General features: G+C 48.9%; 1 protein-coding gene across 1 annotated transcript; it reads left to right on the forward strand.

The window, feature by feature from the left end:
- The first annotated feature begins 18,500 nt into the window (after positions 1 to 18,500).
- On the forward strand, positions 18,501 to 39,286 carry LOC144953386 (E3 ubiquitin-protein ligase TRIM11-like). The gene is made up of 7 exons (XM_078883950.1): positions 18,501 to 18,824; positions 24,690 to 24,912; positions 31,657 to 31,752; positions 33,552 to 33,785; positions 34,662 to 34,684; positions 35,782 to 35,918; positions 38,036 to 39,286. Exons 1-7 carry the CDS (start codon positions 18,568 to 18,570, stop codon positions 38,644 to 38,646), a joined length of 1,581 nt encoding a protein of 526 aa, XP_078740076.1. The 5' UTR covers positions 18,501 to 18,567; the 3' UTR covers positions 38,647 to 39,286.
- The last annotated feature ends 32,803 nt before the right edge of the window (positions 39,287 to 72,089 follow it).

The raw sequence follows: 72,089 nt of genomic DNA on the forward strand, positions 1-72,089 counted from the left end.
TACACACTACACTATACACTAAAACACACTACACTACTATATATTACACGACATACTACTACACACTATACACTACACTATGCACTGCGACTGCATACACTATACACTGCACTGTACACTACAACACTATTATACAAGTGTAATAAAAGACTTGACCACGATGTCTGGCTCAGTGTCCTTTATTTGGTTCGTACTATATTTCCCACACGGCTGTCTCTTATTTGTTCAGTCCCCACAGTGCTGGCTCTGATGTCGCTCCAGTCACCATCAGCAGCCCCGCTGCTGTTCCTTGTCGCTCCCGTAGCACCACAGCAGCTCCACTGCTGTTATTCTCACACAGCCCCCCTGGCTGTACTTGCTGCAGCTCTTCTCTCTCTCGGTCACTCCGCAGCTCTGACAGCCTCGTGCTGTCTCCCTCTTCGTTGCTCCTGCAACTCCTGGCAGCCACACCGCTGCCTCTAACACACAGCCTTACTGGCTGTACTTCTCTGCAGCTTCACACCACCCAGTAGCTCCCTACTCCCCGGGGTTGGCTCCCGATGGCCGACGGTGCCCCCCTCCTCTCGTTCGCCCGCGTGGCCTCACTCTTTTCCATTCACAACCCGACTGACTTCTCCTTCCGGTTTACCCCCTTAAGGACCCGAACCTTCCTCCCACGTCACATGACTCCACCCCCCCGTGACGTCACATCCGGAAGGTCGCTTACGCCCGCATTACACCACCCTCCCCCATAGAGAAAACCCCAGCCGACCTCGGCTGAACAATACCAAACCGTAATGCGGCGAACCGACCTTCCCCCCTAAAGGACACTAAGCATGCAATATAACAACAAGAACAACAACACAAGTAACATCAACGAACGTACGAGAAGCATGCAATAAATACAGCGGTAAGAACAAGAACAATAACACAACATACAATCAACGAAACGTAAGCGATTTGGAACGTGTGCGGGTCGCCGGCCCGTCCCGGACGGTCGGCGGCCCACTCGCAGAACGGGAACGCGATGGAACTCGAGGAACGACAGGGGGTAATTCTCCTGTTGCGGTTGGAAGTCCACCAACGTCCCGTGTCCCTGAAGAATTAGTCTTGGCCGTGTCCCGCGAATGTGCCTGCAGCGGGGTCGGAAGGGCTTCAGGGCTCGAGGGTCCCGCAGACCTGGCAGGCGCCCTCCGAGCAGGGCCCCTCGTCCCCCGCGGTGTCACGCCCGGCCTGTCTGGAACAGGTACGACAGGCGCTCTAGCAAGATCAATGGACGCAGGCAGGGGAGAGTCAGCAGCAACAGACCCCGGCAAGGCAACATTGGGAGATGACGCATCATGTAGGGGAGCAACATATGGTTTCAACCGCGACGTATGCACAAACCAGCGACGAGATCCAATCTGAACGCGTGCTGACTGTGGGTTGGGAACCTAAATGAGGCGCACGGGACCATGCCAAGGCTTGTGCAATTTAGGAGAGGTTCCCGGCCGTACCTGCGGACAATGGAGACAGGCCAGGTCCCCAACCTTCCAGGGGCACTCCCCCTCGGACCGTCGAGCATACCGCTCGTTCCGGGCCTGGGCTTTGGCCGTAGCCACGCGGGCATTCTCCCGCGCCTCCGTGACCCGTCGGACCGTGTCCTGAATGTATTCGGGGAGTGGTTTACGAGGTCCCTTCAACCCAGTTCCCAATTGCACATCCACCGGCGGCACGTTTTCCCGACCATACATAAGGTAAAACGGCGAATACCCTGTAGCAGCATGAGGCGTCATCCTGTACGCCGAAAGCACTCCGGGGATGTGCAGATCCCAATCTGATTGTTGTTCACTCACAGTATGGCAAAGCATGGCAGACAATGTCCTGTTCAGCCGTTCAACCATACCATCCGTCTGCGGATGGTATGGGGATGTCCGTACTTTCTTAGTCCCAAGGCTCGCGCACACTTCCGCCAATAATTTAGAAGAGAAATTTCGGCCTTGGTCCGTGAGGAGTCTCTCAGGCGCCCCCTTGTCCATAATGTACCCAAACAAAAAGGCGTCGGTAATGGCCGCGGCCGACTGATCGGGCAATGGCCAGGCCATCGGCCAACGGGAGAGGTACTCAACCCCAACCAGCAAATATTTATTACCCCTCGCCGATGGTGGGAAAGGTCCCAATATGTCCAGTGCCACCAATTCATTGACTCGAGACACCTGAATCGACTGGAGAGGCGGCACGTAAGGACGTTTAGGCGGCTTACGTCGGGCGCACTCAGGGCACGCGCGCACGTGCCCTACGACATCTGTCGCCATGCCGTGCCAAAAATAATGACGTTGCAACGTCAACAAAGTCTTCTGCACCCCTAAATGTAAGAATGTGTCACAATGGAGAGTTCTAATCAACTCGAATCGCAAGGACGTTGGTACCACCAGACGCCAGCGTTCCTGGAACCCCTCCCGCCACATAAGTAGACCATCTCGGAGAGCGGTTTGCGGCCCCACAGCCGTACTCGGACTCCCATTGTCCCTCGTAGACCGCTTCCGCAAGGACAACAACGACTCATCCATCATCTGTTCCCGAATCCAGACAGACCGCGGCAGATTCAAAACCCCGTCAGTCGGTCCCGGTTCCATCGGAGTATCCAACTTCTCGACGGCCAACGTAAGCGGCTGAGGGGGGTTTAGAATCGGCGAACACCTGTGCGTCCCCGACGCACATTTACAAGGGGCGCGCCGCGGTAATCTGGAAAGTGCGTCAGCGTTCGCATGATGCACTCCCTTCCGATGTTGAATTTGGAAAGAAAATTCCTGCAGCGTGTCCAACCAACGTGCCAACTGTCCTGATGGCTGGTCCATTTTAAGTGCATATTGCAAGGCCGCATGATCCGTACGCACAATAAAAGAATGACCGTAGAGATACGGTCGAAATTGCCGTAGGAAAAAAACAACCGCCAAAAGTTCTCTGCGAGTGACACAGTAGCGGGTTTCCGCAGGAGACAAGACTCGGCTACCATATGCCACGACGCGCTCTACACCCCCTTTAGACTGTGATAATACCGCCCCAATACCTGTGTCACTCGCGTCCGTATCAAGAATGAACGGGTGATCAAAATCGGGATAGTCCAATGTCGGGGCCGTAGCCAATAGATCACGCAGACTCCGACAGGCCGCCTCTTCCGGCTGTCCCCAAACAAACTTCCGTCCTTTACCCGTAAGGAGATGCAAGGGCCTCGCAATCGTCGCAAAACCCGGCACAAATCTTCGGTAATACGAGGCAAATCCCAAAAACCGCCGAACATCCCCCACGGTGGCCGGAGTCGGCCAATCCCGGACGCACGCCGTCTTTTCCGGATCCGTGGACACCCCCTCAGCACTCACAATGTGCCCCAAATAATGGACGGACCGTTGCAGTAGGTGGCATTTCTTTGGTTTGAATTTCAAATTCGCAGAGCGCATCCTCGTGAACACTGTCTCCAGCCGCGTTAAATGTTCCTCAAATGTGCGGCTGAAGACAATAATATCGTCCAAATATATAAGACACGTCTCCCACTGCAACCCCGTCAAAACGAGCTCCATCAATCTTTGAAATGTAGCAGGGGCCGCATTCAATCCCATCGGAAGGCAGTTGAATTGAAATAACCCCTGCGGCGTACGGAATGCGGTTTTCTCCCGTGAGGACTCGTCAAGGGGAAGCTGCCAAAATCTCGAAGAGAGGTCCAGTGTAGAAAAGAACTTAGCCCCCGACAATGCGTCAAGGGAGTCGTCCATACGCGGCAGGGGGTACGCATCTGCCACCGATATCTTATTCAATTTTCGGAAATCCACACAAAATCGCAATTTGCCATCCTTTTTCTTAACCAAGACCACCGGAGCGCCCCATGGGCTGTTAGATGGCGATATAATGTCCGCAGCCAACATGTCTTCCACTGCCCCCCGAACGTGTTCTCGCTCCGCAGGACTCATCCGATGCGAATTTAAACGAATAGGGGCAGCGTCGCCCGTATCAATATGATGGGAAAGCAACGATGTGCGGCCCAAATCCAAATCATCGGAGCTGAACACATCCGAATACGTCAACAACAATTTACGCAGCGCACCACGTTGCTCCATGGACAGGGAAGAATTTTCGTCACATAAGTCAGCAATCCAACGATTATCCGAACCCCTTGGCTCGGAAACACCAGCAACCACTCCCCGGCTATGCGGACAATCGTGCGTCGCAAACGCCGTAGTGGCATGTGCCACAACCGTACCGGCCGGAACACGGACGTTTTCCACCCCCGCATTGAGCACCTGTAAAAACGGTAATTGATCCGGCCGGACGATGGTCTGTGCCCCAACTAACGCCAACCCAGTTGTTATCGTGGCGGACGGTGACAACAAGACCCCTACTGCTCCTAGCCGATCAGGCAGGGGCTTCCGATACCGCAAGGGTATAAGCATCTGTGAACCAGGTGGGATGTCCACAGATGCAACGGACAGCGCCTGCACTTGTACGGCCGAAGCAGGTCGCCCCCAGGGCGACGGCAGAAACGAGATTTGACGGCCCCCCGGCAATTCAATACAATTCTCATTGATTTTGATCAAAATGGGCATCTTAGCCAAAAAGTCGGTGCCTAATAAACAAGGGACCGCCAAAGATCTTGATATTAACACAACGCCCGAAGCCGACACATCCCCAATAGATATCTTAGCATCCACCTGGCCCACGATACCCATGCTACCCCCGTTCGCAGCGACGCACGACCCATAAACCGGACGCACAGCCCCCGGCGGAATGCCCAACAGATGGAAAATGACATCCGATATAATAGTTGCAGACGCTCCGGAGTCGACCAAAATGCGCACGTCCACCCCTTGTATAGACCCCGGTACAGTGGACGACCCCGTAGCGGCCGCGACGACTCTCCGTGCCAATTTGCGCCACTGCGTCACCGAGCGACAAGGCCCCGTCGATGGCCCTTCTTTAGCAACAACATTAGGATCGCGCAACGAAGGTGGTGGGTGAGGTGCAAAGCCTTGCCGGGTGTCTGGTGCGTGCCGACATGCCTGTTTCGGAGGTTCTTTGGTCGGCTTGTCCGGTGCTGAGGCCTCCTGCTGCGGCGGACCCGGGAAGCGGGCCCAGCAGTCCTTTGCGTAGTGGCCCCTACGCCCGCAGCGGAAGCAGTCGACATCGTTGCGCCGAAGCGCAGGCCTTGCATCCCGACGGCTCCGTTCCGGTAGCGTAGCGCGCGGCCCCGGCCCGCCGCGTCCCGACCATGGAGCCGAGGCGGCCGTCAGCTCCTGAGGGCCCCGCTCCTCCGGCACGTAGACCGCCTTCGTAGGGTCCCACCCCAGCGCGCCCCCCTCTTTGACGGGCCCCCCCGTCCACGCCGCCACTTGCTTCCAGCGACGGAGATTAAATTGCGCATCCAGACACTTTGCTGCCGCCCGGGAAGTGAGCTTCTCATGCCCACACACAGGCATGGGGATCCCCAGATCCCGAGACAGCTCCAGCATTTTGCCTAATATGAGAGGCTCGAGCAGGTCCTGTGGCGTCTCAGGATATGCTGCCATGGCCAGCTCCAGCACCGCACCCCTGAACGCCACGGGCGATTCCTCGGGTGCTCGTTGTCGTTGAGCGAATCGCCGATGCGCGTCGTCAGGTGGCTCATAAGCGTCGGCCATTTCTTCAAAAACTCCACGTAAAGTCTTCTTCTTATCGGTCGTTATAGAACGGAAAAATCGAACAGATTCGTCGTCCAGTAGAGTCGGCAACACCTCCAAGGCCTCAGCATCGGACCATCTTGCTGAACGAACCGCCGCCAAGAATCGGCAGGCGAAAGCGCTCCAATCGCCCCCGATGGAGAATTCCTTAACTGTGGTAAGGTGGCGACTCCGACTCCTCTTCACGCCGTCCTCCAATGGTGGTTGTTCTGGAGGCAAATTCAAAATGGCGTCGGCCCGCGGCGTGGCCAAGATGGCGGTTTGGCGCCGCGGAGCGCGCAAGATGGCGGCTTCTTGCCGCGTGGCCAATGGCGGCGGCAGGGCAGGCAACGTGGCGGCCCGTGGAGCACCTTCCGCTTCCTCCATCGTCCTTGGCGCGACGAGATGACATAGTTGCGCCAGGACGTCCTTGAGTGCCTCCAGTTGTTCCGCCATCTGTTGCCATCTTCGATCAGCGTCCGATGATGTTGACGGACCCGCCATCGCGCCAACATCTTCCACTCCCGTCCCCATGCTCGCTTCAGCAGGGCTCTCCTCCACCACCCCAACAGGATCCATGGTTGGAGGGAAATCGTCGCCGTCGGACGAAGAAGCCGATGCTGGCGCCGGAGTAATTTTCTTCCTTACTTGCTTCGACATGCCGTTTCACTTCTGACACCAGTGTAATAAAAGACTTGACCACGATGTCTGGCTCAGTGTCCTTTATTTGGTTCGTACTATATTTCCCACACGGCTGTCTCTTATTTGTTCAGTCCCCACAGTGCTGGCTCTGATGTCGCTCCAGTCACCATCAGCAGCCCCGCTGCTGTTCCTTGTCGCTCCCGTAGCACCACAGCAGCTCCACTGCTGTTATTCTCACACAGCCCCCCTGGCTGTACTTGCTGCAGCTCTTCTCTCTCTCGGTCACTCCGCAGCTCTGACAGCCTCGTGCTGTCTCCCTCTTCGTTGCTCCTGCAACTCCTGGCAGCCACACCGCTGCCTCTAACACACAGCCTTACTGGCTGTACTTCTCTGCAGCTTCACACCACCCAGTAGCTCCCTACTCCCCGGGGTTGGCTCCCGATGGCCGACGGTGCCCCCCTCCTCTCGTTCGCCCGCGTGGCCTCACTCTTTTCCATTCACAACCCTACTGACTTCTCCTTCCGGTTTACCCCCTTAAGGACCCGAACCTTCCTCCCACGTCATATGACTCCACCCCCCCGTGACGTCACATCCGGAAGGTCGCTTACGCCCGCATTACACAAGTGTGGCGTGCTGGCCACCCCCTCCCTCGCATTCCACACTTGCCCGCTTTCCAGGGCGCTACTGCGACTCGCTCCTACTGACAGCACTTGCCCCTACAACCCTGCCAGAGGCTACATTGGGGGGGGAGCTTTGTATTTGAAGTTCGTCACAATCCCGCCCCCCATTACACCCTCCTCATGACGTCACCGCCAGGTAGCTCAGCGTCATCTGCTTGAGGAATGCGGTGATGTCATTCCCAGTCACACAGTGCCAAAGCTCCCCCCGTGTGGCCTTAAACTGACACATAAGCAAATGTATTTTTTATTACTTGGGTTAGATCGTGTAAATATATACACTTACATCTGCTGCTGTCACTTCTCCGAACGCTAAACGGATATTGCTCAAAGCTAGCCTATCGCTTTTCTCAGAGAAAATAAGATTGCTCTGATTTGAACTTGATAATTTATACAAGACTCTTTTACAATCACACTTAAAATTAACAGATAAAATGTCCACTTTTGATTAGGATCATGTAGATAGCATGACAGTCTCTTCTGCTACTTCAATGTCAACCAAATGTGATGTTAATTTGATCGCTAAATTCAACCTCCTGTCAAAAATAAGCCTGAGCCACACGTTAAAAAGTTATATGTTAACAAGATTGTCATCAGAGTAACATCCCAATTCCCGACAGCCTAAAATCGGTACTAGATAAAGGGTTGAATTTCGCAGTCACCCCTAAACATATCCCAGTGGATGATATAATCGCCCAGGTCGACGGAGGCATCAAACGCTTGAGACACATCCCGGCAGACGTTTCTAGATCTGAAATCGCTGCTATCCTCAAAAACGCTAAGAACCCTATTAGCAACATCAGCAAGGACGAGCGTTTGGAACTCTCTAAATGAAAAAAACAGATTTTACATTGTCATCCTCTCAGCCGACAAGGGAAATGCCACTATCATCATGGATAAAACCACTTAAACAACAAAATGCAGGACCTTCTTATTGATGGCAGCTATACCAAAATCAACAAAGATCCCACCAAACGTCTAGCTACAAAAACAACAATATCATCCTTAAATCAATTTCTCTAATCGATCAGACCAAACAGAGTTCCCTAAAACCTCTAGACCACCCAGATTTTATGGCCTTCCAAAAATCCACAAAGTAGGTACCCCGCTGAGTCCTATCGTCTCCACCATTAACTCACCCACCTAAAAACTGGCTCGATTTCTGTCTGAGACCCTGCTTCCTTTCACGGGCAAGTCCACCTCAGCTGTACTTAACTCAGCTCACTTGGTTTCTCTAATCAAGGACATCTCACTGTCTCCGGATGATTTGCTTGTCAGTTTCGATGTAGTCTCTCTGTTCACCAATGTACCTGTACTTGACTCCATTGCAATCATTGAAGACTTGGTCCAACAAGGACTAAATCCAGATGTACCATATTTGGTAAGGCACTGTCTTACCAACACATACTTCACCTGGAATGGTACATTCTACAAACAGAATGAGAGTACCCCAATGGGTTCTCCCTTATCGCCAGTGGTAGAGAATGTTTTCATGGACAAATTTGAGACAGATGCCATCCAGACATCCACCCTATGTCCTTACTTGTGGAAGAGATACGTAGATGACACATTCGTCATCTGGCCTGCCAGCACTGAACAAATTTCTCAACCACATCAATTCCATACACCCATCTATCGAATTCACCATGGAAGTGGAAAAGGATGGCAAGCTACCATTCCTGGATGTTTTGATCGAGAAGAGACCTGATGGCTCGTTGGGACATTCGGTCTACAGGAAAGCCACCCACACAGATGCCTATCTAAAGCCGGACTCCCACCACAATCCAGCCAAGAATAATTCCCTCATTAAAACACTACATCATAGGGCCCATTTAATCTCCGACCAGCACCACCTAGCTAATGAGTTGGAGCACGTACACCAAGCCCTCAGGATGAACGGATACTCGGACCGTACAATCCGCAAAGCTGCCTCCCCAGCCATGGGGAGACAACCTTCTGAGGATCCAACCAAAACCATCACTTTGCCATACATAGCAGGGGTTACCAAAAAGATTTCCAAAATCTTAAACAAACACAGGATCTAGGTTCGTTTCAACACAGTACACAAAATCCGTGATTTAATCCCATCTGTAAAGGATGTAATTCCTGACATGCAATACCCTGGTGTCTACAAACTAAGTTGTGGTTGTGGCAGCCGTTACATTGGGGAAACGATACGACATGTCTCGGACCGCGTTCGTGAACACAAGGCGGATTTGAAACACGGTAGGACCAATACCTCTGCCGTTGCTGATCATTGTTTTAACGCTGTGGGCTCACACGAAATTGATTTTTCCAAGACGGAGGTACTCTGCAAACCTACCAGCTACCTTCAGAGATGTGTTCATGAAGCCATCCAGATATATAAACACAGACACAACTTCAACCGAGAAGATGGGTACAAACTGAGCAATCATTGGAAGGACGTTATTAACCAGGTAAAGTCTTAGCTGACTGTGATGTTTCCATCCTACCTGCCTATGTCAGCTGTTATTTCCGACTCTCTGTGTCTCTCTCTTTGGATTGCACACTCATGTTCACATCCTTGGATTACACTCTCATGGTGCTAATCTCTCATTAACACTGCTGTTGTGCGCATATGCGGGCATGATACTCTTATACGGCGAAGGCGACGGAAGCTCATTAATGGTAATCTCCCTCCCTAATCCCTCTCTCCCTAATCCCTCTCTCCCTAATCCCCCATTAACAGAACTGAGGTGCTTGCTTCCGGGGGTGGATTTCCTTTATAGCTCAGACCCTGCTTGCTTGCCCATTGCCACATATATAGCCTTGTTGTAGCTGCTCTCTCGTTAGTTCAGCAGTTCCACTGCTGGATTATATATATTTTTTTCGCCTGAGGACGACCGCTTGTGTTGCGATCGAAATGTTGACTTATTTTATTTTATACCTACGTGACTTTACCGAAAGAACCAAAGAGTATAAATGCGTCGTTAAACCCGCCACCACTCAACACAACCAGCTTCATCGCCTGACGAGGCTGGTTGTAATAACCTGTGAAACATCACGGTACTCGAATGGTAAAGGTTATGGGTTTACGCTCCAACATACAACCGGTTAGTGCTGAACTAGTAACGAATTGGCACCACGTTTTGTTTACGTGACACAAACCCTTACTTATTGGCTGGTTTAACGACACATTTATATTTACGCGATCTAACCCAAAACACGTCTGTTATGGATAATATTGGTCGCGAAATCCCGACTAGCACTGCTACTGCGTGCTTCATCGAATAACAATTAAACTATTCAACGTTCCGTTTCTCGGTATACAGTATTCATTTTCGGACACACCCAGTACAGTGCAGTCTATTTAAAGCACCTTCTATGAAGCATGCCGAGCATGGGGGTCAATGAGTTCGTGTTTGCGTGCTGACGTCCGTGGATTTGACATTCCCAAACTGTCTTCTTAGGTTTTTTCGGTAAAGTCACGTAGAAAGTAAAATAAAATAAAAACAAAAATCACGACGTTTCGGAGGCAACACAAGTCTCCGTCATCAGGTGGGACCGTCACAGCCAGATTAGCTGTATCAAGTGAGGCAATGATTCAAGATGTAATCCCTTAAAAGCGAGTTGAGGGGGGAGGGAGAGGGAGGGGGGAGCTCATCAGACTATGGTAGCCAATGAAAGGAACGTATCGGGAGGGAGGGGGGGCGAGGCCAAAAGGGTGGGCGATGGACGTGGAAGCGCTTGTGCGCAAGCGGCCAATTACTGCACACGCCAACACAATGGAGCGATTGTGCGCAAGCGGCCAGCCACTGCACCCGCCAACACAATGATGATGGGTACAAACTTAGGGGGAGCTCATCAGACTATGGTAGCCAATGAATGGAACGTATCGGGAGGGAGGGGGGGGGGGGGCGGGGGGGGGCGAGGCCAAAAGGGTGGGCGACGGACGTGGAAGCGCTTGTGCGCAAGCGGCCAATTACTGCACACGCCAACACAATGGAGAGAGAGGGGGAGGGGGGGTCTGATACACATGATAGACAAAAGAACGAAAATGCCCATGTTTATATCAATGCTGGCTGAACAATGAAGAGAGTACTGTTAAAATAACTGGGGATGTTAACACTCGGTAAAGTACAGTAAAATAGTGCCTGTCAGATAAGATGGTCCAAAAAATTTGTGATTAAGTCTTTTTTGCGTGGTTGATAACATCTTTCCAATGATTACTAAGTTTGTACCCATCATCACGGTTGAAATTATGTCTGTGTTTGTATATTTGTATGGCTTCGTGTACAAACCTTTGATGGTAGCCGGGAGGTTTGCAGAGAACCTTGGTCTCGGAAAAGACAATTTCATGAGAGCCCACCGAGTTGTAGCAATGATCGGCCACGGCAGAAGAATCAGTTCTGCCGTGTTTCAGATCTGACTTGTGCTCGCGGACACGATCAGAAACATGACGTTTCGTTTCTCCAATGTAGCAATCACCACAAATGCAACTCAATTTGTAGACTCCAGGATACTGTAAGTCAGGAACGACATCCTTCACAGATGGAATCAGATCACGGATTTTATGCACTGTACTGAATCGGACTTGGATCTTATGTTTGTTTAGAATTTTGGAGATCTTTTTGGTCACGCCAGCTATGTATGGTAACGTGATGGTTTTGGTCGGAGTTTCATGTGGCTGTTTCTGTGTGGTGGGAGAGACTGCTTGGCGGATAGTACGGTCAGAGTATCCGTTCATCCTGAGGGCCCGATGTACATGTCTTAATTCACCGGTCAGGTGGTGTTTGTCAGAAATGCCATGTGCTCTGTGGTATAGCGTTTTGATGAGAGAGTTCTTTTGAGATGGGTGGTGGTGGGAATCCGGTTTCAAGTAGGAGTCTGTGTGGGTGGCTTTTCTGTAGACAGAATGTCCCAAGGAACCGTCAGGACTCCTCTCAAACAGAATATCCAAGAATGGTAGTTTACCGTCTTTCTCCACTTCCATGGTGAATCTGATGGATGGGTGTCTAGAATTGATGTGGTCCAAGAAGTGGTTTAATGCTGGGAGGCCATGTGGCCAGATGACGAAAGTGTCATCCACATATCTCTCCTACAGGGAAGGACGCAGGGTGGATGTCTGGATGGCGTCTGATTCAAACTTTTCCATGAATATGTTGGCTATAACTGGTGACAAAGGGGAGCCCATAGGGGTACCCTCATTCTGTTTGTAGAAGGTGCCATTCCAGGTAAAATAGGTGTTGGTGAGGCAATGCCTAACCAGCGCAGGTGCATCAGAATTCAATCCATGTTGGACTAAGTCCTCAATTATTGTTAGGGTGTCCGGTACTGGGACTTTGGTAAACAAAGATACTACATCAAAGCTGACGAGGATGTCATCAGGAGATAGTACCATGTCCTTAACCATAGAGACTAATTGGGTTGAGTTGAGTACTGCTGAAGAGGTCTTGCCTGTGAAAGGGAGCAGAGTATCTGATAGAAAACGGGCTAGTTTGTACGTAGGAGAGTTTATCGTCGACACAATGGGTCGTAGCGGGGTGCCTTCCTTATGGATTTTGGGAAGACCATAGAGTCTGGGAGGTCTTGCCGCCGATGGTTTTAGAGAGGGACGTTTGCTTGGTTCGATTAGGGAAGTCGAACTCGTGATGATACTGTTGGTTTTCGTCGTTAGGCTTTTAGTGGGATCGTTTTTAATTTTGGAGTAACTCCCATCATTAAGAAGGTCCAGGATTTTGTTGTTGTATGAATCTTTATCCATGATGACCGTGGCATTGCCCTTGTCTGCCGAGAGGATGACTATATCATCTCTCTTTTTTAGGTCCGCGAGTTCAGAGCGTTCGTTTTTGCTGATGTTACTAGTGGGTTTCTTAGCATTCTTAAGAATAGTAGCTATTTCAGCTCTTGCTACATCCGCATGGATGTGTCCTATGCCTCTGAGGGCTACATCAATCTGGGAAATCATATCCTCTACTGGTATATATTTAGGGGTGACGGCGAGATTTAGTCCTTTGGCCAGTACCGTTTTTAGAGTGTCAGAAATTGGGATGTTACTCTGATTAATCACGGTCTTGTTAACATCCAGCTTTGCGATGTGTGGCTCTGGTTTCTTCTTAGATAGGAGGTTGAATTTAGAAATTAGGTTAGCTTTGCATTTGGCTGACAGTGAGTCAGCAGAAGCAGAAGTCATGTTATCAACGTGGTTCCAATCAGAAGGTGACATTTTTTGTGTTAACATTAAATGTGTTTGTAAGAGATTGTTCAGCCAGCATTGGTATAAACATGGGCATTTTCGTTCTTTTGTCTATCATGTGTATCAGACCCCCCCTCCCCCTCTCTCTCCATTGTGTTGGCGTGTGCAGTAATTGGCCGCTTGCGCACAAGCGCTTCCACGTCCGTCGCCCACCCTTTTGGCCTCGCCCCCCCCCCGCCCCCCCCCTCCCTCCCGATGCGTTCCATTCATTGGCTACCATAGTCTGATGAGCTCCCCCTAAGTTTGTACCCATCATCATTTTCGTTCTTTTGTCTATCATGTGTATTAGACCTCCCCTCCTCCTCTCTGCCCATTGTGTTGGCGGGTGCAGTGGCTGGCCGCTTGCGCACAATCGCTCCATTGTGTTGGCGTGTGCAGTAATTGGCCGCTTGCGCACAAGCGCTTCCACGTCCATCGCCCACCCTTTTGGCCTCGCCCCCCCTCCCTCCCGATACGTTCCTTTCATTGGCTACCATAGTCTGATGAGCTCCCCCCTCCCTCTCCCTCCCCCCTCAACTCGCTTTTAAGGGATTACATCTTGAATCATTGCCTCACTTGATACAGCTAATCTGGCTGTGACGGTCCCACCTGATGACGGAGACTTGTGTTGCCTCCGAAACGTCGTGATTTTTGTTTTTATTTTATTTTACTTTCTACGTGACTTTACCGAAAAAACCTAAGAAGATGATTCCTTGCAGTCACGAAAGCTTCAAATCTAGAATTCCCAAACTGGTCCGACGGGGTTCGTAAGGTAAATGTTTCACGGTTGCCTGGGTTAAAATGGGTTAGGTTTTTTTTCCAGTCCTGCCCAGTTGGCTCAACAAATCTAATAAATGAAGTCACGTAGAGATACTCATAGAGACACTGATATATTCATAGAGGATGTGTGAAAAGTGGGCTAGTATTTTCCCAATCCTTGCCCAGTTGGATCAACAAACTTAATACATTAACTAACTAACATAGAGATACATAGCGATGTATAGAGATTCAGAGATACAGAGACTCATAGAGATACATAGAGAGACTCATAGAGATACATAGCGATGTATAGATTTAGAGATACATAGATAGACTCATAGAAATACTTAGCGATGTATAGAGATTCAGAGATACAGATAAAGACTCATAGAGATACATAGATAGAATAATAGAGATACATAGCGATGTATAGAGATTCAGAGATACATAGAGATTGTCATAGAGATACTTAGAGACTGCTTGAAAAGTGGGCTGGGTTTTTACCAATTGTCACCCAGCCGGTTCAACGAAACTTAACAAACTAACGTGCAAGTGTTTAGACGTCTGCTAAAGGTTTCTTAGGTGGTGGGGTAGGGTGTAAAGGTGGGAGTGGAGGTGTTGATCTCCATATGTATAAAAGGCAAAGTTGTGAATGTGTATGTTCAAAATGTTTAGCGTACTTCCCGACATGCAACAAACTGGAAATTTGCCATGTGGGTACTTTCCAGACTGTACACCATGCACAAATTATAAAAATTATAAAAAAAACACTTTTGGGTTGTTTTTGGGGGGGGCGGGGAGCTCAATATTATTTGCACGGCAAGTGAGTTGTGACGTCAAATCTGTCACGTGACCCGCGCGTGTGGAAGCGTCACGCATTGTAGTGGAGTGGTCAGCGCGCTAAGCTGCGCTACGAACCCGGCGACCCGAGTTCGATTCCCGCTCACGGCCACCACCGGTGACGATTATTTTAACCGGTCCTGGGCCTCCCCTAGGTCGACTCAGCCTCAAACAAGTAACTGGTGTGTTGTGTGTGAACATCGCCACTGGGGAGACAAAGGCGGCCGGGCGTCGTGAATCCAAGTCCCGGTCGAAGCCGGGTAGTAAAGCTCGTGTTAAATAAATCCGCCACCTCAAAGGACTTTGACTCCCCAGAGCAGAATTCTGCATTCAGCAGCGAGCCTCGGGGCAGGGATCGTCGCCTGAGAGACTGCGCGTAGCGAGCAGGGTGAGGGACTCAGGTGAGTGGCGTTCTTTTACACATGGAAATGAGACGATTCTATGATAACAGTAACAACAGTAGAGATGCTCAGACACGTACATGTAACGTGGCGTTCTTTTGGTTCCGGCTGAAATCACGGGCCCACGGTTGTATTTTAGTTGACAGCCGAAATAGTTGAACGTTTCAGCTCTGTCCTGCCGACTACCATCGTGCCGTCTGTGACGAGGTGGGACTATCTGAATGGTGTACTCTGTGTGTGTACTGTACTCTGTGTGTGTACTGTACTCTGTGTGTGTACTGTACTCTGTGTGTACTGTACTCTTTGTGTACTGTACTCTGTGTGTACTGTACTCTGTGTGTGTACTGTACTCTGTGTGTACTGTACGCTCTGTGTACTGTACTCTGTGTGTACTGTACTCTGTGTGTACTGACTGTACACTCTATACTGTGTAGTCTACTGTGTGTATACCGTACACTGTGTATTCTGTGGTGTACTCTGTGTGTACTGTGAACTGACTGTGTGTACACTGTGTACTGTGTGGTGTACTCTGTGTATTGTGTGTACACTGTGTTTTGTACGATGTGTGTGTACCAACTGTGTGTACTCTGTTTATACTGTGTGGTGTACTGTGTGTGTACACTGTGTATACTGGGTGGTGTAATCTGTGTGTACTGACTGTACACTATTTATGTTACATGGTGTACTGTGTGAGTGTATATATGCTGTGTTTACACTGTATATATGCTGTGTTTACACTGTATATATGCTGTGTTTACACTGTATATATGCTGTGTTTACACTGTATATATGCTGTGTTTACACTGTATATACTGTGTGTGTACTGACAATGTGTACACTGTGTATACTTCGTGGTGTACTCTGTGTATGTGCTGGCTGAGTGTACTTTGTGTATACTGTGTGGTGTACCGCGTGTGAGTACTCTGTGTACACTGTGTATACTGTGTGGTGTATTGTGTGTGTGTGAACTGATGTGTGCACACTGCATACTGCGTGCTGTATTCTGTGTGTACTGACTGGGTGTGTACTGACTGTGTATACTTTGTGGTGTACTCTGCGTGTGTGTGTTTACTGTGTGTACACTGTGTACTGTGTGTGTGCAATGATTGCGTATACACTATGCATATTGTGTATGTGAACTGATTGTGTGTACACTGTATAGTGTGTTGTGTACTCCGTGTGTGTACTGACCGTATATACTGTTCAGTGTAATGTTTGTGTGTACTGACTGTGTACTTTGTGTATACTTTGTTGTGTACTTTGTGTAAACTATACTGGATGGTGTACTCTGTGTGTGTACTGTGTGCACACTGTATAGTGTGTGGTGTACTCCGTGTGTGTGCTGATTGTACTTTGTGTACAGTATATTGTGTGGTGTACTGTGTGTATGTTGACTGTCCTGCCTGTGTGTACTGTGTATATTGTGTGGTGTACTTTGTGTGTACTTACTGTGTATACCGTGTGTACTTCTGTGTATACTGAGTAATTATACTGTGTGTGTGCCGTGTGTATACTGTGTGGTGTACTCTGTGTATTGTGTGTACACTGTGTATACTGTGCGTGTACTGTGTACTGTGTTTGTGTACTGACTGTACACTGTGTACAATGTGTGGTGTACTGTGTGTGTGTATTGACTGTGTGTGTACTCTGTGTATACTGTGTGGTGTACTGTGTGTGTGTTGACTGTGTGTGTACTCTGTGTATCCTGCGTGGTATACTCTCTGTATGTGTACTGACCGTGTGTACTGACTGAGTGTGGTATACTAACAGTATATATTCTGTGTGTATTGTTGTTTTGTATTGTGTGTCGATATTATTCTCTGACCCACAACTCTTTACTGGACATCTGTAACAAAGAGCTTCATATCTCTATCCGTATTACTCCTTCAGTTCATAAATACAGATCCTCATATTGTCTATAACAGCGGAGCCAAACCAGTTGGTCGCGTTAACCAGTAACCCGAACTAATCGTAACCCGGCCAACAATTACGTGGCCTTGAGGCGTGGTGGTTTGACGGCTTCTTGTTCTGTGGCAGGGTCAGATTTAGGCCTCGGCTAAGCGAGCCCCAGCTAAGTCAGCCGAGCATCCATTAACAACGGGGCCCTCTTAAGTATGAACACAACTTACTATTGTACACGTTCTACTTTTTTTACATAGCCCGTTGAAAAATAGAGATATCTTATGGCCCCAGCATTGTCATGAACCGCCCATGCTTGGGGCTAGGTAGATGTTAACTTCCTCGCTTGGGGTACAGGAGGTCGTGGGTTCCATCCCGACCCTGACGATGCCTGCTGCTGTTTATTTGTAATTTTCGTCTCTCTCCCCGTGGTGGTCACTGCGTGGATTTTTCTCCGAGTTCTCCGGTTTTTCCCTCCCCTTTAGAATCAACGTGATGCGTTTAGAGTGTTTGGCTGCAGCTTTAAATCTCCACATAATGATGATGATGATGATAATTAGCCACTTCGTTGAGCTATAATTTGTGGTGGCCAGGTCGCTTCTGAAAAAGATCTACACAGCTCAGTGGACCTTACCTGGTAAAATTAACATAGTTAAGTCTCTATGTATATCTGCATTTCTATGCATCTCTGTGGTGTCTTTCTGGGTATCTGTGTGCTGTATTCATTCCGATATGATGGGGCCTCTTAAGTTCGACGTAGCTTAGGGCCCCAGCATTTTCATAACCTGGCCCTGTTCCACGGTGACATCGATAAATTAATCAGTATTTGTTTTATTTGCTAATCTCGCCCTCTATTAAGCAGGCATCATTGCAGATTTCCCCGCACCTCCGTGTAGCATGGTTGGCTATTTACGGTGTGAAATAAGTTTAATAAACATACATATACACCTGTATGGTTCTCATTGCATATCTGTGCGTCTCTATGAATCTCTAGGCATTTTGATCACTGTAAATTTTGACGTGGTGATAAGCTATAATTTGTGGCCAGGTTGCTTCTAAAAAAGAACTACATAGCTCGGTGAGCCTTACCTGGTGAAATAACAAAAAAAATAGTTTAGATGAAATTTTTTTAAACGGGAAATTAAATAAATAATAAATATAGAAGCAGATACGGGGTAGACGAGTCTGACCAGGTGCGTCTTGTACAGAGCACGGGAATTGAGCGCGACGCTCGACAAGTTTTGGGTGTCGCTATTGCAGATACGCAATTGCCTTTTGGAAGAACAAATTTGAACTAAAGTTCAGCCATTCCGCAAACACCCTGGTGCTCAGCTGTTGTCGAGTAGCCCCATTTCTCCGGAGGACAGAACACAACACGGAGTTACATCTACTCAAAAATGTCTCCGAACTTTATTATTTTGTTTTTATTGTCTATTTAGCCCACCTGTCGCACCTCGTTAGGATTTGCGGGAGCAGAGGAACAGCAGAGCGGATCGGCTCCACTTAGCATGGCAGAGGCGGCAGCAGCAGGTGGCCTGGACCGGGGCCTTGAGGAGGAGCTGACTTGCTCCATCTGCCTGCAACTCTACGTCGACCCCGTGCTGCTGGGCTGCCCACACACCTTCTGCAGAGAGTGCATCGTGAGCGCGTGGCGCGACGGTGCCTGCGCCTGCCCCGAGTGCCGCAGGGTCTTGCCCTTTGGCTCCAAGGAGCAGATGCGGCAGCAGCTCGTGAAAAACTTCAAGCTGGCCAGCATCGTGGACAGGTGCTGGTCCCGAGAAAAGATAGTTAGTTTGTTGGTGGGTTAGTCCATTGGTTTAGTGCAGGGGTCGGCAACCAAAATAACAAGAAGAGCCATTTCTTTCCAATTCGGTACAAAATTCAGTATTTCAAGAGCCGCAATGCATCTGAGTACATACTGTACATACGTACATATCGTCAAGAAGCAGCCCGTAAAGAGCCGCATGCGGCTCCGGAGCCGTAGGTTGCCGACCCCTGGTTTAGTGAATTACATTTGTTGAGCCAGCTGGCTCAGATTGGGAAAAATTTAACCCACTTTTCACCCAGTCTCTGTCTATCCTATGTGTCTCTATGTACCTCTATGAGTCTCCCATGTGTCTATATGTATCTCTATGAGTCGCAATACATCTCTATGAGTCTATGTATCCATTTCTTCTTCTTTTGTATGGCATTTTTGGGGACAGCAACAGATTACAAATTGATTTCGAGATTTTATATTGATTCGACTTCTTCAGGAGTAGCCGCATTGATTTGTTTTAGATTGCCGTTGAATGATCTGATATGTTGCACGGTCTGAGATCTTGCACCATAGTCACAAACTGGACTCTCGTAAATTTTCCATTTGTGAAGAAAGTGTCCACATTTTCTATGGAGTGTCCGGATCTGATTCAAGGAGAAACCAGATCTTCTTCGGTAGATAAGATCCTGTTTGGAGGATTGCAGGGTCGCTGATGATGGATTTATGCAAGATTTTGGTGTTTTGCCCATGTTTCCTCTCATCGTGCTTTGGTGGTCTTGTCATCATCATGTATGTTCTTTGCATATTACAAGAAAGATTTTCTTGATTTGAGCCTGTGTGGTGGGGCATGGAGATGTCTTTGTTTATTGGGAGGTTTGGATTTATGATGGCCTTGCAATACTCCCTCACAGATGCAGCATTGCGACAGATCTGCTGAGGATCGATATTTGCGAGGACCGAAAGCCACGGCAACGGTGTGCTCTTTAGCATCCCTGAGATGATCCTCATGGATGCATTTACCTTTGTGTCCACCAGCTTTGTGTGCATGTTTTTGTTCCAGGCTGGGGCACAATATCCTGCCGCAGAGAAGACTAGTGCTGTGGTGGCCGTCCGGAGCGATGTTGCCTTTGCTCCCAATGTTGTTCCGGCCAGTTTATGCACGAGATTAACTCGCGATTTTGTTGTTATAGCAGCATTTCACAGGTTTTGTGGAAGGTGAAGCTGCTGGCAAGAGTTACACCGAGGTATTTGATGTACTTGTCGTGCTGGACCTCTTCGCCACAGAAAGTGACGGCCAGTTTCTGGTCGGCGCTTGCATTGTTCAGATGGAATAATGTTACAACAGTGTTTCTTGGGTTTGGGCGGAGCCTCCAGTACTTGAAGTACGTTTCGAGTTTCTTGAGGTCTTCGCACAAGTCACTTTTGACCTAAATTTTGAGTCATTCTTTGGACGGCAAGTGCTAGGTCATCGGCGTAGCCAAATTTCCGGCCGACGGTGACAGGGAAGTCACTTATATCTATGTATGTTAAAAGTGCCACAGCAAGCACTGATCCTTGTGGGAGCCCGTTACTGAGGAAGCAGGCTCTGCTGACAGTGTTTTCTAGGTGGACATAGTATGGCTGGTTGGACAGTAGCGATGATAGAAGTCTGAGGGTCTGCTGGCATCGGATGTCCTTAGACAGCTTTAGCACGAGGCCTTCCCACCATACTGTGTCATAGGCCAGTGATAGGTCTATGAAAGCGGCTCCTGTGATGTTTTTGTACTGGTAGCCAGCTTCAATGTGTGTGGTGAGTGCCAACACTTGATAACAAATGCTGTGGCCAGGGTGGAAGCCAGCCTGTTCAGTTGGTATAGTTTCCTCGAAGATCGGTGACATACAGGTCAGTAGCATCCTCTATAGGAGTCTGTACACTGTAAAAAGCAGGGATATGGGGCAGAACTTATTTGGGTTTGTGGTTGATTTCCGGAATGGCAATGACCTACGTTTGTTGCCATTTTTGGGAATTTGCCTAAGGAAATTGTCTGAAAACAATCTGGCCAGCCAGTGACATCCTTTTTGGCCAAGGTGTTTAAGGAACTTGGGATAAATCCCATTCAATCTTGTGGCCTTTCCTAATCTGGTGGCTTTTATGGCATCAATGACCTCTTCTTCATTGAAGGGGTATAACAAGGCTGTTGTCGGTGCACATTCTGCTATTAATTGGTGGAGTTTTCATTTCACTCGCTGTCTTTGCCGATCTGTAGATATCTTTCCATTCAATATCATCTGTGTGGCGATGGCATTGATGGGCACATTGGCGGTCTTGTGTCTCGGTGGTGGTGCTGCTCCTTGGTGTCTCAGGAGGCACCAAGCTTTATGGCTTGAGTGTGTTAAATCTAATGACTCCATCGCTTCTGTCCACCTTTGGCTCCTGCATTCATTTAAGGAGTCCAGGAGAGCTTTTCCACACTCTGGGTTTCCTGACTCTGTATTTCTCGAGCAGGGACTCGCTTTGTCATTTCCAGCATGGAGTGTATTCTGCCCAGTAACCCCATGGAATTTGTGAGTGGGCTGATTGAGCACAATCTTGGTGAAACGTTCATAGTTTTCTGATTTTGGTGGATTCTGGGAGACAGTGCACACGATATCTTCAATAAAAGGTTCCCAGTTGCCCTTTCTTAAGTTGCATTGTGGCACAGGGGTGGACGTGATCATCAGAATTTTGACCCCGATATGCACCAAGCCTGGCCTGTGCTAACTGTTCGGGAATTGTCTAGAACCATTCTGGAAGCACACAGCGGTTCACCCGAACAGGAACACGACACAAAGCACGGGTAAGGGTTTGAATCCATCTTCCATCGTGCGGAATGGAAGGTGCCTTGATCTTTAGCGTCAAACAGAATGAACAGATAACTAGTTGCTGCCCAGTTGATGACCCATTCTCCACAGGTTTCATTGGTTGAATACACCAGGCCATGTGATGGCTGTTGAAGTCACCTGCGAAAACCGCGGGATGGGTCGCAGCAGGCAGCATGTTTGGGCTCCATGTGGTTATTGGAGGTTTATATACATTTATCACAGATACATAATTGATTTTGACGATGATGATGGCTGTCGGTATGTTGTTTTCTGCGTTCGTTGTGGTGAGGTCCTTGAAATGGAATTTCACGTGACGTTGGTAGTCCCTGCTTGGGATGGTGGTAGCTGGCAGCTAACAGAAATCTAGGATTTTTTATTTTTGAGGCTCTTGTCAGCTGTACATGAGTTTCCTGGAGCAGGAGCGCGTCGAGCCATCTGGGCTGTGAGGAAACGTCCCAGCAAGTCGCACTTCGGCCTTGATAGATACTTCTGCATTTAGATAGCAGAAACGTAGTGACGGCCCTATTCTGCGGTAAGTTTGGCCATGAAAAGGATTTTTGGTGTTGTAATACTGATCAGGAGGGCCATTTTGACATTCAATTGCCGGGATGATAACATCAGTTTGTGACAAGCACGTTACAGTGCAGACCATGGGTAGATTGCCATCTTCTCCACCTATGTATCTCGTTTAGTCTCTGTATCTCTATTAATTTCCTATGTATCCCTAATGAGTCTCTATGTGTCTCAAAATATATGTATCTCATCTCTATGAGTCTGTTTAACACGTAGGCTTTCGCGACCAATATCCTCCATAATACAGGTTTTTAGGGTTAGATCACGTAAATCTATAAATGTGTCGTTAAACCCGCCACCATCTGACACAGCCAATTTAGTAAGGTTTGTCACGTAGACAGAACATGCCAATTTGTTACTAGTCCAGCACACAACATTTACAAGCTGAGTACTCAGTTTGTAAATGTTGTGGTTTTGCTCTCCAACACACCAGTGTGCTGTGTTAGTAACAAATTGGCATATTCTTTTTACTTGACAAAACATACTAATTGGCTGTGTCGGGTGGTGACGGGTTTAACAACATATTATGTATTTACTCTATGAGTCTCTATGTATCTCTAAACATCTCTATGTATCCCTGTGAGTTTCTGTGTATCTCTACGAGTATCTAAATATCTTGATCTCTATGAGGCTATACGTATCTCTACGTATCTGTATGAGTATCTATGTATCTCTGTGGCTCTGAATCTCTATGTATCTCTATGAGTCTGTTATTTTATTAAGTTTGCTGAGCCAGCTGGCCAGGATGTGGCAAAACCCATCCCACTTTTCACCCAGAAAACTGAAGAGCAGCACATACTAAGTATTACTCATCTTACATTAAAACTGACAACATTTCAGAATCAGAGTTAAAATTAAACAACATTATTTCCAAGGATATGTTAATTTGAAATGGTTAATTTCTCTCTCTTTCTATATGGTGCTCTGAAGCCCTATTTTGGGTCTGCTGCGCCTTATATACACGTTCATAGTAATAATGAAGAGTGACCAATGTAAAAGTAAGAAAACGGTTGCAACAAAGAAGAGAGACAACCAAATGATGCAGGCATTGATGGGAAGGAAACTGGCACTATTTGGACACAATAGTGCCAGTTTTAGGATGGACAACAACAGAACATTTTAAAGTGTGGTGTTGTTGTTTGAGGAAAAATTAAAGGAACCGGAAAGAGTGAAAGACCAAAACAGAGAATGGCTTGATGACGACTTTATAAGAGATTGGTGCTAGAAATATATGGCACTACGTGAGTCATATTGTCACTACAAGACAAAGAAAGTGGAAACTAATGACAATGTTTCAGTGGACACCTACTATGGGGGCTATCAGCCCATGGATCATGATGATGATAAATAATTACAAAAGGCATCAAGCTACAGAGGTAGTCTTGTGACATTGTTCGTGATTTATAACACGTTGTGGATTTACAGAGCAGGCATGCTGCTCCCACATCTTAAGACGCTGCTGTGCAGAAACAGAGCGAGTACACAACCCACAACATGCTGTATACCATAACTAAGGTTTTTTAGAGTTAGAGCGCGTAAATATAAATGTGTCGTTAAACCTGCCACCACCCAACACAGCCAATTAGTAAGGTGTGTCACGTAAACAAAACGTGCCAATTCGTTACTAGTTCAGCACACTGGTGTTTTGGACAGTAAATCCCACAACATTTACAAAATGTATGTATAACCTCTTTCACACCGTACATAACCAACCGTGCTAATTGGAGGTGACGGGGGAAGGACAACAAACTAAACTCAGAAAAACTCCCGGTCTCTGGAGTTGTCATCTGGTTAAACAAAATATATTTGTAACCTGAAACTGTCTTTTGTCTCGCGACTCCCTACTCATGTTTCGTGACAGTACAATACTAAACAAAACTCTTTTACATTTTACCAGATAAGGCCCACTGAGCTATATAGCTCTTTTTCAGAAGTGACCTGTCTATAACAAATGAATGCTCAACCAACTGGATTATCATCACGTGGAAATTCATAGGAGAAGTCAAATACTCTAAGCTCATGATTGTTGATTCTAAGCGTGGAGGGGGAAAAATGGAGGACCTGGAAAAAAATCCATGCAATCACCATGGGAGAAAGAGGCAGACTCCAAATATACAGAAGTAACCATTGTCAGGGTATGGGATCGAACACACGACCTCCTGCATACCAGGCAGGGTAGTTAACATCTCCGCACCGCGGTACCCCAGTGTTTGTTGTTATAAATGCAGAGGGGAAAACTGGACAACCAAGGAAAAATCCATAAGACCACAGGGGGAATGAACACCCACACTCTAAATGTATAGCAGACTTCGGGGTCGGGATCGAACCCACGACCTCCTGTGCACCAGCTGAGATAGTTAACATCTTGCCACCGTGGTGCCCCAATGTGGACAAGTGAGCTACGGGAGATCTGGCCGCTATTCACGGTCGCTCAGTGAAGACAGTTTGTACCAATAGGTTCTCAAGTCTCAGCCTGGAGGGGGAACGGCCGCGGAAGGAGCTCAACCCGAGCTTGGCACTAGCGAGGCCCCCGAATCTGGACCTCTGTGCTCAGCATGGCAAGGCACTTGCCATGTTCTGCCAGGAGCACGGGGCGTCTGTGTGCGCCGACTGTGTCACGAGCGGTGCACATCGGGGCCACAGGCTGACGTCAACAGAGGAGGCTGATCGGCAGGCAAAGGTGAGGTGCTCTGAGCGCGGCAACCGTGTGGTGATGATGGTGGTGGTTGTGGTGGTGATAGTGGTGGTGTTGATGATGGTGGTGATGGTGACGATGGTGATGGTGGTGGTCGTGATTGTAGTGGTGTTTGTGGTGATGGTGGTGGTACCGACAGTGGTGGTGGTAGTGGTGGTGATGTTGGTGCTGGACGGTAATGCTATGGTGAGCAGTGCCATGTGCGGAGGGCGAATTTAAATTTGCCATTCCCCTCATGGTGTTTGTAGCCACCACAACATCCAAAGTGGGCTCTGGACAGGTGCGAGGGGCTGGTAACCCCTCCACATTCAATTACCACTAATCCACAAAAAAATATATACAGCAAAGCTTGTGCCGGAGGCCCAGGGGGGACAGTCATCTATGATGTGTCCTGGCCAAACTTACATTTGGCGGAGCCAGGAGATTGAATCCTTACCCTCGGGGGTCCCTATAGAAACAGCAAAAAGCCACTGCGGGTGGCCACGTGGAATGTTCAAACGCTCACTGCGGAGGAGAGGCTGTCACTCTTCTGTCGGGAGCTCGACCGGTACCGCCTGGATCTCTGTGGTATTTAGGAGGTCCGATGGACCGGCTCTGGCTCCTGCCACCATGAGGGGTAGACAGTCCTTGACTCGGGGCAGGAGACTGCCAAACAACAGGGAGTGGCTCTTCTTCTGAACAAAATAATGAAGGGGGCATGGGAGTTTGGCGATGAGGTGTGGGAAGCTGTACACCCCAGACTACTTTGGGCTCGCCTTCCTATCAACCAGAGGCGAGGAGTGGAGGACGTGGTTACTTATGCCCCCACTGAAGATGAACATCTGTGGAGGGATGCAGGCAAGGCCGATGAGTCAAATGCGTTTTATGACCTCCTGTCACAGGTGCGAGCTAAAGTGGCCCCTCGAGATAGAGTCATCCTGTTGGGTGACTTTAATGCCCGAGTTGGTCATGATGCTGGCACCTGGTTTAGATTGATTTGAATGCATGGGCCGGGTCAGCTCAATAACATCGGTAGGAGGCTGCTTGACTTTTGTGCAGCCCATGAGCTTGTAATTACCAACACACTGCTCCGGCATGAGCGCATCCACACAACATAATGGATGCACGCCAGGTCAAAGCAAGAACATCTGCTGGACTAGATAGTGATGGAACAGTGGATGCAGACCCATGTCCTTGGCACCAGGACCTACTTTGAAGCTGATATGCCCACTGAGTATAGACTTGTCATCTGTAAGATGCACCTGCATTTTTCCACTCCGCTTTTGGGTGTATACCCAGGACCCCATTCAAACACACAATGGCCTGATCTCAGATAGCTGATGAAACTTGCCAGCGAGATTTTCATCATTGCTTTCAGCTGAGGTTGACCTCGTCCCCCACTCCTCATGATGCCGAGGGGAAATGGGTGAGGTTAAGGACTGTGGCTCATGCAGCTGCAATGGCTGCTTTAGGTGCATTGTCCAGACCTCCCCAGAGACCCTGGCTGACAGGGGAGGTGTTCAGGCTGTCTGATAAAAAGCACCAGGCCCACTCACCGTCTATAGCATCCCACATCAGAGAATGAGGAGGCTTACCGCAGCCTTCACTCGGAGGTTCGGAGAGCCGTGAGGCGCTGCAAGGATGGGTGGTGGTCGCGGATTGCTGAAGAGATGGAGTCTGCCTCAGTAGCTCGCAACCACAAATCACTCTAACTCCATCAAAAACGTCACTTGCAGTCTTACACCTATCACCATCAGGGGAAAGAACAGTGATCCAATCTCCGACCCCCAGGAACAGGTTTTCAGATTTTCTGAGCATTTCTGTGAGGTCTTGGGGGAGGGGAAATCACTCAGCTTGGAAAACATAATGGGGCAAAGTGAGGATGACCCTGCTGAGGATGCAGTGTCTTAAATATTGGAAGAAGTAGTCACCCCCTTGAGTGGCTGGCTGAGGTGCCAGTTGTTAAGGAAGAACTGAAGGCGATCCAGAGTTTTAGACCGGGAAACGCACCAGGCAGCGATGATCTCCCAAGCAAAATGCTGAGGGAGGGTGGTGTTTGTGCACAGACTGCCCTACATGACATTATAATAACAGTCTGGACCACTGGACGGGTTCCACAGAATTGGAAGGATGCCCTGGTGGTTCCCCTCTTTAAGAAGGGAGACTGTTCAGACTGTAACAACTAAAGGGCATCTCACTCCTCTAAGATTATTCAACATCGCCTTGCCAGGCACGCTGAGGAGAGGCTTGCAGAGCCCCAATGTGGTTTCAGGGAAGGCGGTCCTGCACAGATTCTATATTTTCCGTCCGTCTGCTACAGCAGAGATGCAGGGAGTTCCAACACGACCGATGTCTCTGCTTTATTGACCTGGTCAAGGCCTATGATACATTAAAAGGCATCGCTTTCCCACCTGATGATGGACGCTTGTGTTACGTCCGAAACGTCGTGATTTATTTGATTTTATACCTACGTGACTTTACCAAAAGAACCAAAGAGTATTATTAAGGACCTTAATGATGGTGAGCGAGGCCAGGGTTAAACTACGTGGCCAGGAGTCGGAGCCATTCCCTGTTCACCTTGGGTTGCGACAGGGGTGTCATCTGGTTCCCACATTATTTAACGACTATTTCGACCACGTAGTTCATTAAGCCTTTGATGGCTTTACCGGAGAATTTTCATCTGGTACAGATATAATGGGAGGCTGATCGATGTCCAGGTGCCGTCAAGGGATGGCTCTATATTGGTCAACCACGTTATGTATGCCGATGATCCAGTGATTGTTGCTCACTCAGAGGATGAGTTGGAGGCACTGCTCCTGAAACTGGAGCGTGCCACTAAGAGGTGGGGCCTTACCATCAGCCCCACCAAAACTAAGCACCTGCCTGGGTATTTTGTACCATCAGACACTCAACCCCAACAACTCCCAATCGGTGATGGGGCAGTTGTGGAGAGAGTGGAGAGTTTCCCATACATGGGCAGTGTGCTCATGACCGGCTCCAGTTTGACGCAGAGGTCTCACTCCGAATTGATCAAGCGGCATTAACTTTTCATCGGCTGCGTAACGCTGTATGGAAGCTACCCGGTCTGTCGCTCCACACGAAGCTTCGGGTCTTCTCGGCCACTGTCATGCCCTCCCTTCTCTATGCTTGCAAAACGTGGACCCCCCTAATGAATCATCTTTGCCAGTTAGAAACATTTAGGCTGGCCTGCCAACGATCTTTCCTGGGTTTAACCAGGCTGGATTGTGCCAGGAGCTCACAAATCCTTGAAAAATCTGGGCAATGTCCCAATGGTGAGCTCCGGCAGGCAAGGCTGTGTTGGCTGGGTCATGTAGCCCACATGCCCAGCCACCACATGCCTAAACAGCTTTTGGTTATGCCAGTTAAACGGGCGCGGCACAGGCTAGAGAAGAGATGGAGTGATGTGGTACAAGAGGATGTAGAGCCGATTGGACTTGCCGATGACTGGTACAAACGGTGTCAAGATCGGCCTCTGTGGTGGAGGCTCGTGAAGGACGCTACTGGGCAGTTGGAGGCAGTCGCCCTCACGTGGCCTTAACATGCCATGCACATAGCCTGGCACAAGCGCCATTGTGAGGTCACTGTCACTTAGTGGGAAATGGCGGTTGTTGGTGGTGGTGGTGGTGATGATGATGGTGGTGATAGTGGTGATGGCTGTGGTGTGGCTCAGAGGTCAGATTCGAATCTGGGTTTGGGCCAAGCATGGTTGTGACTGCCCTCCTCGATTGATGCGACTTCGTGAGAACAGTGCAATCACGAAGCAAAAAAACGTTGGAGTTTTGCACTTGAACTTTGCTTTAAACTCGACTCGTGGTGCCCACTGGCACACGCACAACTAAAACTAAAAAATCCACATTGAAAATAGATAAACTTGCCAAAATCAACAGCGTTGCATTGAACACGCCTTGTAACGTTTCAGGACTGGTGCATTTTGTAAACTATAATCTAACAAAAAATTACAAGCTTTTTGTTTTACCAGGAAAGGCCCACTTAGCTTATACAGCTATTTTCAGAAGCTACCTGGCCATCACAAATCGTAGCTGAAGCAAGTTGCATATCATTTCAATATTTATAGTAGCAGTGAAACACTCTAAACACGTGATGTTTATTCTAAATGTGGAGGGAAAATTGGAGGACCCAGATACAAATCCACACGACTGTGGGAAGAGAAAGAGGGAGAGACACGCAAACTCCACATATACAACAGACATTAGGGTTGGGATCAGACCCCCCACCTCCTGTATACCAGGCGAGGGAGATTAGATCTCTTAGCCACCGTGAGTAGGCTGTGTGAATCCTGGTCTCCTCCCGCTCCTCAATGAACCACTCAATGAGGGCTTTCTCGATCGCTCATAACGCAAGACCTTCGGGAGAAAGCCTTAGGAAATCAGCGGAGGGCTTCCCATGGGTAAATCATCATCACGATCGATGGGGCGAGAGGCTCAACGTCTTTCAATTTGTCAGCCAGAGAGTGTCAAAGGTCGTTCCGGACCACAGCATTTCCAAGCCGGGCACAGTCTAGTCGCTTCTTTCCTGACTTCTGGAGACAGACAGGAGGGCGTACTCTCACCTGTAGTTTGGTCGTGATAAGTCTGTGATGTATCCAGCACTCAGCACCTCTCATTGCACGGGTGAGTAAGACGTCTTTTATATCGGAACGTCTCACAATGATGTCATCTATTAAGTGCCAATGTTTGGAACGTGGGTGCATCCAGGATGTCTTATATTTGTCTTTTATCCATAATAGAGCTCTTTTGGGTTGTCTTTTAGTTGAAATATGGTGGTCGTGATGGACAAGCTATGTTCAGCGCAAAGGGTCAATAACCTCATGCCATTTTGCATTAGCTTGCCCAATGCCATGCTTATCAATAACTCCACTCCACACCTCATTGTCCTTTCCCACTCCAGCATTGATGTCACCCAGCAAAAATATATTATCATTGCTGTGGATGCGACGGTGGGCCTCATCTAGTGCTTGGTAGAAGCGATTCCTAACCTCGCTCTCTGATGGTAAAGTCGGTGCATAGCCACTTATAAGTGTGGCATGGTGCTTTGCTAGCGAGATGCATATAGTAATGAGTCTCTAATTTATGTCAATCGGTGTCTCTGTGAGATTGGGTAGGAGGCTGTTTTTTTATTGTAAATCCCAAACCATGTAGATGTTGTCCTCCTTGGAGGTATCCCTTCCAGAAGAAGGTTTAACCCTGGCCTTCCTCCTTCAGGGAGCCTTCATCCAGGAGTCTGGTTTGGCTAACAATGTCAATGTTTTATCGCTTTATTTCCGCTGCAACTACGGCAGTTCTTCGATGGGGTCTCTCAGTGTCCCGGTCAGCGTCCAATAGGGTTTTTACACTCTATGTTGCCAGTTTAAGGGAGATTATTTTCTATTATATTCTTAGGTCTTTCGGTAATGTCACGTCGATAGGTTCAAAGAAAATAACCTATCTACATGACTTTACCGATTGACCCAAGAATATGAATTCCTATAGTCAAGAAAGCTTGAATTTAAGATTTATTTTCTTATTGTTTTTTCGACCGCAGACTGGAACAACCCTATAGGTGTGGTTACCTATCCATGTAAGTTTGAGTTTGCAATGTTTAGGCCACCTTTTCAAGGCCCCTTTCCATTGGGGGTGATCAGTGTGGATCCTAAATAGGACTACTCAGTCACACAGGGGTCTGCCGAGAGCAGCTGCAACTCAGTCCCAGCTGCTACTGACCAAATGCCCTGTGCCGCTGGCGTGCGGGGCTCTGACTAGGAGCTTTTGGATATGTTCGTACCTGCTCCCGTCACCACACCACTCAACGCCTCCAGACATTTGTCCAGTTTTTCCAGATGCGCGATTCACAGAGGCAGAAGTGGTTACCTGTGCAAAGTGTATATTTAGAGTATGGTTGGGGGTGCGCAAGTCCCAACAGCACTTCTTCACTGCAATAGGGTGGAATCCAGTGCAAAGGGAGAACCCAGGACGACTGGAACTTTTCCACAGTTGCAGGAGGCTGCCGGAGCTCCAGTCTATCGGAGGACCACCTTTCGCGCACCACCAGCACGTTGCTTTATTCTCAGGGTGTGCTCCCCTAGCTTTTGTCTTCCCAGACTTATCCACAAGGCAGCGGGAACACGGCTATAGAGACAAAGACAGACACAACATTTTTTTATAATAATGTTAATAAATACAGAGGTTTGATTAAATAAAGTATTAAATAAAGTAGTGGTTACTTGCATGCATGTGCTTAATTTGTCTTCAACGATTTTGCTTCTAAAAACATCTGGCATGTCTCACACCCCCAGAAAGGGAATCTCGCACCCCCAGGGGGTGCGTGCACCCCAGGTTTAAAACCACTGGTGTAGTGTATAGCGTAGTGTATAGTGTAGCTTATAGTCGTGTCATGAATAGTGGTGTAGTGTATCATCATTACGATCCATGAGGCAAGATAGCCCGGAGTAGGGGCCCACTGCACTTTTCTTCACTTGTTGTTTCCACTTTCTCCTCTCTCTTGAAGTGCTAATATGGCTCAAGTTAGTGGCTACATCTTTCTGGCACCAATCCCCTTATGACGCCTTCTTCAAGCCATCGTTTTCTGTGTTTGGTCTTCCTCTCTTTCTGGTTCCTTACATTGTTTCCGAACAACAACAACCCTTTTCATTTAATTGGTAAATATCGTGTATGATTTAAATCGTTTTGCTATAGGCTTTTTTGTTTGGTTTGTTTTCTTTTTTTAAAACAGGAATCCCTTTCGTGTTCACTCCAAAAACTTATGACACATAATGGGAAAGTTTCAGCAAGATTGAATATACTGAAGAACACGGAAGCCAATGTAGAGGTGAGACCCAATAACACAATAACACGAATTCCCATGAAATGAAGATGACTGATGATGATACAAATACTCGACTTTATTAACCTTCCAGGCAATAATAATACTAGAGTAGGTGTTTACAATGTTCAAACAGCAAATAGACACCGATTATATAATTCACTGTGTAAAAAAGAAAATGTGTTCCTGGGTAATAAGTAAGCAAAGTTTGTGGGGAATAATAGCCATTTTCTATACTTTTGAGGCATAAGCAATTAGAAAATAACACTTACTACCCAGGAACAAAAATCGTGTTACATCGTGAATTATCACGACAAGGCATGATCAAGTCTGCACCAACCACAACATCACACTTGTGGTAAAACGTAAAAACAAACGTGCTTTGATAGTAACATATGCACTAGCTTTGAAACAGAAAAAAGTCAGTTATATTGGCCAAAAAGGGTACCATAGATGTAACTGCTCAACCCGGGCTATTGATACTTTGATATTTGCATTGTCATCGTGCTGTTCGCCTTTTGGCGTTATACTCTGGTATAATACCGGGACTCCTTTTTTACCAGTATCACTGATTGTCATACACCACTATCAGGATGATCACCTTGATACATCTGATGGTTATCTTGAAACATCTTGATACTGGTTGCAGGCCAATTAGTTCCAAGGAGAATGCCTACATTATAATCAAAGCAGTTTTGTTTGCATATTTTACCACAAGCATGGTGTGTGGTTAATGCAGACTTGATGAGGCCTTGTAGTGATAGTTCGTGTCCATTTCGGTTTTTGGGTGCCCTCGTGGCTAGGAGATGTTATCTCCCACGCCTCGTATGAAGGAGGTTGTGGGTTTGATCCCGACCCTGACGATGCCTGCTGCTGTATCTTTTGAGTTTGGTTCTCTCTCTCTGTCCCCCCGTGGTTGTTGTGCGGATTTGTCTCCAGGTCCTCCGTTTTTTCCGTACACATTTTGAATCAATGTCACGCATTTAGATTATTTGACTGCTGCTATAAATTTCCACCTGATGATCATAATCAATTTGGTTTAGCTATCAAAAAATATGTTTGAACATCTTAATACCTCTCGTATTCTTGTCAGAAACAGTAAAGCCTATTCTTACATAATTTTTTCCTTCCTCCCCGAATTCCTTTGTTTAGATCAATACCTCACATGCTCATTTTCGTGCTGCCCTTTGGTTCAGAACATTAATACCGATTCCACTTAATGCCGATATCAAACCGGCCACCATCCGACATTGCCAATTAGTATTGTGGTTTGTCACGCCAATAAAACGTGCCAATTCGTTACTTATTGGAGAGTAAAACCCCTCACAACATTTGCAATTCATATACTGACGTTTCGCCGGTAATTCTAAACAACCAGCCATATCAGGTGACAGCCAGAATTGTGGAGAAATCTTCCTGTTTCGGTCTTAAATGTAGGAGAAATAAATGTGATGCCAATTGTGAACCAATCAGAAGAGAAGAGGGGGGTTAATATATTAATATAAATTGCAATAGACATCTACTATTGGTTGGGTTATTGCAAGCTGCCGTCATGCTGGTGTGGCGCGTTGCTGATGCTCCTACCAGCGAATTGAGCGGCAGCTCCGTCAATTGTTCTTTCTCGCACGCCACAGTGTGTCCAATGCCCCTTCGCCTCCGCCAACCCACACTCTCATCCACGTGGCGAACTTTGGACGAATGACAGCTCGCAACTCACGTGGTTCATGCTTATCCATGCAGCGGTGGTACTTGTAACTACAACTGTAATCTTTTCACGCTAAAATTATATACTCGTCCCCTTTCAGGGAACGTCGGCAGCTTTTGACAAATCCATAGACGACGCTTTTAACGCTGCAATCAAGTCCCTCGAGGAAGAAAGGGCCACGCTCAAGCAGTTGGCGCATGCAGAACAGAGTAAACTATTGGGCCTAATCCGTGGCCAGATGGCGCCCCGAGAGATGATGGTCGCTGAGACGGTGGTTGTCACCAAAGAGGTGCAGGCGGCTTTGCAGGAAACGAATCACGTGCGGGCTATCCAGGTACGTGGAGAACAGAGGACACCAGTAGTGTGGAAATGGTCAATAGCACCTTCTGCTACTGCTGCTGCATTGGCTTCCGGTTGCTGAACGAATACAGTGTAATAAGGTCGCGCTCATGACACACACACAAAGTGCCTGCCACGAATGAACCACACAATACTTTTGGTGATCTCGTCACGGAGCTGTATACTACCATCACGCGAGCTCCTGTCATCCTTGCAGCAGCAGTGGCAGCGGCGGCTATTGGCTCAGCCGTCGAACAAAAACGGTCACCACTTCATTGCGTGGCATTTTCAAACACGCTGCTTCTGCGGCCATCTGGAATACTTTTCCTTCTGATATTAGGAAGCCACTAAGAGCTACGATGCACCTTTACATCATCTAGATTGACAAACTCATTTCTTTAGTTTAACACGTAGGCTTTCTGTTTGTTTAAGGAGAAATCCTATTTTCGACTTAAAACCATTAGATTTGTATTTCAGTTTTTTAAGTAAAGTCTTAGACTCGCAAACCAACTGACCTGGAAGAACTTAAACATGATTTTGTGAATGCTGAGTCATCATGCATGCCTACAGCTGTGTTTTAAAATGTTTTTTTCTGAACGATGGGCGACATACACAAGTTTATTAATAATTCGAGCATATCTAATCAATACCATAACAAATTAAATAAACTAAAACGTAAACGTCTATTACTTGCAGCATTCATATTAAATTCATATCAGCATCTCGAATGACAATACAGATATTAGTTTTTTTTGGTGTAGCATTCATTTTGGGACACCCCGTATATCAACATGAGATGAGGTTACCCTGAGATGGTGACCAGCTTACCAATGGATGTCTCGCGCGTGCGCCCCCTGTCCCTCTGTCGCAGGTGAGCGGTGAGTTGGAGAGAAGGTAGGTCGCGCACCTTCACGTCACTCCACGGCCACTCAACTTCCCAATCCCAGTTTAATTGAACATTCAATATCCATGTTTTACTGGTACTACGATGGTGAATAAATAATATGCTCGCTTTACCCTTCCCCGCAATGATAACACCGGAGTTGTGTTAAGATGTCGAGACACCTACGATCGTAAGTCCATCATCAAGTTTGTGTTCACCCTCAAATCATGATTGTAGTGAAACATGCAAACAGACTTCGATAAGAATAATCTACGCATTGTTCTTGGAATTGATTGGCCTACACCAGAGCTACAGTCCCCTTTATGGCCTTGTCATGAAGGAGACTGTATTATTGCCATATTTTATCATCATCGTGATAGTACCGACCCTGACGCCTGCCGCTGTATATTAGGAGTCTGCATTTCTCTCTGTGTCCTGGTGGTTGCGTCGATTTTTTTCTCCGGCTCCTCCGGGTTTTTCCTCCACATTTAGAAACATGCATCTAGGCTATTTAGATTATTTTGCTGCTATAACCGTCAAATTTGTAAGCCACTTTGTTGAGTTATCATGTGTGTCCAGGTAGCTTTAAAAAAATAAGTTATTTCCTCAGTGAGATTTGTCTGGTAAAAGCGAGTTGGTTTTGTGTTATTTGTATGTTTGGGTAATTTTTTTACCTTTCTTGTACTTTTCACTATGATCATTTTTTTTTGTATTGTTTGTTATAACGTTTGTATCCGTGCCTACTGGACATCTGTGAAAAAGAGATTTATACCTCATTGGATTCCTCCAGGAGGCTGTTGCTCTGGTGCAGGCCAATCAATTTTGAAGACAATGCATACATTGTTATTATTATTATCAGTGAACGTTTGTTTTCATGTTTTACAACACGTGTGATGTGTGGTTCACGCAGACGTGATGATGCCTTGCAATAATGGATGTGTTTATTTAGTGTTTGAACATTTTAACACAACACCTGTATCATTATTCTTATTCTTACCGGGAAGGGTATTGCAATCCTATTCTTTGTAATCATCTTGATACTGGCCAACAAAGGTTGTCCTATAGATCCACGATATTCTCATTCCTTATTTGTTTTTCCCACATTCAGGATAATGGCCGCGATGATGAAGAACCCACCAAATGACAACATCGTGACTAGAGACCTCTTTTCGTCCTTGCGTGGCCTGCTGGAGAGTCTCTCCTCCAGAATCTCCAATTGGAAGACAGAAAACGCGATGCTCAGAAGTAAGAATGTGTGATGCGTGCGGTGGCGCAGTGGTTAACGAGTGGCTGTGTTGCGAACCAGGCGACCCAAGTTCAATTCCCGCTCATGGCCACCAACACCAGTGATGATTATATGAACCGGTCCTGGGCCCCCAGCCCCCACCCCAGCTCAACTCAGCCTCAAATGAGTACCTGGTGTGGTGTGTAGTAAACATCACCGCTGGGGAGACAAATGTGCCCGGGTCTGGTGATAGCCAACCACCCCCTCAGTGCTGCGCAATAACAACAGACTGCTACAGGCTATACAGGGGATATTTTTATTTGGCGTCAAAGTTGTGGAATAGAGAACACACTTAATAATAATATAATTAATAATAATTTACAATTGTAAAGTTCTGCATTTAATCCGTAGATCCCACCAATGCACCGCTGTGTATGGAAAGCCAGGAAATAAACAGAACCTGCAGAGGGCAAAAGGCCATAACTAGGCAGATGGTAAAGGCCAATTTACCCATTCACTCACCCACCTCACTCACTCACCCACTCATTCACTCACTCACCCACCCACTCACTCACTCACTCACCCACCCACTCGTTCACCTACCCACCCACTCACTCACCCACTCATTCACTCACCCACTAAATAACTCACTCACCCACTCACCGAATCACTCACCCACCGTCCCTGTTATATATTTTGATAACGATGAAAACGCTGATAAGTGGTACATCTGATGATCAAATCTAATTGCACACATATATTTATATAGCACCTTCACTTCAGGCGCTTGATGAACATGGCTTACAACACGGTGACACAAAATGGAATGGTGTAGTAGCGGGCTACCAGGTATTGAGGAAAGAGTGACAGCAACTACAGAGGGTCTACTCAGGGGATTACGAAAGGGGCTACAGGGGAGGCACAGGAAGGAGTGGAGGGGTGAGGAGGTGGGAAGAGGACGAGAATGGGCATTGAAGAAGAGTTGTTGAGGCTTTAACCACCCTCCTGCTATTCGGAGGCTCACTGCCATGCGGGGGAAGTGGGATGCCCATATCGCGTGCTGACTGAACAGTGCAATCAGCTATTCCGCAAATGGAAATATATAAATGAAGGGAGTTACCAGATGCGTAAAAAAGGAATCTCACATTTATGAATGTGACTACGTCTGTGTGGCCACGCCATCCAAAACAAAGGAAAGCCGCTGCCGCCTACGAATTCAGAGTTTGGGAACGAATGACTGCGATGAAGTGAAGAGGCGCAAGAGAACGGGCGGCAGCGGTCCAGGGGAGCTACAGCAGGGAGAGGGGTGTTCCGTCAGCACGCACACGATCTGCTGTGGCACACACCGAATCACTAGAGGGGGGTGGGTGGGGATGCTGGTAGACAACCCGAATGGACACTCAAATGGGGCGCAAATGAGCGTGGGGAGGTCGCATGCCTAGAATTGCACTGAGAAACAGAAAGAGTGCCGTACGCATTACAGAGAATAAATGCAAAGGTTAGTGGTTTCATCTTGGCTTGTCAGGGGAGCTTTAAGTGGGTTTAGGCTTTGGGCAGTTTCGTCTACTAGCAGGACCGATGGGTGATGTTGCAGACTAAGAGACAGAATGGCAGCCCAAGGTGGAAATGCACCTAAATGGACACTCTCCCTTGGAGATGGAGTGATAAGTTATCAGTTTGTGTGATGAAAAAAAGTACATGCATTATTACCCTTTCTGTAAAAATAATAATAATACAGGAGGTGTTAAGATGTTCAAACACCAAATAGACACACCTTTTTCAAGGAATCATCGAGTCTGCATGACACATCCTGTTTGTGGTAAAACAAGCAAACAAACACGCTTTGATGATGTACACGCTGTCCTTGTGTATATAGTTAAGAGACAACCCAACCCAACGGTTATGTTTTTTGGCTATCGCACTTTGACCATAGTCGTGAACCCCTGAGTACCTAGTTTAACCACCGGCAGCTGAAACCTCTACTTAAACCCAAGATCTGAACGGTGGAAGTGCAGCTGTTTTGGAGCCTCCAGCACCGTTGTTTGTCATTGTGTCAATAACAGCAGGAGCAGTCCACCAGCTAGGGCAGCCGATGACTAACCACTGTCCTTTCCCTGTGCGTTCTACGTTCGAGAAGATTTCAGGAGCCCAACCCTTGATGAAGATACGCTCCATTACCAACTGGACGCCGATGACAGTGGCAAGGCCCTGAGCTTGTCTCGGCCCCTCAGGAGGCGGCGGGACGTGACGGAGGGCTGTGAGGCGTTCTCCTACTGGAGGCAGGCGCTGTGTGAGGAGGGCTACACCTCTGGGTTGCACTACTGGGAGGTGGATGTGAGCGAGTGCGACGAGTGGTGTGTGGGTGTCTGCTGCGGGTCTATGGAGCGGAGTGGCAATACCAGCGATGCGGAGCTGGGTGAAAATGCCGAGTCGTGGTGCATAAAATACAGAGACGATGATGACGACGACGACGACGATGGCAACCTGAGTGCCTTTTATGATGCAGAGCAAACCGACATTGAAATCAGCTGCGATGGTGGCCGTAGCGGCTGCCATATCGACAGGGTGGGCATTCTGCTGGACTGTGACATGGACCGACTGTCATTCTATGATGTTTCACAGGCACGGGTCCACTTGCACACCTACTATTGCATGCAGTACGGTGTTGCACTCTTCCCTGCGTTCAAAGTGCTAGACGGCAGCGTCACAATAGCCACGTGTCCACGCTCCTGTGCCGGCCTCTGCTAGGCTTCTCAGGAGAGGTGACGTGGACCCAGCATGAGAGCGCTCTGTAAGCCTTGCTGTGTAGGTTAATCGTTCAAGGCACTGTTGCTCTCCTGGTTGATTACTGTCATAGATGTGCACTGTTCACTTCACCGTGGACATAGATTTCTATAGACTCACATAACTATCCACAGACTCAGTTAAACATAAATAGACTCAAATATCGACCTATCGATACCCACAGATGCACAGAGATACCCATAGACTCGCATATGTAATAAAGGACCCTCTCTCATGTGATGATCTCCGTTGTCCTTTATTGGGTTCGTAGAATCTTGATACCACGGCGTCCTCGCTCAGGCCCGCCTCTCTCCCGACGGTCACTCCACAGCCACTCTGCTGTTTCGTCTCTCCCGGCGATCACTCCACAGCCACTCTGCTGCTCCGATATGCAGTCTCCCTGCTGCTCCGCCTTGCACCCACACCGCTGCTTCGTCTCTCCAGCTTCCCTGCTGGCCCGTATACGGCTGGCCTTTCACAGCCCGCCTGCTCTCTCTTCGTCTGACACCGATGGCTGACGGTGTCGACGTCTCCCACCGCGTGGCAACCTCACCACTCTCTCCGTAATGCCCAGCGTGGTCTCCTCCTATTTCACTCCGTCTCAACTCCCCGATCCCTTTCCGGTTCTCTCCCTAAATCCTCACCCCCACGTGACTCTAACTCTTCCCTCCCCTCACGTGACCCAGGCTCCGCCCCCCCCCCTCAATCCTTGCTCGCATTACACTATCCCCCCCCCCTGATGAAAACCCAGCCGTCCCCGGCTGTAATAAATATATAGAAAAATAATGCGAGCAACATTTAACCATCTGGCATCACCGGACAACGGAGAATATAACAACAATAACAAGAACACAAGAACAATCAACAAAAGGAAAGAGATTTGGAACGCGTGCGGGTCGCCGGCCCGTCCCGAACGGGCGGCGGCCCCCCCACAGACCGAGAACGCGACGGGATTTTAAGATCGGCGGGAGTAGAACCGCCCGCCGCTGTTGGAGGCCCGTCAATGCCAAGGTCCCGTTTCCCAGAGAGACCCAAGTCTGAGGTCTCTGGCAACCGTGTCTGTGGTGGGGTTGGAGGGGCAGCGGGGTCAAGTGACCCCATCGCCGTGGTAGGCCCACCCAGAGCAGGATTCGCCACATCCGCCTGTGTCACGGCTGGTTCGTCTGTAGAAGGCACGACAGGCACGCTTGCAGAGTCAACAGACAAGGGCCGAGGTGCGTCGGGTGCAACAGACACTGGCAAGGCAACATCAGGGGATGACGCATCCGTCCGCGGGGCCACATAGGGCTTCAACCTAGACGTATGGATGTACCAGCGCCGCGATCCGAACTGAACCCGCGCGGACTGCGGGTTAGGGACTTCAATAAGCTCAACCGGCCCCTGCCATGGTTTGTGAAGCTTAGGGGAGGTCCCCGGCCGCACCTGCGGGCAGTGCAGCCATGCCATGTCCCCCACTCGCCAGGGGCATGTACCGGTCGAGCGCCGTGCACAACGCTCGTTACGCGCCTGAGTCTTGGCAGCAGCCAATCGGGCCCCCTCCCGTGCCTCGGCGACGCATCGAACAGTGTCCTGAATGTACTCGGGGAGAGGTTTAACAGGGCCCTTTTCCCCCGTCCCCAGCTGTACGTCCACCGGCGGCACATTCTCGCGACCGTACATCAAAAAAAACGGAGAATATCCTGTGGACGCATGAGGCGTCATCCGATACGCGGAGAGTACCCCAGGTATATGCAAGTCCCAATCCGCTTGTTTCTCGTCAACCGTGTGACATAGCATGGCCGACAGCGTCCGATTAAGCCGTTCCACCATGCCATCCGTCTGCGGGTGGTAAGGGGACGTACGAACCTTCTTGGTTCCCAGAGCAGCGCACACTTCCGCCAACAATTTAGAAGAGAAATTTCGCCCCTGATCCGTGAGTAGCCTCTCCGGCGCCCCTTTGTCCAGTACGTATCCAAACAGGAAGGCGTCCGTGATAGACGCCTCCGACTGGTTGGGTATCATCAGCCAACGAGAAAGATATTCCACCCCGATCAGCAAAAATGTATTACCCCTAGCGGATGGCGGGAAGGGTCCCAAAATATCCAGCGCCACCAACTCGTTGATTCGAGACACCTGTATAGACTGCACCGGCGGCACATAAGGGTTTTTAGGCGGCTTCCGCCGGGTACACTCGGGATACGCCCGAATGTGTCCGACGACTTCCGTCATCATGCCGTGCCAGAAGTAGTCTCGCTGCAATGTTAACAAAGTCTTCTGCACCCCGAGGTGTGATAAGGTGTCGCAGTGCAGAGTCCGAATCAATTCGTATCGTAACGACGACGGCACTACCAGACGCCAGCGGTCATGCAACCCCTCCCTCCACATGAGCAACCCATCCCGGAGAGCGGCCCCCGGCGTCCCACCGGACAGCAATCCCCCCGCTCCCTTCGCAGCCCGACTCCGTAAAGCCTCCAATGAGTCAAGCAATTGTTCGCGAATCCATACCGAGCGCGGCAGGTTCAGAACCCCATCGGCCGGTCCTGGGCACACCGGAGCCCCAGGCACCTCGACAGCTGACACGACAGGCCGAGGGGGTAGCCGAACCGGCGTACACCTATTCGTACCCGACACGCAAGCGCAAGGGGACCCCTGTGGTAATCTGGAGAGCGCGTCCGCATTGGCATGACGCGACCCCTTCCGATATTGAATGTCGAAGGAAAATTCCTGCAGGGTCTCCAACCATCGTGCAAGTTGGCCAGATGGTTGGTCAACTCTCAGGGCATATTGGTGATCCGCATGGTCCGTGCGCACAATAAATGAACGGCCGTATAGATACGGCCGATATTGGCGGAGAAAATAGACAATAGCCAAGAGTTCGCGGCGTGTAACGCAGTAGCGGGTTTCCGCCGGGGACAAAACACGACTACCGTAGGCTACCACGCGTTCCACTCCGCCCTTGGACTGTGACAGAACGGCCCCGATTCCGTGTCCAGAATAAAAGGACGATCAAAATCGGGATAGTCCAATGTCGGCGCCGTCGCCAACCGATCGCGTAGGTCCTCAAATGCCGCTTCCTCCGGCGGTCCCCAAGTGAACCTCCGACCCTTACCCGTAAGGAGGTGCAAGGGCCTAGCGATCATAGCAAAGTTCGGAACGAACCTGCGATAATATGAGGCGAACCCAAGGAAGCGTCGCACGTCCCCAACTGATGCCGGGGTTGGCCAGTTTCGGACGCACGCCGTCTTCTCTGGGTCCGTGGCCACCCCATCCGCACTGACTATGTGTCCCAGATAATGCACGGATCGTTGCAGTAGGTGACATTTTTTTGGTTTGAATTTCAGATTTGCGGAGCGCATCCTAGCGAAAACCGTCTCTAATCTCTGTAAATGTTCGTCAAATGTGCGGCTAAAGACGATGACATCGTCTAAATAAATCAAACATGTATCCCACTGCAGACCCGTTAACACCAGCTCCATCAAGCGCTGAAAAGTGGCGGGGGCCGCATTCAAGCCCATCGGAAGGCAATTAAACTGAAACAATCCCTCCGGCATACGGAAAGCCGTCTTTTCCCTCGAGGACTCATCGAGGGGAAGCTGCCAGAATCCCGAAGAGAGATCCAATGTTGAAAAAAACTTCGCTCCGGACAAGGCATCGAGGGAATCATCCATACGCGGCAGGGGGTACGCGTCTGCGACGGACACCTTGTTTAATTTTCGAAAATCAACGCAAAATCGCATTTTACCATCCTTCACAAGGACTACCGGCGCGCCCCATGGACTATTAGAAGGGGATATTATGTCAGCGGCCAGCATGTCCTCCACCGCACTGTGAACCTGATCCCTATCCGTCGGGCTCAACCGATGCGAGTTCAACCGAATTGGAGCGGCGTCCCCCGTATCAATGTGGTGGGAAAGCAAGGAGGTGCGTCCCAAGTAAAAATCATTGGAGCTGAACACGTCGGAATAACTTAGCAACAGCGCGCAAAGCGCGGACCGTTGTTCTCCTGTCAGGGATGAGTTTTCCCCGCACAACTCGGCAACCCAACGATCATCCTGCCCCGTAGGCCCCGAAACCCCCCCTACCATGTCCCAGCGGCCCCGGTTGTCATGGGCCGTGAACGCGGTCGTGGCGTGAGCCAGAACCGTTCCGGCCGGGACATTAACATTCTCCGCACTCCCATTCAGCACCTGTAAGAACGTGGGCTGGCCCGGCCGGACAATCGTTTGTGCCCCAACCAACGCCAAGCCGCCCGTTATAGCCGTGGACGGCGATAACAAAACCCCCGCCGCTCCCTCAACGCCAGGTACTGGCTTCCGATATCTCAACGGGATAAGCATCTGTGAACCAGGTGGAATGTCAACAGATACCTTGGACAGCGCCTGCGCCTGGCAAACAGGGGCAGACCGGCCCCATGGCGACGGTAAGAACGAAATCTTTCGCTCCCCCGGTAATTTTATGCAATTTTGATCAACCCTTATTTGAATGGGCATTTTTGCCAGGAAATCAGTCCCCAACAAACAGGGTACTGCGAGGGACCTAGAGATCAAAACGGTCCCTGAAGCCGACACCCCCCCAATCGATATGTTGGCATCCACCTGGCCCACAATGCCCATACTTCCCCCGTTCGCCGCTATGCATGAATCATATACCGGTCGCACTCTCCCTGGCGGAATGCCCAAAAGATGGAAAATGACATCCGAAATAATGGTGGCGGACGCACCGGAGTCCACCAAAATACGCACCTCGACCCCCTGAATAGAACCCGGTACAGTGGACGACCCAGTAGCGGCCGCAATTACCCTCCGTGCCAATCGCCGCCATTGCGTCAGCGAGCGACACGGGTCAATCGGCGGCACCTCGTTGTTAACGACACATGGACCGCGCGGCGATGGTGATGCATGAGGTGACAGGCCTTGCCGGATGTCTGATGCGCACCGACTTGCCTGTCCTGGCTGGTCTTTTGGCGTGACGTCCGTGGTCGAGGCCTCCTGCTGGGGTGGCCCCTGAAGGCGAGCCCAACAATCCCTGGCGAAGTGGCCTTTTCGACCGCAGCGGAAACACTCCACGTCGTTCCGGCGCGCGGCACCTCCCTTGTCCCGACGCTCCCGCGTCGGCGGGCCGGACCTCGGCCCCACACCCCCTCGAGCAGGCCACTGGGCCGAGGCGGCCGTCAGCTCACGCGGGCCCTTGTCAGGAATGTAGACCGCCTTCTTGGGATCCCACCCAGTAGCACCGCCTTCGACGCTGGGGCCCCCCGTCCAAGCTGACATTTGTTTCCAGCGTTGCAGGTTAAATTGAGCATCCAAGCACTTAGCCGCACGGGACGTCAATTTATCATGGCTGCACACCGGCATGGGGATCCCCAAGTCTCTAGATAATTCGAGCATCTTGCCCAACACAAGGGGTTCCAACAAGTCCGGTTCCGTCTCCGGGTATGCTGCCATCGCCAGTTCCAGAACGGCGCCTCTGAAAGCCACCGGCGATTCTTCGGGCGCCCTTTGCCGCTGTACAAATCTATGATGGGCATCGTCCGGAGGCTCGTACACATCCGCCATTTCCTCGAAGACACCTTGCAGCGTCCTCTTCTTTTCGGCCTTGATGGAGCGGAAGAACCGGACGGACTCGTCGTCGAGAAGTGTTGGTAAGACTTCCAGGGCCTCCGCGTCCGTCCACATGGCGGATCGTACAGCCGCTTGAAAACGGCAGGCGAATGCGCTCCAATCGCCGTCGATGGCGAACTCTTTGACCATTGTTAAATGACGGCTGCGGGTCCTTGCTCCGCCGTCCTCCGCCGATGGTGACTCACGCGGCAGTGACAAGATGGCGTCACTCCGCAACGTGTGCAAGATGGCGGCTTCCCGCGTTGGAGGTCGCAAGATGGCGTTTTCCCGCCGTTCCTCCCCGGCCACGCCCAAGATGGCGTCTCCTTGCCGCGTGGTCGAGAGGGCTGATGGCGACGGCAAGGCCCCGGTTCGCTGTTCCCCGCCGGGCCTCCCCGAAGTCGTCGCCGGCGTCACAAGGTCGCACAACTGCGCCAACACTGTCTACTCGCGCGGATGGCCCCACCGGAGCGGCCACGTCTTGCACGCCCGAACCGCCGCTCGTTCCAGCGTCGCTTTCCCCCTCCATCGTCGGTAGCGCTACCGCTGGAGGGAGGTCGTCGTCCGAAGATGCTGCAGAAGATGGTGCCGGGACGTTCTTCCTCCTGAGCTGTTTTGACATGCCGTTTCACTTCTGACACCAGTGTAATAAAGGACGCTTTCTCATGTGATGATCTCCGTTGTCCTTTATTGGGTTCGTACAATCTCGATACCACGGCGTCCTCGCTCAGGCCCGCCTCTCTCCCGACGATCACTCCACAGCCACTCTGCTGTTCCGTCTCTCCCGGCGATCACTCCACAGCCACTCTGCTGCTCCGATATGCAGTCTCCCTGCTGCTCCGCCTTGCAGCCACACCGCTGCTTCGTCTCTCCAGCTTCCCTGCTGGCCCGTATACGGCTGGCCTTCCACAGCCCGCCTGCTCTCTCTTCGTCTGACACTGATGGCTGACGGTGTCGACGTCTCCCACCACGTGGCAACCTCGCCACTCTCTCCGTGCTGCCCAGCGTGGCCTCCTCCTATTTCACTCCGTCTCAACTCCCCGATCCCCTTCCGGTTCTCTCCCTAAATCCTCTCCCCCACGTGACTCTAACTCCTCCCTCCCCTCACGTGACCTAGGCTCCGCCCCCCCCTCAATCCTTGCTCGCATTACACATATATACTTATAGACTTGTATACGTACCCACAGATTCACGTACAAATCTACAGACTAATATAGATAACCAGAGATTTACATAAACCCATATACTCACATAGATACCCACAGAGTCACATATAAATTAATAGACTCAAATATAGACCCATATGCTCACATAAATAACCACAGATTCATGTAGAAATCAATAGACTCACATAGATACCGATATATTCATATAGATACCCATAGACTCGCATATATACCCATATACTCATATAGAAAACAATAAAAAGGTTCAGTTTTGTTGCCAGAAATAAGGGGAAAACCCCTATTATTATATTTTGGTACTGGCAAAGGAGGTCTAATGATGTAGATGTTAATTGGTTATTAATAGGGTTAATTAAATAATTGTTTTGGGGATTATCATTGAGGGATGAGTGATACAGTTTGATTGAAGAGGTTGTTGGTGTTTCCTTGCTATAATACACGATCAATTGATTTAATCTAAAATGGCTGGAGTTGTTTGTTCCCATTGTGAATTTAGTGCCGAGTACTCTCGCGGTTTCGTGCCAAGTTTATCAAGGTACAGAGGTCGGCCGATCGCGCCCCCTGTGGCAGCTTGACCATTGACGGTTGACCGCGAGATTTCTGTACGCACTGTAAAATCACTGGCCACTGTTATGCTGTTATGTTACTTACGTTACGCTCTTGAAAATGGCCGCAATTGGCGAATTCGCGATCCGCAAACTCAAAAGAAATGGGAAAACTGGGGTTTAGTTCCATGGTTCGTAATACAGCACCCAGCCCTTTATATATAGCAGAGCCCTATTCTCATAAATATATACAGTGCATTTATAGAAAGCATTGCCTATTTTGATATCTCGGAGTAGGGGTGGAACGGGGATCGAAGGGCGAGAGGGTAGGAATAGGGGTTAGCACAGCGTCAGGGCTGGACGTGGCTGTGCTCCTCGGTCGGCCGTGTTGGCTGATCCCACGGCCGGCGCAGAGGAGACAGCACAGGGCAGCCGGCTGTGTCAGGACCCAGTGGGAGCTAGCCCGGGACCCCTAACCCCTGGGAAGTGATTCACCCCCCTGTAATCCCAATCCCTTAATAAACTTACGGCGGAAGCCCTTAACTCACCTCCGTCTCCGAGTGAGTCGTCGCCAAGTTCTCTACAACTGGTGTTAGAAGTGTTACACCGTCACCACAATGTCAAGAGCGGGCGCGCGGCGTAAGAACCCACCGAGGGGACGATTTGAGGGTGCTGACGGTGGAGAGGAGGCTCCAGCAACGACCCCGGAGCCCAGGGCCCCGGTGACTGTCCCTGCAGGCGATGGAGCGGCTCACCGACAGGTTGGCCAAGGCGGAGACACGTTCGCGGACCCAGCCGCCGACGATGCCACGGCTCCGCACCTCGCCGGGCATGCGACCTTGGCCGCAGGTGCCGCCGCGGCCCCGCCCCTCGCTGCGTCGCTGGAGGTCGCCGCTGCTGCGGCTCCGCACCTCGCCGCGCCGGCGGGGTTGGCTGCGGGGGCCGCCACAGGGCCCTATTATACCGCCGCGACTTCGGCGTGGCCCGTGGAGGCCGCAACGCCGCCGCCCTTCACGGCATCGCGGGAGTGTGCCGTGGCTGCGGCCGTTGCCCCGCACCTCGCCGCGCCGGTGGGGTGGGCCGCTGGGGCCGCTGTGGGGCCGTCTTACACCGCCGCAACTTCAGCGTGGCCCGTGGAGGCCGCAACGCCGTCGCTCCTCGCCGCGTCGCGGGAGGTTTCCGTGGCTACCTAATGAAGGCCGCCTTTGTTTCCCTCGTGGCGATGTTTACACCACACCAGAATTTCATTTAAGGCTTAATAGATTTAGGGGAGGCCCAGGACCGGTTCAAAAATCATCACTTGGTGGCCGTGAGCGGAAATCGAACTGTGGTCGTCGGGTTTGGAGCAGAGCACGCTAACTACTACACTATCGCTCACCCCGAAACACACGCACACTCGCTCACACATCGCCCTGCTCTTGGCTGTGGTAAATAACAACACGGCGATTTTTCCCCGAGAGAAAATGGAATTTCTCACCGACTGAGTGACGCATCTGGCTCGACCGCACGCCGTTTCTAACAGCGGCTATTGGGAAGGAGCTGCAGTTTGGAACAAGACGCCAGCGCAGACAAAACGAGCGCTGCGCGTCCGTATGTATATTGTGTGTATGTTGTGTGTATGCTGTATGTATGTTTTATGTACGTGTGTTGAACTTCTTTGGCACCGTACGTAGCCAACCGTGCTCATCGGTTGTGCAGGGGAAGGACAACAAACTAAAGACGAAAGCAGTTCTAAAGCAATGAGTTGTCAATCTATTTTATTTAAAGTGCATAGCTCCAGTGCCTTACTAATATCGGAAGGAAGAGCGTTCCAGACGGCTGCAGTCGCGCGATGCGGTGACCTTTCTCTATTCGATGGCTAGCCAAAAGTGTAGTCTATAGTGTAGTGTATGTCGTGTATATTGGTGTAGTATATAGTGTCGTGTAGTTTAAATAGCATCTGAAAGCGTGCGATGCGGTGATCATCTTTGTTCGATTGCTATCCAAAGTCCGCTACTGCGAGGTTGAATTGAGTTCGTTTGATGTTTTATGCTTTTTGACGAGATCAGCGAGGTATTTTGGTTAATTTGTGGCAAGCACTTTGTGTGTGTAATGAGTGCGGTGTTGTCCACCCATCTCCTTCATAGGCGTTACTCGCTACGAGCGCACACTACAAATATATGGCAGGCGTTAGGGTCGGGATTAAGCCCACAATCTACTGCATACCAGGCGAGGTAGTTAACATCTCACCACCGTGGCGCCAAAAATGTCTGCTGACCACTCAGCTTCCCCACCCCTCGTGACAAAACACATTCACTTCTCTCTCTAAATACGAGCAATATAACAGGATTCATATTACCGGAACATCCTTATAGCTGTGTTTTTTCACAACTATAATGATATATTTCTTAGGGGGGGGCATTTAGATATTTGGGTTCAGGTAGTTTTATCAGGGTAATTTACCGCACTTCGTTTTTTTATTATTACTAAATATAGTGTTAAATTATTATTCACGTCTGAAACAAAAGTGTCTAAACATGCTCATTATGGACATCTGTGACAAAAAGAGCTTTGAGGCTCATCGGATTTCCTCCTGCAGTGTAAATTAAGATTCTGATTCTGAACCTGTGTTTGTATCTGTAGCCGGTCTGCCCTGCTGTCCCCTCTCGTCCCGTGTTCGTAATCCTTGCTAGGGAGGACAGGTAGGCTAAATAGACAGCAGAAACAATAATTACAATAACAACAACAACAATACAACGAATATAGTTCTGAGACGATGATTCGATGTACTCTGCGTTGTGGAGGCAACTCCACAACAGCTGAGCCACCAGTGGTGGTGGTTGTTTGTGAAACGGCAAAACTTTTTTCAAAAGCCGTCTTCAGAAGGGATATTGCCTATCTGCAATAGTGGATCAGACACATCGAATGAGGGCACAGACTAAATAATTAATCTGTCAGCAGTAACGACATCTTGTCCAGCTGCGGCTGGGTAAAGTACGCGTGAAGCAAATGGAGTGACGTGACAGTGGCGGTATTAACATGGGCAGTACCAAGTGTAGAAAGTTATCACTGAAAGCCTATGAAACAGAAGTTCCTAGGGCCTACAAGAACATTCATCCAGGCCTGAGCTAATGTCACATGTGCAGTTCACCAGCACCAAGTCCACGCAAATCTAAATTGGGGACGTAGCTCGTACTCTGCTTTGGACGTGGGGGGCTCGTGGTCCAATCGCTGATCACCGTTGGCATTCACTTACATAATAATAAAAAAACACCTGCCTACCCGTAGCTATGATCAGAGTGCACACTTATACGTGTGATTAATCACAGGTGAGCTTATACCCAGCTACACTTCCATTGAAAGTGTTTTTCAAAGCGAGGCTTTTTGCTGACGTGCAGTGAACGTGGGGCGCCGCAGTGACGAGTTTTTATCCCCCTTGCCTGGTATGCAGGAGGTCGTGGGTTGGATCCTGACTAACGATTCCCGTTGTATATGTAGTGGGTTCACTGATAGACACACTAACTCAGTAGGCAACACGTTTATTCTACAAACACAACAGGGTAACTACATAACCAGTAACCACCACGGGATAACTACATAACCGGTAATCATCACGGGATAACTATATAAACGGGTCAGGTCAGTCGGCACACTGCCTGACCCACGATGCCGAGCACGAAGACCGAAGACCCAGGGGAAGACGTAGCACGGCGGGTCCCATTCCAGCAAACAGCCCCGATGCAGCCTCGGGACCTCCCTTTTATACCCCCCAGTGTGGCCTGGCTCCGCCCTCGGCCACACCCCAGAAGGTTCTGGGCCATACACCACGTGTCCCTTCTGTAACCTTTGGCCCACTTCCCTTACCCTGGCCTATCACGTGCCCTTGCCAGCCAACGGGGCTGCTACGTCCTCAGATGCCCTCTCTCTGCCAGTCACCAGAACTATGTCCCCTAGGGACCCTTTCCATGACATTGCATATCCTGCTGGCAGAGAAGGCTACTTCACTCCCAGTTCCCCTCTCTATCAGTAACTGGCGCTCGGCGCCGTAGTGGCCCATTATATGTCACTACATATATTTAGAGTTTTCATCTCTCTCTTCCTGTCTCCGGGGTCCTCCGGTTTTTCCTTCCAAATTTAGAATCAACATGCCATGTAGATTATTTGGCTTCTATAAATGTCAACATGACAAGCCACTTAGGTTGAACTGCTATCATTTGTGATGGCCAGGTGAGCTCACACCGGGCTACACATCACAGCCACTCCTGGGTCAGGGGATCGCACCTCTGAGGAACCACTGCGCTAGAGGAACATTCCGAGCAGACACGCGGGCAGCGGTCGTGCAGAGCGACGTCATTCTCCTGCACCAGTTCCTGGAGACAAGAACACAATGCAACGCGAGCACCGACTGTTTCATGCTATGCTTACGTGTATGTATGTTGAACTAATTTCTGACCGGAATAATAATTATTATTTCATTTCAAATAGCGTCATTCATGCAATTGCATCCCACAACGCTGCGCATCTATTATCCAGTTCGTACAAAAAGACGAAAATAAACCCCACTACTTAACAAAAGAAGGTAATACGTAAATAACGAGAAAAAAATATTTTCAATGTAATACAGTTCTGTAGTGGAGTATATAATCGCGTAGTGTATAATAGTGTAGTGTGTTGTGTAAAGTAGTGCAGTGTATCTAGTGTAAAGTGTAGTGTATAGCCGTGTAGTGTATAGTAGTGTATTGTAGAGTATAGTAGTGTAGTGTATTGTAGTGTAAAGTGCATTTAACTGGTCACAACGGGACCCTATGTGTTGTGCTGGCTCCTACCTTGCCCTTTCCTAATCCCTGTCTCTTGTAACCCGCCCTAGGAGCTCCCAACCATGAACCACCGCGAGTCCGCCTTCTTCGTAACGGTAGTGGCGGTGGCGGTGCACGTGACTAACTCAGGTAAGAAAGATGGAGTGGAACGTTGGTGAACAACATAATTCAGCGCGCGTGCTCTGAAATGCACGCTCCTTCGGTTGTTTAAATTTGCGATAGTAACGGTCGCGCCCAGTGCCGGATTATCCTAGTAGCAAAAGTAGCTACAGATGTAGCGATAGGACCCGCACTTTCAAAGGCCCCGCGCTAAATGCTTTCAAGCTTTCAATTTCGGTTCAGTGATTCTGCACTTGCTCTATTACTATAGTACTACACTGCCCTCAACTTTTATGAACAACTGGGTGTTTAAGGTTAGCGATTTGTTATATTATCTGGCTGTATAGCAAATACAATTTCTTTACTATGCAAGTAAAAAAATTGTGTTTTAATATGGATGTGTTTTCTTTTATTTAGGGCCCCTTTATAACATATGCTACAGGCCCCGCACGAGGTTAATCCGGCACTGGTCGCACCCATACCACGGTGGCTCGGAGATGTTAACTGCCTCGCCTGGTATACAGGAGTTCATGGGTTCTATTCCGACCCTGATGCATGCTGTATATTTAGAGTTTGCGTGTGTCTCTGTTAATCATCACGATGGCTAGGATATGTTAACTACCTCGCCTAGTATACAGGGTTGTCGTGGGTTCGATCCCGACCCTGATGGCTGCTATATAATTGGAGTTTGCATGTCTCTCTCTCAGGGCCGGCCCTAGGCTAGCTGCCAGCAACTGGCGCCCGAGGCGAACCATGCAATCAGCGCCCCCACCCCTAAACTCCAAAGAGATGTTAACTACCTCTCTGGTATGCAGGAGGTCGTGGGTTCGATCCCGACCCTGAAGCCTGCTGTATATGTGGAGTCAGCGTTTCTCTCTCTGATCATCATCACGGTGACTAGGATATGTTAACTACCTCGCCTGGTATGCAGGTGGTCGTCGGTTCGATGCAGACCCTGACGCCTGCTGTATATTTGAAATTTGCATGTATCTCTCTCTCCGTGGTGGGCCTTACCTGGTAAAATCATATCTAAAAACACATCTCAGGCCCTGTAGTCCGCAGTGAGACCACGAGGCTTGCATAGCGGCTCCATCACTTTGTGTGACAGGCAGGAGTTGTGTCGGCCGTGTCACTCATAGCAACAACGCGCATTTTGATGTGGGGCATCGGTTGTGAGCGAGAAATAATCTACACACATGTAATAAGTTCCGTTCAGTCATAGCATCATTCGTGTCCACTGTAGATTAATGATACAGCTTTATTTATATCAATACGTTTGTGATTAAAATAAGCCGAGTTAAGAGTGGTGATGCAGTGGTTGCATGTACGTGTGTATGTATGTTGAACCTCTTTCGCACCATACATAGTCAACCGTGCTAATCGGAGGTGCATTTTCAAGATCACATTATATTGGTAAAAAGACAAACATTTTAATTGGTTTTCTGTATCGACACAAGCACTGCTTCCCCCCTATGTTCTGTTCGGAATTGATAAAAGCTACCATACTGCCTCTACTGGATTACTGTGACATCTCTATATATTAAAGGGAAATTTGTGATTATGTGTGTCTGTTCAAAATGTCTATTGTGCTTCCCGACATGCAACAAACTTGAAATTTGCCATGTGTGCACCATGCAAAAATTATAAAAATAGACTTTTGTATTATTTTGGGGGGGGGGGGGGGGGGGCACAATAATGCATATATGTTTTGCACAGCAAGAAAGCTGTGACGTCACATCTGTCATATGACCCCTGTGCGGAAGAGAAACGGAGTGTGCCTGCTGATCGCGGGTAAAGTTAAATACAAATGTGTTGCAGGTCTCAGGCGTTCTTCGCGCAGCATTGCTTTATTATTTCAGTCGCTTACTGCCGTACGCACCCTGAAAGTTGTGTGTGTCTGCAGCAAGCGCGTGTGTGTGTACCTATTGTTAGCGTGCTGTGCTACGAACCCGGCGACCTGAGTTCGATTCCCGCTCACGGCCACCACCAGTGACGATTATTTGAACCAGTCCTGGGCATCCCCTAGGTCGACTCAGCCTCAAACGAGTAACTGGTGTGGTGTGTCAACATCACCACTGGGAAGACAAAGGCGGTCGGGAGTGGTGCTGACCACCCACCCCCTCGTAACATATAAAAACGAATGTTTAAAGATATATTTCTTTATTTTTTATGATAGAATATAGTATTGTCATCAGTATGACATAATTATACCATGTTTGCAGTCGATACCACTTTGGAATGTGGGTAAAAGTTAAGTTACAAGATTTGAGGATACAACAATAACAGACAGAGTGAGGTAAATAAAAGCGTGTAATAATAAGTAATATTAAAAAAAACTTTTTTAAACACACTTTAATGAAATGTACCGTACTAGTGTAGAGGTGTTACGGAGGGCAAACAAACACACTGGGCGTGGTTACGCCCGTACGCGAGGAGATGCTTACATCCACGTCCGCACCGTTTAGCCTGGGGGGCTAACACGGCGCTGGGATCCCACACGGCCCCACCCCTCAGTGGGGGAGTTGCTATATAAGGCGGTGAGCCGGAGGGCTCGGGGTTGAGTGTTCAGCTTAAACCAGCGAAGCAAGAAGACCGGCTAGATAGGCCCTGGGACTCCCCTGGATCGCTGTCCTTCTCAGGACCGACCAGGGCAAGCCAGTGGCGTGGCCCCGTGAGCCCAGAGCCGATGTTCTTCTAAGAGCCGGTCTGGTGACTCAGGGTGCCGTGATCCCAGCTTAACCAGAGCTGGGTCAGCTAGCCTCCCCTAGCCCTGTAGTGGAGGACCTGGGAGTAGGCTAGCCAGGATAGAGATTGAGGGATCTCCCTGTTAGACGGGTGAAGGGGCCGATACCCCTTCGAGTGTTGTATATCTCGGCCTGTAATATACAACTGTGGTTAATAAATAAGTGTGCCTCCGACTACGTCGTCCAAGTCTCCTTGAACCTACTACATCTGGCGTCAGAAGTGGTCTTCTAAGGATGGATATGAGACGGACGGCTCGTACCAGGGAACCGGGGGCGGAGGAAACCTCGAGCAACCGGGGCTGAGTCCACCCACACCGCAACGGCAGGACGGGTGGGGACCGTCGGCTGACGGACTGCGGCTGGCTCACTGCCGCCTGGCGGAGCTACTCTACGCTGCAGCCGCCACGTTGGAGGAAATCACTCGCCTGGGGGCTGGAGGAGCTGCACGGGGCGACGACGGCCGACACGCGACGCTGGTTCCCACCATTTCAATGGGGCTGGAAGTCGAATTTGCCGCCATCGGTACAGTGGGTGCTGAGGGCGGGGCCGGGCTACGTCAGGTGACTGACGTTCGCCAACCAGAAGCCGTCACGTCGTCAATAGCGGCCAGCGCGTCACAGGCAGAGTGACCGCCGATGGCACACGCCCTTCCCGCCGATACTGTGCGGAGGGGCGGGAACGACGGGGCGCGATCTACGGCTGCGGACGCCACGTTACAGCAGCGATTACCACCCCTCAAAGAGTTCGTGGGGGAAGGCGGTGACTTGGGAGCCTTCCGAAGACGGTTCCTCGCTCACCAAGAAATGACACAATGGACGGATGACGAAGCACTACGCGCGCTACCGGCGATGCTCGACAGTGACGCCCTCGCTACCCTCACCTCGGCGCCAAGAGCGAAGCGTGCCATGCTGCAAATGGTGCTTCAACTCCTGTCTGCAGTCTACGGACCACCTTCTGACTGCAGACAGCTGTTCTACGATCGCCAGCGGGGTGCCAAGGAATCGCCCCTGGCTTACCGCACAGCTCTCCTGGCCCTGGCGAAAGCGGCTTTCCCGCGGATGGACGAGGAAGGGGTGGACGCTATGGTGGCAGAGAAGATATTGCTGTTGGCGGACGATTTGGACATTGTCGTCTTGGTGCAAGACGACACGGAGATGTGTTCCCTGTGGGCCGCGCGGCACATCCACGCAAACTTGCTGTCCCAGCGTCACAAGGCCAGCAAGGCGGCGGCCAGGCATACCGTGGCTGCAACCACCCTCCCATCGGAAGAGATCTGCGCTGTGGATCGCCCGATGGAGTGGAGATCCGGGGGACGACCAGCTCGGGACGGACAGAGCCACCAGGATCAGCCCAAGCCGTCTGGGGCGCTCACGCGCTGCTACAACTGTGGCCTCCGGGGCCATGTGGCTTCAGGATGCCGGGCTCCTCGACAGCGCGGTGCGACGCCTCGGCCGGACGTCGCGCCTCTACCCAAGCCTCACCAGCAAACTCCGGCGAGTCGTGGCACCCCATATGTTTGGCCTACGCACACACCTGTGACACACTCGCTCACTGCAACGAACGGGGGTCAAAAATCGCCTGTCGTTGCGTCGAAATGTTCCACGATGGGAAGGGCGTTCCAACCAGGCCAGTGGTCTGAGTTGGCCCATCGCGTTGTTGCCGCGTCGGCGGGGTCGTCGGTCGTTGTGGGGCATATTGATGGGGTTGAGGTGCGGGTCTTAGTTGATACGGGAGCATCGGCAACTATTGTGTCCGATTTAATTTATAACATTCTCCCCATTCAAAGCCGTCCTTTGCTCCCCGTTGATGTCCCATGTTATGCTGCTAACGGGGGCTCGCTGGGCATTATCGGACAGATCCGCGCACAAATTTGTATTGGGGACATCAAATTATCCGGCCCGATATTGGTCTCCTCCTCGCTGGCGGTTCTGTGCCTGTTGGGGACGGATTTCTTGGCCAAAATGCCAATTCGTATCTTGGTCGACCAGGGTTGCATCGAACTCCCATCGGGCCGACGTATAATGTTCTTGTCCTCCCCCGCTACGGTCCGTACGGCATTTGCGACGGTACAGGCGCTGGTTGCGAGGACGGTACGCGTACCGCCAGGAGCTCAGATGCTCATGCCTCTTAGGCTGCGTCGACCATTTGCTAAGGGGATTGGGGATCGGGGGATTCTGTTGGGACCATCTAGGGCCGGGGTCAACGGACCTGATTTGATAGCGGCCCAGACCATTGTGAAAGGGGACGGGGACCCCTTCATCGCGGTCCTCAATGTGGGATCGCGAACGGCTGTGGTTCCTCAAGGGACCGTGCTTGCGCACGCGACGCCGGTACCCTGTGAGGAACCGGTCATTGGTCAGGTGAGCACTGCTCCTCCGTCGCAACCGCATTCGGACCGTGATGAGGGGTGGCTGGATGCGCTTTGTGCGGGATCATCGGACCTGTCCGACTCACAGCGTGAGAGGCTTCGAATCCTCCTGCACGAATTTTCCGACATTTTTAGTCAACACAAATACGATATTGGTTGTACTAAACTGCTGCGACACCATATTGACACGGGTGACAGCGCGCCAATCCGCCAAAATCCTTTTCGGTCCGACAATGTGACCCAAATCATGTCAAATCGGCCGTAGACGACATGCTAGCTGTGGATATTATATCCCCTTCTACCAGCCCTTGGGGTGCACCGATCGTCTGAGTTAAAAAAAACACGACGGCTCATTGCGGTTTTGTGTCGATTTTCGTTGGCTGAACAAGATTTCTGTAGCCGACGCATACCCGCTTCCTCGGATGGATGAATCGCTTGATGCCCTGGCGGGAGCGCGGTTCTTCTCCACATTGGATTTACTGTCAGGGTTCTGGCAGCTCCCTCTGGATGATGAATCTAAACCTAAAACTGCTTTCCGTACACCGCACGGCCTTTTCCAATTTAACCGCTTGCCGATGGGGCTCCACTCAGCGCCGGAAACTTTTCAGCGATTAATGGAATTGGTCTTGGCTGGGTTGCAATGGGATTCATGTTTGATTTACTTAGACGATGTCATCGTCTTTAGTAAAACATTCGATGAACACCTCCAGAGGTTGCGTGCAGTTTTCCTCAAAATGCGGGCTGCTAATTTGAAATTCAAACCCCAGAAGTGTCATTTGCTCCGCGAATCGGGGCGGTATTTGGGTCACATTGTCGGACGCTCAGGTATTGCCACAGATCCCGCCAAAACGCAATGTGTCAGCTCCTGGCCGACTCTCACCTCGGTGGGGGAGGTCAGTAGTTTTGTTGGATTCGCGTCATATTACCGACGGTTTGTCGCTGATTTCGCAACAATTGCGAAGCCCTTACATGTCTTAACATCAAAGGGGGTCAAGTTTCAGTGGGGACAGGAGGAGAAGGCTGCTTTTCGCTCCCTCCGGGATGCTCTAGTGGGGGCTCCGACATTGAGTTATCCTGACTTAACAAAACCCTTCTTGCTCGATATGGACGCAAGCAACACGGGCATTGGGGGCGTGCTTTCGCAGGTTATTGGGGGCGTAGAGCATGTGGTAGCATACGGCAGTCGGGTGTTGTCTTCGGCGGAACAAAGGTACTGTGTTATCCATCGGGAACTATTGGCGATCGTTTACTTCATTCAGCAATATCGCCCATATCTGTACGGTCGTCATTTCACCGTCCGCACAGATCATGCGGCGCTGCAGTACGCCTTGCGGGTTCAACAGCCATTGGGACAATTGCCTCCTGGGTTCGGGGCGTTGCAGACCTAAGAATGTGATCTCTGATTCGGTCCTTGCGGCCGCCGCTGATGCGCCTTCAATTGCGGGTCCTATTGAGCAACAAGGAAGGGATTCTTTGCTGGGGTTGTCTGTTGCGGAGTGGGGGCACCTCCAAATGGAGGACACCTCCCTCCTCGCTTTGCGCCGTCGCATCGGGGGAGTTGGTCGGGGGGTTATTCCAGGGTCTTTTGATGCATTGGGACGGGAGATCCCGTCGCCACCGGCTGGTGGTGCCTTCCACATTGAGGGGTAGAGTGGTGTGGACTGCGCACGAACGACTCCTTCACCTGGGGACTCACAAAACCCTTGCCATGCTCCAGCTGGATTTTTCTTGGCCGGGCATGGCAAGGGACGTGGATAATTTTTTGGGGTCGTGTACTCAGTGCGCGCAACGGAAGCCACCAGCGAGGGGGTCCAACCCACCGTTGCAAGTCTATCAAAGTTTTCCGGGTTAACGAGCTCGTCGCACTGGATATTCTGGGCCCATTCCCCGCTACACCTAGGGGAAATAAATACCTGTTGACCGGGGTAGAATATTTTACGAGATGGCCTATGGCCTGGCCCCTCACCAACCAGTCGGCAGCAGCCATCGCGGAGGCCTTTGTCCAGGGCTACGTCCTCCCAGACCGATTGGGACCTTCATATTCCGGGGGTTTTGGCGGCCTACAGAATGGCTCCTCATGCGGCGACTGGATTTTCGCCCTTCTTCCTAATGTACGGCCGCGAGGCTAACCCACCTGTTCCGACTCAGCTGCAGATCTCCACGCCGCATGGTAATTCAAAATTGACCGATCATGTCAAATTCAACATCGCTAAATTGACAGAGGCGTGGGAGGCGGCCATCCAGAATTCAGAACTCCGCCAGAGGGCGAATGAGAGGCTCAGGCTGGGTCGGGCGCATGTGCTCCAGTTGGAACCGGGTGACAAGGCGTGGTTGCACTGTCCCCAAGTACCACTGGCGACCTCGTCTAAGCTGGTGCGGCCGTGGCGGGGGCCCGTGGAAGTGGTGCAGGTCTTGCGGCCACAATGTGTACGTGTCCGATGGGGGAAGCGTCAGTGATTCGTGCACCCCTCCAGGTTGAAACCGTTCGTTGCGCCCCATGTTCCTACCTCACACACGCATGGCCAAACATGGGAGGGGTCCACCTCCAGGTGCACCAGGATTGACATGCTCACGACCGCCTACCCCTCCCGGGGTGGTCAGGGGTCGCTCATCGGCGAAGCCAGACACTCTCGCACCCGGACTGTTGACACCCGCCACTGGGCCAACCGGGGCTGCCCCTTGTGATGGGGCAGCCCCGGCAAGAACGCGCGCCAAAACACGCAGACTTTTGTGAGATCGGCCGCTTGTGCGGCGCTTGCGGGGGGCGCGGAGTGGGGGGGGGGGGGGGTCCTGGGTAATTGTATATATGTTGGTTTTTTACGGGATGGGGTATTTATTCGGGGGGGGGGGGTGCGTCGGGTTATTTTTCTCTCTTGTTGTTGTTGTTGTTGTTAATTACGCGAGGCACACACGGATTTGGAGGGATGCATCTTTATTGTGATTTTGTTGCAGCCGGGACGGCTGCGGGCTGTACAGGGGGGGGGGGGGTGATGTAGAGGTGTTACGGAGGGCAAACAAACACACTGGGCGTGGTTACGCCCGTACGCGAGGAGATGCTTACATCCACGTCTGCACCGTTTAGCCTGGGGAGCTAACACGGCGCTGGGATCCCCCACGGCCCCACCCCTCAGTGGGGGAGTTGCTATATAAGGCGGTGAGCCGGAGGCCCCGTGAGCCCAGAGCCGATGTTCTTCTAAGAGCCGGTCTGGTGACTCAGGGTGCCGTGATCCCAGCTTAACCAGAGCTGGGTCAGCTAGCCTCCCCTAGCCCTGTAGTGGAGGACCTGGGAGTAGGCTAGCCAGGATAGAGATTGAGGGATCTCCCTGTTAGACGGGTGAAGGGGCCGATACCCCTTCGAGTGTTGTATATCTCGGCCTGTAATATACAACTGTGGTTAATAAATAAGTGTGCCTCCGACTACGTCGTCCAAGTCTCCTTGAACCTACTACACTAGCAATGGCAGAACTCCACGACTCCAAGAAGTGGCCCCGAAGCTTGCCATAACGTAAGGGACCGTGGTGATTTACACGCAACGCCAGTTGAGCGTGGACAATGAGAAGCAAGCCGAAACATAACATAAAAACAATGTTTAAAAATATATGTTTTTTTTTATTTTTTATGATTGAATATATTATTGTCATCAGTATGACAAGTATACCAAGTTTGCAGTCGATACCTCATTGGGAAGTGGGTAAAAATTGAGTCACAAAATTTGAAGATACAACAACAACTAAAAGTGAGTTAATAAAAAGCGTGTAAATAAAAAAAGACGGTCATCGCATCGCGCACTTTCAGGTGCGCTTCTGCAGCCGTTTGGAACGCTCTTCCTTCCGATAGGAAGCTACTGGAGCTATGCACTGGAGCTATGCACTTTTAAATCATAAAAAAACACAGCATGACAATTTTTCTAAAATTTTCTTGCTGTGTTTTTTCACACCTGATGATGATTGCCTATGTTGCAGTCGAAACGTCGTGAGAATTTTATTGCTTTATATTTGTATTATTTTATTGTTTCCCTTCTACGTGACTACCGAATGAACCAAGAATATGAATCCCTGCAGTCACGAAAGCTTTTAATCAAAAGAATGGCTAAAATAAATAATAAACTGCACAGAACATATATTTTGTATTACCTTTGACGATGATTATTATGATTTGACAATGATTCATAAAATGTATAACCGAGTCAAGTGTAAATACGTATAAAGTAAAAAATGCACAATAGCAAGTTCAGGACAAAGCGGGCGGCTCAGAGAGGGCATGCCTCATCTTCATAGCGGACCGTTTCAAAAGTAGTAAAACTCTACGGTCTGAACTTTCATAAAACTCTCGAATACTGAAGTTTGGCAGGTTCGCGAATAGGGAATTAGTATGCATTTATTAACTCACGAATATGCGAAACAAAAAATTTCCATAAGCTTGCGTATATGGAGGGTTATACTGGATTCATTTCCCAGAGATGGGATTTGGAAAAGGTGTCTCCTATTCTACGAAGGTACAGCCTTCGGACTTGCTGTCTATCTAATCTTACCGCTAGCCCAGCGTCCTCCGGCTGGGACCTAGGGGAGGCACACTGACCCGCCGCTGGCCCGGCGGGTCCCCGACCTCTGGTTGCTCAGGACCTTCGCCCTCACAAGGGCGGGAAGGCTGGGAGCCAGGGTCCTATCCAGGACCTATCTCCCCTAACCACTGGTTACACTGAGCCCCAGCCCTGACAAGGGCTGGAAGGCTTGGTCCAGGGTCCTAGCTGTCTTCAGCCGACTTGGGTCGTCGTGTGGCAGAACTCACCAAGAGCTCTCAGCGCTCTGGCTTTTATACCTTCTCGTGGCCGGGTTGTCCAATCCCCGGCCACCTTGTGGAACCCTGCGATTGGTCCTTCCCAATCTGGCATTTGGATCCTACATCACCCCATTTGACCCTGCCCGTTTGATTGAGCAGGAAAACCTTGTTTACGATCCGCTCTCTCAGTTTGCGAACAGCGAGTAGTTAACACCACTACATATGTGTGGAGATGGCATGGTTTGTTGATGCTTCCAGGCTGCTTATATCCAGCCATTAAAGTTCAATGCATTCGTTTTGCACATTTTTAAATCCTTTATATTAAGTTCGCTTGCTTGCTTGCGTGTGCTTGCTTGCTTGCTTACGACCGTGTAAATCTTTCGGTCGTTTTTAACCCACTTCCCGTGATCCAATCGAGCTGACATTTTGCACACAGACTCGTTGTGCGAGACAATTAATGTTCGTGAAAAAAAATTCCCAAAATTTTACACTTTTTAGGCAAAAAAAATTAATTTTACATATATTCAAATAGAACTCATTCATGCCTTTGGCTGAACGTCACAGTATAAGAGCCCAGAGCGTAACCCCTCCACAGGCCGTGGCGGAGTAGCGCAGTTGGTAGCGCCCTCGCTTCCCATGCCAAAGGTCGCGGGATCGATCCCCGCGTCCTCCACAGGCGAATATATTTTTAAATCCTTTATATTAAGTTCGCTGCCACGCATATAAAGGATTTATAGTGAAAAACTTTGTTTTTACGGGTTATACTTATTCTTTATGTAGCACATAGCCCCATTCAGCACATGGCGGCTGTTGAAGGCGAAGATGTGATTCTTAACTGTTCGACATCGTCCGCAATAGACCGCGTGCGATGGAGATATGGACAGTCTAACACAACGGTGAGTATTGAAATATTCCTCATTACACGTGGTGTTACCAATTTAGCGCACTTTAGGGATTATCAGCTCAATGCAATATCCGTCTGTATTGCTACACACAGTGTGAATATCACTCGTGCAGAATGTGCCGTATTTAAAATAATGTTAAGAAATACATTACGAGGTCTCTCTCGTTAGCCTAAGCCCGTGCTTCTTAACCTTTACTGCCCCTCTGCTTCTCAATCGTTAAACTTGTTTCATGTTCATAAATACATAGGTTTAATGAAACAACGTAGTTGTAATTACGTGCCCGTGCCATATTTTTCTGGCCATATCTCACACCCCTAGAAAGGGCATCTCGCACCCCTATGGGGTGCATGCACCCCAGGTTAAGAACCACGTGTCTTAGCTGTCCAGAGACCCCATTCAGAAATGGGGGTCCGTTAGCAATCTTAACACGAACTCTGTGGCTCTTTGGCAGCAGCTTGTGGTACGGACATCAAGATGGGTTGACCTCCAACTTCCGTTGGGCTCAATGATAGTGAGACAGAGTTACTTCTCGCAGCACTAAATATCAACTGCCCCCTGCTTGCCAGCGCTCCCTGGCCCAGGGATGGTGGGGGAGGGCGGGTGATGGGGGCAGTTATCTGTATTGTAGTGTATAGTATAGTGTAGTATGTATATATGTGTGTTGGACTTCGTTGGCACTATTCAATGCCAACCACGCTAATTGTAAGTGCGGAAAAAAGACAAAAACTAAAACACAAAGAAATGAATGAGTTGTCAAATCAGCCGCAGCTGTATTTGTTGTTATAACGAATGGACATTTTGATTTAAAGCTTTCGTGACTGCAGGGATTCATCTTCTTGGTTCTTTCGGTAAAGTCACGTAGAAGGGAAGTAATAAAATAATAAAAATAAAACATAATAAAATAATTCTCACGACGTTTCGGCCACAACGCAAGCAGCCGTCCTCAGGTGAAGAATGAAACACCACCAAGCTTGGAGCGTATATTTAAGCTTGGTGGTGTTTCATTCTTCACCTGAGGACGGCTGCTTGTGTTGTGGCCGAAACGTCGTGAGAATTATTTTATTATGTTTTATTTTTATTATTTTATTACTTCCCTTCTACGTGACTTTACCGAAAGAACCAAGAAGACGAATGGACATGTGTGAAAAAGATCTCCATGGCTCATCGGATTTATTCTGTCTAAATACATGTTTTAATTCTCTTAATGTTGCTGGTTACATTCATAATTTGCGCGAAGCTTTGGCATCGCCATTAATATCAATGCTAGTTTAGAGGAGTGATTCTCATTTGTAGTTAGCTCAGCTTTCTACCATTTCAGAAATGTAGCCCAATATGCCCCTTTGAAATCAGAGCGATGTCGAGATTGTGCGTCACGTGCTACTCTAACATCTCGGAATCACGATTGCAAATCGCTGTTTGCTGGACTGCCCGAATAGCTTCTTCATTGTCTCCAGCTTGTGCAAAATGCGGGCTGCTAGGGGTTCTTGGTGGACAAGGTGAATTGAGATCAAACATTCCCCAGTGCTCAGAGTTCTGCAATTGGCTACCAAGTCCCCGGTTTTGCGTGTCAGTCAAAATACGTCTGTTAACGCAAGTGGATTTTTTTATTGCTGCGAGGTGTGCAATGTAAAATAATATATATTACAATTCTACCGATGTTTTAGAAGCGTTACAAATAATAAGTGCGGCAACTGATATAGTTGCGTCAATGTTGCACTTGGAAAAATCTTAAAATATTAAGATTTTAACCCCAATCCTTAATACATTTTTGGGATGAAATACGTTTTTTAATGTACATAATTCAACATTACTTTCCAACAATCGTTTTGAATGGTTCAATCTGAATTTAACAGCAGATTTCCAATAGAGCTCTTCTGCGTAGTTTTGGGGAGAGTGTGATGCCAGCCTACTGGTACGAATAAACAAACACTAACGTGCATCAATTAAAAACATTGCTAAACGTGCAATATATCTTGTTCCACAGATATTATTTCGTGGCATTCAATTTGTCAGACCCTGCAACCCACTTTTCTGCTACGTGGTTTTCTCTGGGAACCTGAGCAATGGAAATGGCTCCATCACTCTGATTTCAGTCCCAGCGAACGCGAGTGGAATGTACCGCTGTTTTCTGGAAACAAGCAGAGCTGATCATCATCATCGCATGGTTTACAACTTGACGGTAACCTCTAAAGGTAATGCCACAAAGCTTGAGCTGTAATGAAACGCCTACATATATATGTATTCAAATTTACCATTCACTCACTGTAATAAAACTACACACGTTGTGGTTTTAGTTTCCAACAATTTTAATGATGCATCGATTAATATATCTTAGCATCACAAAACATTAATATTATTTGTGTGTAAGAATCCATTGTTTACCTGCATGCGTGTGCTCTATGTATTCAGCTCACTTTTCCCTGGAGATACTAGAGACCGCTATATTCACTACAATGTAAGGAAAATTGATTCCTAAATGAAAATTACGAACCTTTGAATCACAACACACTATTACTCTTGAGCATAACAATTTAATTTTTCTCTCTCCCAACGTTAACTCAATTGCACTGCAAAATCAAAAATTCGCTCGGGCGGCTTGGCATCCAGAGTGAGCAGCTCACAATCAGAAGGTCCCAAGTTGAAATCATTGGCTGGGTGGATTAACTCAGCCATCATTCTTTAAAGGGTTGGCTAAATGAGTAGCACTTTTAACTTATATGCTATGTTTTTCACGGTGGCGAGATGTTATCTTCGTCGCCTGGTATACAGAAAGTCGGAGGTTCAATCCTGACCCTGACACCTGCTGCTGTATATTTCGAGTTTGCTTCTCTCTCACTCTCCGTACATAGTTGTCCTAATCCTCCACATATTAATCAACATCACGCGTTTAAAGAATTTAGCTGCTATACGTTTCCACGTGATGGGCCCCTTTGTTAAGCTATCATTTGTTGCCAATTAACTTCTGAAAAAATAGCTGCATAGCTAAGTGGGGCCTGACCTGATAACAAGTAAACCCGTAAAAACAAAGTTTTTCACTCTAAATCCTTTATATGCGTGGCGGCTAGAGTCCTCTCGTCCTCTGGCTTGAGATGGCTGCAATCTATGGGTCAGATGATTGTCTGCCAGTATTAAGCAATTGGTAATAACATATTTAATTTGTTTTCCCTAAACAGTGTAAAATTTTGGAAAAAAAATTTCACGAAAATTAATTGTCACACACAACGAGTCTATGTGGAAAATGCCAGCTCGATTGGATCACGGGAAGTGGGTTAAAAAACGAGCGAAAGATTTGCACGGTCCTAAGCAAGCAAGCGAACTTAATAAAAAGGATTTAAAAATATATTCGCCTGTGGAGGACGCGGGGATCGATCCCGCGACCTTTGGCATGGGAAGCGAGGGCGCTACCAACTGCGCTACTCCGCCACGGCCTGTGGAGGGGTTACGCTCTGGGCTCTTATACTGTGACGTTCAGCCAAAGGCATGAATGAGTTCTATTTGAATATATGTAAAATTATTATTTTTTGCCTAAAAAGTGTAAAATTTTGGGAATTTTTTTTCACGAACATTAATTGTCTGTCACAACGAGTCTGTGTGGAAAATGTCAGCTCGATTGGATCACGGGAAGTGGGTTAAAAAACGACCGAAAGATTTGCACGGTCGTAAGCAAGCAAGCAAGCACGCAAGCACGCAAGCAAGCGAACTTTATATAAAGGATTTAATAAAGGATTTAAAAAAAAATAGTTTAGTTTTAGTATCCCCGACAACTCAGGAAAATTCGTTCATTTCTGTGCATGATATGGGCTCAGAACAGGTGGCACGTGGTTCCAGCGCCACTATATTCACGTGCCTGGAGATCAAATCATGGCCAAATACAGAAACACCATTGACTGCGTCCTTATTTACTCTTGATAGAAAACTCTGCCAAATCTGAGAGCATACTGTAGCCTGGAGTTTGATACAGATCACTGCTAAGTTATCGCAACTAGCTTAAACGATTGTCCAACAAGAGATCCTCAACAGCGCCCATGATATTATATAAATATATAAAAAAGACAAATCTTCAACATCAACTGATTCGCAACTCTTTAATAAAAATGAGCAACTAACAAACTAGGATCCAGTTTCTTTTTGACTCTGTAAAACAACGGTGCAAAGACTCGCCGCTCTGAAACTCCTCGCAATTATTAGGAAGGAATTAAGTGACGATGCACTGTGCTTAATTGAGAAAAGTAATAAAGCAAAACACAAAAGACGACTACAAGTATCCACGAAAAACTTCACGAGAACCCGAGGGCAAAGCAAGACTCAGATCTGGGACGGCCGCCAAGGTGGGCAAGATGAGAAATCTGCAGCGATACGGGAGCGGTGACTCTCCGATGGGTAACAAAGCGAGCCATTCTCTTTAACTCACTTTGGGCATCTGTGGCCGGAGCCTACCGCAATGCGTTCCTACCACACTTACGAATGCGAAGTGGCCACCTGGGTCAGTGAGGTGAATAGCTTGCTGGGGGGGCAGGAGGGGTAAAGTGGGCGATGCACATGGCGGTTCTTTGCCCTCGCGTCTGTTCCCCATTTGCCCTTGTAGAGAGCCGGGGATGATGACCTCACCATCGAACGAAGACAGTCGTATGCATGCATGTATGTGGAACTTCTTTTGTACCGTACATTTCCAACCGTGCTAATCGGAGGTGCGGGAGGAGGTCAAACCGCATCGCACGGCGCTTTCAGATGCTGCTGCTGCTCCTTTTGTGGGGCCTCTCTGGAACGCCCTCCCTCTCCTCCCTCTCCTCCCTCCCACCTTTGTTTATGAAACGTCTGCGCGATCTAGCCCACAACAGCTTAATAATATAATATTGGTCGCGGAAGCCTACGACGTGTTGAATCAAAGTAATATCGTGCACACGCAAATGGGTAGATTGTTTAAAGCTTACCGATGCACATTTGTCCTTGAAAGTGTTTAATCAGCAGTACGGATCCTGTACTGGTACCTTCCAGGACAAAACACTACTTGCGATTTTGCAATTAACACTTTTTTGCTCTGGCGTGTATCTGAAACGTTAACACACCACTTTTATACATTTTTTTGCACATTTCGGTAAGCCCCTAATAGCAACATATAATTTTGCTGAAGCTTCGTTCATGTAGGACAGGGGTCGGCAACCTGCGGCTCCGGAGCCGCATGCGGCTCTTTTGAACCTTGACCGCGGCTCCGGGGCGGATGCTAGCGAGGGGAGGAGGCGCACTGTGACACCTGCTCTGGCGTTGCCGCTGCTGACAGGTCGCCGCTCCGCTCCACACTGCCCGCCCGGTGACAGGCAATAACGTTGCCGTTGCTTTGTCACATGTTTGGAAGAAGTAAAAACCTTCCTGGGCAGCAAAGAGCTCACCTTTGCTGAGCTGGAACAGCCAGAGTGGCTGGAAAAATTACATTTTATGGTAGACATGACAGCACATCTAAACACGCTAAATACAACCCTTCAGGGGAAAGGAGGCACAGCCCTGCACATGCTGGAGGAGGTTTTGGCATTCGAGCGCAAGTTGACAGTGTTTGTCAAAGATTTACAGAGAGGTACACTGTCTCACTTTCCCTCTTTGAGAGAGTTCAAACAAAGTCATGATACGATAAATTTGGAATATTTCAAGTCTGCAATCACCACAATGCAAAGTTCGTTTGGGAAACGATTCTGTGAGTTCAGAGAGGAAAAAACGACATTATCCTTCCCTGTCACTCCCCTGGCGATCGATCCATCCCTATTGAATATGACTGCATTTGCAGGTGTAAGTCAACCTGATCTTGAGATGGAACTGGCCGATATAGCTGACAAAGATATATGGGTGTCCAAGTTCAAATGCTTGACCGCTACTCTTGAGGATGTTGCCCGTCAGAAGGCCATTCTGGCTCAGAATCATAAATGGAGTGATATTGAAAACCTTCCCAAACAGGACAAACTTGTATTCGAAACATGGAATGCCATCCCCAACACTTATATAAACATGAAAAAGTATGCATTTGGAGTCCTGTCGATCTTCGGCTCCACATATGTATGTGAGCAGGTCTTCTCCAACATGAACTATATTAAAAACAAACATCGATCACGCCTCACAGATGACAGCTTGCAAGCCTGTGTGAAAATGAAGGTGACGTCTTACAGCCCTGATGTGCAGACACTGTGCACTGAGGTTCAGGAGCAAAAATCCCATTAACCAGGTAATTTAGCTATTAATTTGCAAAAATATATTTTACATTGTTAAGTGAAAAAGTCCTTTTTTATTCAGATTGACAGCTGACTGCACGATCCTGTATATAGCAATAAGGTAAGAAACAATATATGCAGTGTTATATTTGTTTTAATAGTTGCAATGGTTTTGCGGCTCCCAGTTTATTTTTTCCTTCGGAAACGGGTCCAAGTGGCTCTTTATGTCTTAAAGGTTGCAGACCCCTGATGTAGGATAATGTTTACAAGGGTCGTCGTGTTACAGACAGGCAGAAAGGGCTTATGCATTACTCCCTTCAACGTCAGTTGGAGAAATTTTAATCTAAACTAAATAAAAAAAAGGCCCACTGTGTTACGTAATATATATGCCAACCAAAGAGCAACAGTTAGATTAGAGTATGGGGAGACGCAAGAATTTGACATTGGGAAAGGAGTAAGACAGGGCTGTATACTGTCCCCCTACCTATTCAATTTGTACAATGAGCGTATTATGTGAGAGACAGGCCTGGATTCTATTGAAGCAGGTGTGACGATTAGAGACAAGAATAAACAACTAAAGATATGCTGATGATACCACTCTACCATCATATAGCAAAGCTAAAATTATGACCCTTGGTAAATATTAAAGAAGCTAGTTAGGAGGCTGAGCTGTGCCTCAATCTCCAAAAGACAAAGATTATGGCAATAGAACAAGTAAACTCATTTAGTCTGGAAAATGCATCAATAAAAGTGGCAAAGAACTTTGTATTCCTGTGCTCCTTGACTGCTAAAGACTGAGAATTTAGCCACGAGATCAGTAGGCGGTCAGTTCTCAGTAGAATAGCCATGTCACAGCTCAATAAGATATGGAGAGACAAGGGCATTACCATAAGCACCAAGAAGAGGCTTGTCAAAGCTCTGATATTTCCTGTTGCCATATATGGATGTGAGTTTAAGCGAGCGAAAGAGGATCAGCGCATTTGAGATGTGGTGCTGGAGAAGAATGCTACATAAACTAAAGACTGCCAAAATATCACACATATATCCATCCTGAGAGAGATCGGTCCCGCTCTTCCACTCGAGGCCTTTTTCATGAAGCATAAATTAATTTACTTTGGACACGTTATGAGGACCTCTGGACTAGAGGAATCAGTCTTGTTCGGGAATGGAGAAGGTAGCAGGGTCAGAGGTCGACCTCAGAGATGGATGGACGACATCAAGAACACCACTGGCCTTACACTAACCAAGCTACGAGAGGCAGTGACAGACAGGTTTTGATGGGGGAGTCTGGTCGTGGATGTCACCAGAGGTCGATTTCGACCTGATGGCACAAGGTGAAGACGTGAAGGCCCACTAAGCTATACAGCTCTTTTTTCAGAAGCGATTTGGCTACAAATGATAGCTCAACAAAGTGGCTCATCACGTAGAAATGTATAGCCGCCAAATACTCTAAATGCGTTTATGTTGATTCTAAATGTAGAGGGAAAAATCCGAAGGACCCAGAAAAAAATCCACGCGACCACAGGGAGAGAGACACACAAACTCCAAATATACAGCAGGCGTCAGTCGAGATCGAACCCACGACCCCCTTTATACCAGGCGGTATATTTAACATCTCCTAGCCACCACCAATCACGGTGTCCCTTTCTCTGCAACAGGTACCGCTGCTACGACGCGTGCAACGACATCGCCGGTGCCATCGCCGGTGCCATCGACGGTGCCATCGACGGTGCCATCAACGGGTTCGCCTTCGCGCGTCACAGCGTCTATCGCCATAACGACATGGGCTCTGATCTTCCTTCTGGTGCTGATGGTGCTTCTCTACCGGTGCCACCACCGCTACCACAGCAGGAATTGGTGTTGTTGGAGGAAAATGAGAAGTAATTTCAGCCGTGGTGGTGATGGTATTGATGATAGTGGTGGTGGTGGTGGTGGTAGAAGGAAGGGAGACTCGGGAGAGATGCAGCACCCTGGTGGAGAGACTCGTCCCTTGGATGCAATGGAGATGAGTGAGGTGCGTGAAATCTATCGATCTCATTCTTTTGAAGACTCAATTTTTCTTCTTCTGCCAAATTCTGGCTATCACCTGATGAAGCTGGTTGTTGATGCTATCACCAGCGAAACATCACGGTATTTGAATTGTAAATGTTGTGGCTTGACTTTCCAACACATCGGTGTGCTGAGGTAGTAACTAATTGGCACGTTTTGTTGACATGACAATCCTTAATATTTGGCTGTCAGGTCGTGGCGGTTTTAATGACATTTATATTTAATCGATCTAACCCACAAATGTTTTATTATGGATAATATTGGTCGCGAAAACTAATTTCTTGAGAACTGCTTTTTGTATTTAGTTTGTTGTCCTTCCCTAGCACCTCCGATAAGCACGGTTGGCTATGTACTGTGTGAAAGACGTTCAACACCCATAAATGCATAAACTCAATACTGCACATAGACGTAACACTGCCCATAGACTCAACGATTCCCATACACTCAACACTGCCCATGGAGTCAACTCTGCACCGCGGCAGCATCCTGCATCACATTGGAACCGTGTAGTTTGCTGTGCTGCCCTCTGCTGCCCTATGTGAATGAGTGGGTCAGTGAGTGGGTGAGTGAGTGGGTGGATGAATAGATGAGTGAGTGTGTAAGTGGTTGGGTGAGTGAGTGGGAGGGTAAGTGAGTGAGTTGTAGTGACCTACAGTGTGGTGAACATTGGGTGAGACACTCAGTTTCTGGTAGACTATAGGTGGGGGGGGATCAACAAAGTGAGTCTTAGAGGCAACTATGACCATGTTCGTAGCTGGGAAAAGTGATAAGGAGATGAGTGAGCGAGTGATTGGAATACATCAGTGAGCGCTGGATGATCAATAAACCTAGAAGCTGCTTTACTCTAAATTGTTAATGAGTGAGGCGGGTAAATGAACGGCTGACTGGGTGAATAAGTGTGGGTGAGTGAGTGACTGGGTGAATGAATGGGTGAGTCAGTGTGTGAGTGGTTGAGCGAATGAGTAAATGGCTGACTCAGTGACTGGCAGTGCGAATGACTGGCTAGCTAGTTGAGTGAGGGAGTGATTGAAGTAAATCAGCGAATGCTGGATCATGAATCAACCAGACTACTGCTTTACTCTGAATTGTATGGGTGAATAAGTGGGTGAATGAGCTAATAAGTGACTGGGTGAATGAATAAATGCAGCGTGATTAAGTACAAAAGTGAATTAGTTAATGGGGAAATTGTTAAGTGCCTGGCTGTACGAATGACTGGCTGAGTGAGTGAGCGAGTGACTTGAGTAAATCACTGAGTGCTGCATAATTGGTCACCCCGACTGCTACTCCCATCTGAATTATACTGGGTGTAGCAGTGAGGTAGCAACTGGCAGCTCCTGCTGCTGCTGCTCCACCACTCGAGATACGGTGAAGCAGCAGCAAGATTCCATCTTCGGCCGAATTACTCCGTGTTGTGTGGCTGCCTAATATTGGAAGGAAGAGCATTCCAGACGGCCGCAGAAGCATATCTGAAAGCGTCCGATGCAGTTACGTCTGTATACGATAGTAAGCCAAAATCCACTGCATAGATGACCGGAGTCTGCTCCTTAAGGAAATTACCGAGCTATTGTGGTTCATTTGTGAGAAGCACTTTGTTTGTGTAATGAGTGCGACCTTATAATGTAGTTATGTGGCAACTGGAAGACAATGCAGCTCAGCGAGCACTGGAAAGACACGGTCGAATCTTGCAGTACCCATTACACTAGGAATTCAGCGACCCGAGGTCTATTACAGCTCACGGCCAACACGATTATTTGACCCTTAGATAGACTCAGTCTCAAATGAGTACCTGGTGTGGTGCATCAAAACATGGCCATTGTAGAGACAATGGCGATTGGGCGTGGTGTTGGCTACCCACCTTTTGTGTGCCTTCCCGGCCTTCACAGGTGCTGCTTGCAAAGAGTACTTGCCCTTACAATCTGTATATAGGCGATATCGAGGATCTTTGTCTTTGGACAGATCGTATACGCAAGCCTTCAAATGGAGCATCTACTGCCTTGCACGCAGCCTCGCCGACCTCTCGGAGAAGACGTCACGGTGTACGTGACCATTGCGGCATTCAGTGGGGAGAACGAACTTCCAGACTGAAGGGAGTCACGAGAATAAACAACAACAGCAGCAGTTGGACAATGCCTTAACCACCAAACTGAACTTTTATTTTACCAGAT

This window comes from Lampetra fluviatilis, chromosome 75 (genome assembly GCF_964198595.1).
Source record: "Lampetra fluviatilis chromosome 75, kcLamFluv1.1, whole genome shotgun sequence".
Classification (NCBI taxonomy): Eukaryota; Metazoa; Chordata; class Hyperoartia; order Petromyzontiformes; family Petromyzontidae; genus Lampetra; species Lampetra fluviatilis.

Coding starts and splice junctions, on each gene's coding strand:
- LOC144953386 (XM_078883950.1), top strand. CDS start 18,568: ATGGCAGAGGCGGCAGCAGCAGGTGGCCTGGACCGGGGCCTTGAGGAG. Junction 31,753..33,551: donor ACACGGAAGCCAATGTAGAG/GTGAGACCCAAT, acceptor GTCCCCTTTCAG/GGAACGTCGGCAGCTTTTGA. Junction 33,786..34,661: donor ATCACGTGCGGGCTATCCAG/GTACGTGGAGAA, acceptor CCTCTGTCGCAG/GTGAGCGGTGAGTTGGAGAG.